The sequence below is a fragment of the Dermochelys coriacea genome, chromosome 12 (genome assembly GCF_009764565.3).
Source record: "Dermochelys coriacea isolate rDerCor1 chromosome 12, rDerCor1.pri.v4, whole genome shotgun sequence".
NCBI classification, from domain to species: domain Eukaryota; kingdom Metazoa; phylum Chordata; order Testudines; family Dermochelyidae; genus Dermochelys; species Dermochelys coriacea.
In genome coordinates this window covers 30,077,912-30,150,000 of record NC_050079.1, presented here as the reverse complement: position 1 = coordinate 30,150,000, position 72,089 = coordinate 30,077,912, and the positions used below count along the sequence as shown (strand labels likewise).

The window sequence follows — 72,089 nt, the reverse complement described above, 5'->3', positions numbered from 1 at the left end:
GGTCCCTTCCAACCCTGATATTCTATGATTCTATGATATGATTTCCCTGGGTCCATATCTATCAATTCCTGTAGTTCACTGAAGTCTGCTTTTTTGAAGTTCATTGTCTTTATTCTTGTGCTCTGCTCTCACTCCTTCCTTTCCTTATGTAAGACGAAATCAAAGCAAAGAAAATGCAGAGAGTAAAAGAGCATAAATGGTCTAAATAAATTTCTTATTTTAAAATTATTATTTAGTTTGTTGTTATCTGAGATGGTGGCATAGATTAAGGTTTAGGTTTTTAACATATAATTTTAAATCTGTCACTTTTACTGTCCTTTTCAGTACTACCCTTGCAAATATTCCAGAGACTGGAAGTTAGTGCTTGATCATTTCTAATTAAAACACAGCCCTTGTATGTTTAAATGCTACACAATACTATTAATCAGTTTTGAAACAGCAAAGAAATTTTGCTATTCAAGTGTGAACATTTTCCAGACTTGCTGTGGACACAGATTCACAGAAATGCGTAGATTAAATTGCTGTACATTTATGTCAGAACCATCTGCTTGCTCCATCCAGTAAATTGTAACAGCTGTATCTGATCTCATGGACACATCCTCTCTCCTTACCACAATGTTTTTTTCTTAGAATCTAATATTGTAACATTTGGTCAATCGCTTCAGGGAATATCATGGCAACCATATCTGAGGGAAGATGACAAAGTCTGAGAAATAATAATGTTGATGTTCAAACAGTTTTACAAGAGCCTTAGCAGTTGTCGTATCCACTCTCCATCTTCTGCAAAACCTCACTTAGTTCTTCTAAATTGAATTTCACTCTAAGAGCCCAATTCTCCTCTCTGTTGCACTGGTCTGATGTTCATGGAACTCCATTGACTTCAGTGGAGCTGCTAACGCTTGCCTGAGGAGGTTGTGAATGCTAGGACTATAACAGAGTTTAAAAGATAACTAGATAAATTCATGGAGGTTAAGTCCATTAATCGCTATTAGCCAGGATGAGTAAGGAATGGTGTTCCTAGCCCTGTTTGTCAGAGGGTGGAGACTGATGGCAAGAGAGAGATCCCTTGATCATTACCTGTTAGGTTCACTCCATCTGGAGCACCTGGCATTGGCCACTGTCAGCAGACAGGATGCTGGGCTAGATGAACCTTTTGTCTGACCCAGTATGGCCTTTCTTATGCTCTGATGGAGAGGAGAATGAGGCCCAAGTTATTCAAGAATTGGTCAGTCCACTTTCATGTTATTAGCTGACAATTTTGCATAGAGGTGTCCAAGGGCTACTGCTGCTAGTCTTAGAAATTTCTGGTGACATGTCATTGCTCACTTTCTGCAGTGCTGATGCAGCTGTAACCCACACACCTTCTGAGTGTGGTGTTCTGTCCCATCTAGTGGCACTGGGACCACTTGGAGAGAGGTTAATGAGTTTGCTCTACAGCCTGGCTGTTAGCTCATTCAGTAGAGGCTCATGCATTAAGCTCTAGAGGCTCCAGGTTCAAGCCCGCCCGCCGAGGCCTAGGGTTTGTCGGTTGGTGTTACAAAGGGGGGACTCGTCCAGGATTTCAACTGGGAAGTCTCTGGAGCTCTGGATGCGCTCCCTCAGCTAGGGAGGTTTGGGGTTCTGTCCCCTCTAGTGGCACCAAGACCACTGAGAGAGAGATTAATGAGTCCACTCTATAGGCCTTGCTAACAGCCATATGGCTTTTAGCTCATGCAGTAGAAGCTCATGCACTAAGCTCCAAAGGCCCTAGGTTCGATCCTGCCGATGAACGGGGTCTTTCGTTCGGCGTTACACAGCACATCTGTATTCTGGGCTAGACTATGACTATTTGGCCTTGTTGTTAAAATGGGAAATTTGGGGAGTGAAAATGCAGAAAACTCCCATTTTTTTTTCTCTTCATCAAAATTTTCAAGGGATTTTTACTTTTTTTGTTGAAATTTGGAGGAGCACTGTCTGTAAATTGCTGTGGCAGGCAGAATATGTTTGAGGACCCTGGGGGAGTGTGTTCAGGAGAAGATCTCTTACCACAAGAGGTTCTGGAGGTGCCACAAGTATTTCCACAAGGCTGGGCTCAGCATAAGCCATCCCATACTGAACACAAGGTACTGACTATGTGGTCAGCAGAGCTCCCTTTTGATGTGTACCTTCTCTGCTATAATAATATTACCACATTTTGTGCTCCAGAGATACAGACAGAAGGATTCTGGTTAGACCTGTGCAGAAAGCTTCTAGGTGTGGTAGCTCTACCTGCACAATTCTCTCCTCTCTACCCAATGTGGTACTTAATTGGTGCAAAGATCCTTTGTGCTCACCCTCTGCACTACAATGAATTTCTCCCTAATGGAGCTAGTGAATAATTTCACTTGGAAATTCAGGCTTAGATTAATTTTTTTCAAGACCTTTGCATTTGCCTGCAGAGTGAATGCAAATATAGCATAGCCATGAAGGCTGCATGTGGAAAACTGCTCTGGCTGAGTGAAAGTGTATTATTCTCAGTGTATCATTTTGCAAGCTTCGTCGTTGTCCTAGTGACCTCCATTTAACTTTGCACTGAGAGAGAAAGAGAGTTGCATTACAGCAGTCCAATTAATGGGGCTGTGGGGGAGGTGGTTTATGTATGCAAAATATTGATTGAGTCTGCAGATACAATATCTTATCCGGTCAAAAATAAGGAATAAATTGGGCCATTAGATCCATTATAAGGGTGCCATATAAAACATGCAGTTAATTATACCATTTTCATGTTGAGACAGTTCTGCATAAATTGTTAAAATAATTGTTAAAATAAATAAATTCTACACTGAAATTGTTGGGCTGTTTTTTTTAAGTGGTACAGAGTTGTATTTTATGTGTTGTAGAGCACAGGTGGAGAGCAGGCAATCTGTTGAATTAATAAAAGCACAGAGGAAAATCTGTTGTATTTCATCATCTTTCAGTAGTAATCATTTGTATTTAGAGGAAGTCTTTTATCCAATGTCTTAAAATGCTTTACAGACTGTTAATGTAGCTTTATCAGCCTGTGAGGAAGGTACATAGAGTACAGTTGCTTCATTTTTATAATAACTCTCTGAAATCTATATCTGAGCTACAGGCTCAGATCCATGAGTATAAAAGAGATAGGGAAGCCCCCTTTGCAGTTCCTGGATTGTGGGGAGACGGTCACCATCCCCCTGTGTGAATCTGAAAATTTCCCCCATTGCCAGTGTAACAGGAACTTCTAAGCCACTGGCTGCACATTCAAACCAGCTTTCTCTGGACAGAAGTGTAAACCAGAGGATTCCTTCCCAGGGCTTTTCCTTTGTGGCAGCGCTCATCATATCACATCTATGCCCCCTGTGGATCTGTCTGCAGGACAGGCATTGCAGGTATTGAAAGTAATGGCCAGATATTTTTAACAGAGACATTGTCATTTTTGGCTGCCTCTCAGTGGTTGCAGCATGATAAACCCAGGAAGCAGTGTGTCAGTTAAGTATAGTCTGGGCAACAAGGGGCTGATTCTTAACCTTCTGCTTGTTCTTTTGACGCAGGAGATTATTAAGGAGAATGGACTTTGAAGTGGGTCTTCTCCTGAAGGAAAGAGCGACAGTATGTCCCTGCACTCCCAAGGCTAATTTTTCTCCTTTGGGGAGCTGTGGTATTGGTAGCTGAAAGATTACACTATGCTCTCTTAATGTGCAGAGCACATTTACCCTGCATTTGGGAATTAACTGTTACGGACAATACCCCTTAAAAACTATTTGGAAATATTTCCTTTTTGCTTGAAGACAGCTTGATATCAGCTGTTGATGCTGTCCCTATATCGTATTGTTGATGATAAAGGAGCACATTTTAATCTTGATGAACCTGTCAAGAGCAAGTGCATGCACTAGGAGTGTAAAATACTCTTAAGGGTTTGACTTAAATCCAACAAAATTAAGGCTAACTGACGGAGAATCTGCATCTTTAAAGTAGTTCCATTGTGCTTTAGCATTGCAGATAAGCTTCAATCAGTGAAGAGACAGTGGAAGTTTCACTCCAGAAAGAGCAATACAATTTGAAATGTTGGCAGCTGATAAGTGCAGGTGAAGATAAATGACTGTCTGCCTCATTCACTTGAATAACATTTCGAATATTTTTCTTTGTTGGAGAATCCTGCAGACTTGTCCACCTCTCTGCTTCTCCATCCACAATCTCTCACCCCTAGTGTGTTCAATTATACCCTGCTTGCAAAATCTTCAGTTTAACTATTATTAAAAATATGTTCCTCCCTCCTCATCCCCCAATCCTGTGTCTGTTCAGACCTCCAACCAAATTCAGTCTGAGATATGTATTTACAGTTTAAAATGTTTTCTTCTGGATGAATGAACAGGATTTAGTTAGGCTATTTTGTAAGATAATGCATCTGTAACCTGTTATCATATCTTTGACCCCTTCTCATGCTAACTTCCACTTCCTAAAATGTTGGCCCATAAGGCTTTTTTTTCCCTTTTTCTTCAGGTCCCACAATCTGTATTTCCATGAAAATTTTAGTGCATTACCAGCAATGAATTTAGGGAGGTGAAATGCATGTGCAAATCCCCATTTGTTCCTGAACATTCTATCACCTGAATGTGCAGAATTTTATAATCTCAAAAGTGCGTGCAGGAGTCAGTGCAACAAAATGCATATGCAAGTTTGGGGAGATTCCATTTCAAACTAGGCTTTTTAGTGTATGAATTTACCATCCCTGGTGGAGTATACTCTATGGATCCAATCCTGTCTACCCTTACTCATACACTCTTATTTATTTCACCTGGATTACTTGTATATGTAGCAATCTGTAGGATCAGTCCTGATTGACTGACGACATTAGTTGTAGTGTGTTGGATTTCTATCTTAGACAGAATAGATTCTCTCTTAAAACATATTGGTTCTGTTTATTTCGAGTCTGTGCAAATTATTTTAATGCCAAGATTTCAAATGAGTGTATTTGACTATACACCTTGATAAAGTTAGTGTCATGCTGTTATTCTGCTATTATAAAGACAAATGATCACATTGATTTTTCATTTGGAACCTAGGAAAAGCATAAAGGAATGATGTAGGAGGTAATCAATGTGCTGGGGCTGCCCTAGGGTTTCTTCTTAAAATGAGATTTTAGGTTCCATGTAGCCAGAGTGGTGTGGGGTGGTGGTGGTTATTTTTAAATAAACCCTTTCAAATGTATTTAATTAATCTGTTTGTTCAAATAAGCTCTAAACTTTCAAGGTACTATCTCAAGATGAGTCAGAAAGAAAACTTATGCCGTAATAATCCCCCTGCCATGATTAGATGCTTAATCCTTATTTTTCACATTCTATCTTTTACTTTCAAAGTATTAGATCAATAAAATATGATTAGTATATGCAATCCTCTTGTTTTAACTGACTTTAAAAAAGCAGTTAGATTGGGTTTATTTTATTTAAATTCCATCCTTAACTTTTACAAACTGTGGTTCCCCACCCTGTCACCAATTGTCCTTTTCTCTGGAAGCATTTTAAGTGACTACAGATAGTGGTAAAATACAAATCTAAATACTCTGGGCGAGTTTTTAAAGTTGGGTGCCTAAAGTTAGACTCAAGTTTATATTTAGGCATTTAAATAATAGCCCTAATTTTTTTCAAAAGTGCTGAGCAATTCGTAATCCAAAATCTGGCCATTTCTTTAGGTGTCTAAATGCATATTTAGGAGCATAACTTTAGGCACCCAACTTTGAAAATCTTGACCACATTGTGAAAGCCACTAGAAATATTCTTGTAGCTGCATCCTGAACTTCCTAGCATGCTAATTATGCCTCTTATTGTGTTTATTTGCCAATACTTGCTAAAACCAGACAAAATGCAATGCTATTCACAATAGAGAACCATATAAATGTATGTTGTTTAACAAATCATATTCCAAAACATTTCAGTACATGCCGCAGAAAAGTGGATTGAAGTGTGTGTCCTGTTTAGCTGCAGTCTGAACACTTTAAGCCCACATTTTTAAATGGTACTGCTCTACTCAGCCTAAGTGATTTAGGATTCAGTCCTCTAGGTGTCTGTCACTTTTGAAAATGTGGCTTAAGCTCCTAAGTCACTTAGGCCTTGTACTGCTGAGTGTAGAAACACCTAAATACTTCAAGGATCTGAGCCTTAGTTCTGAGGGGAGGAAGGAAGTCAGAAGGTTAGAGCACTAGCCTTGGATTTAGAAGACCTGGATCAACTTCCTGCTCTGCTAGGGCTTCCTGTGTGACTTTTGGTTAGTCACTTAGGGAATGTCTGCATGGTGCAGCAATGTGCACTACAGGGATTTTTTTTTTTAAAGTGCAGTAAAGTGTTGTGCACTAATTGGTCTGTGTACCAGTAGGGTCTACATAGAAGTTTCATGGTTTGCTCTAATGTAATGCAGTTTGAAATGGTACTACATTGGAGGAGTACTTGCAAGAATGATGTTACGGTAAGTGTTGTTTTTTTTTTTAAATCCCCACAATATGTGTTTGATAGAAGGAAGTGTATTTATCTTCATTTTATATATGGAGAAACTGACCCATAGAAATTACATTCTCCCCACCCCTCCCAGGCCTAGACAGAATCAGTGGCAAATCCAAAGTTAGAATGTGTGACAGGATTCCTGGCTCCAGTACTGCATTTAAACCTTTGGTGACATGAATCCTAGTGAGGGGTTGTTGTCAAAGCCTTTTCAATTAGGGTCATTGACAACATCTCTAGACATGGCTATGTGTACAAATTGGCAAAACTGATTAATAAATGCTTGATTTTCCTCCTCTGAGAGATGCAGGCTAAACTTCTATTGTGGAGGGGGAAAAAAACCTGCAATGCATTTATCCCAGAGGAGAAAAAAAAAAGTAGACTTTTAAGATTTAGGCTTTTCACCACATGTAAAGAGTTGATATACATTGTGAGGAAAGCACTCTCCAAGGCTGTATTTCATTTAAGCTTTTAGGGTCCTCTAAATCAACTTCTTTATCTTTAGGAAGATAAAGATTGTAAAACAAATTATCTGAGCATCAAGAGACCTACCATGTTGATGTATGCTTCCTACGTACACTAAATATACAACTCCCTTGTAAATCACCAAGGTGATTTCTCTTTTCAGAACTGTCTCTGTAATTGGTTTGTGCAAATTTTTAATGAAGTAATATGAGCATGTGTTTATCATATGTAATACAAGAAAGAGCAGTCCAGAAATATTAAAAATGATTAAATGTACCAAGAACACATAGGACATTTTTTCCCCTTTAGTCATATTTTTCAATGTTTAAAAAGTGAGACTTCTGCTTGGAATAGTCTGCTGAAGCATTGTTTGTCAGTAACATTACTTGTATAGACCAGCATGACTTGCAATTGACTCAGTTTTCAGCTCCCCCTTTATAAGGCTGTGTTTGAAAACCAGATATCTTGCACACATCTTGTGTGAATTCTCTTACAAATCTGTGGTTGTGTTAGCACTCATCAGGTTTTTTTGCCTTTTTTGATAACATTCTTGTGCATACAAGCAAGCACAGTTTCCATCCTGTCCCCCAAAAGCGGTAGGTGGGAGACAAACAAGTCATCATGAATTGCCCTGAAAAGAATCCGTGGATATTTTGCAAACACCTTGTAACCACATTCATCTATCTCTATAATCTTCATTTATAGTCATTGTTACCTCTGCTTTCTTGGGCCAGCTGGCTTTGATTAGAGATACTTTCCTCTTCCAGACCATGGCAAAATCCTATTTTGCCTTACATATGTGAGTAGTGTAATTGAGCCCATTAGATAGGGGAAGATGGTATTGTAAAGATGGAACTGGACTGAATTCAGAATATCTGGGTTCAGTTCTAGACTCAGGAACTCAAGCTTCCTGTGTGACCTTGGCCAAATCATTTAAGCAAGGTCACTCAACTTCAATGGGAGTTAGGTGTCCAAATACCTTCAAGGATCTGGACCTTAATCTCTCTATGCTTCAGATCTTTGTCAGATAGTATAGTAATAAGTACGTAAATAAAATGACTATGCACTTGAATAATTTGAGGATTTGGCTTCATATAGAATGTCTGTCTCAACTGTGGTCTTTCATTATGTACCACAGCAGAATCCTCTGCATTAAAGGAAGCTCACTGATGTTTGTTTCTGAAAAACCTTCCATCTCAGTCTCTTTAAAATAATCTACAGAAGCAGATAGTTCCTGTTGAGAACTTATTCCCAATCTAATGGCTACAATAGTGTGCCATGGAAGCTGCTGCTGCATCTGGCTCCCTCCCATTCATTTGCCTTGTTCCCTAATGAATTTGACATGATGCCCACAAAAAGACTAGGGCTAATTAATCACTAATTCTTTTATCTGTGGAGCTGTCTTCCAATTTTCTCACAGTCTACTCATAGGGATGGGGGTGAGGAGGGTGGGATTTCCTTATGGTTGCATGTAGTCTTTGCAGCATCTCTGAGAGGTGGTAGCTAGGTAGAGAAGAATTCTTCTGTCAACCTAGTGCTGTCTACTTGGGAACTTGGGTCAACATAACAATACCACTTGGGGGGATAGATTTTTCGCACCCTTGACTGATGTAGTTAAAACCAACCTAATTTTCTAGTGTAGACCAGGCCTAAATTCCACCTTGCTATGTACTGCTCTTTCAATCTATAATTTGTGAGCCAATAACACACAGAAGTAATATGTGCTTTAAGAGTTAACGTCTGAGTGTGATAGGGACTTCAAATTTCCATGGCAACAACTTAACATGAACAGCAAGCAGACCGGACTAGTTTGATATGAGGTGCCATTAGAAACATATTCATATTCATGTTGAGTTACACACATGTATCATAGAATGAAATCTCTTCTCCACTCTTTTTTGAAAACAGTCAATTTCTGTGTGGTGCTCTATATTGATGCATTGTTTCAAAACTGCCATTATGCAGAAAATGGAAACAATAATTTACGTGGCTTTTAATTACAGTTGTGTGATTGCAATGATATAAATTTAAAGAACAACAAATTTATGTAAGAAGTAATCTGATGGCTGGCATTAAACCTCTTACTTACAATGTGTATTGCAAAATACCCTTATTGGGTTTCTGTCATTTTTCTCTTGCTGTTATGCTGCATACTTCTTTCCCATGAGGCTAAGGATGGGCTCAGCTGCTGGTTTAGTCTGTTCTATTAAGAACATATTGATAGGAAGTGCACCAGTGGTGTCCAACCTTTCCAGCTGAAGAGCCAAATCTATTACCTTAAAAAGGTTAAGGGACTACAATCAGTGTCACAGGTCAGATTCTCTATCCTGTTCTGCTCTTTATTTGTCACTTGGGTGTCACAATGGGAGTAGAAACCACCTTCAAGTCCCTTGCTGGAGATTCCTGTGTAACCAGCGACTGCACACCACCGCCCACAGTCTTTGGCACAAGGGATCTGTTGGTAGTGGGCAGGAGGGTAGCTGGAGTATGCTGCATTATCACTACATACACTGAGCTCTTTTGAAAAGCTGGCCCCCCGATTTGTGGGTGCTGAGCACTCTTCAAACTTCTGGCTTTTTATGGAAGTGCTTATGTCAGCTTCCAGCCAAGTCAGGGCACTGCCACTGATTTGGGGGCACTCGGCACCTTGCAGCATCAGACCATTTATATAAGTACCCTGTTAATGTAAATCTACGCACCCAGCGGCCATAAGCCTCCTAGGCCGGGTTATCAGACTCGGGGTGTTGCTACCATGCTAAAAATAGCTGTGTGGACAGTTTTTAAGTTGTGGCTCAGGCTGGAGCTTTGGCTCTGAAATGAAACCCACAACCGTTCCTAAGATTCAAAGTTTTGCCTACCCCCAGCCTGACCCACAACACCTACACAACTATTGCTGCTTGGTAATGTGAGTCCAAGTGTATCAACCCAGGCTTGGAGGCTCACTGTTGCAGACTGCATAGATGTACCTTTATAGATGCTCCCTCCACGACCCAATCACCCTCCCAGGGAAAAAAAAAAACGTGAGCGAGGAAGTTATCATTGGTCCTTTTCTTTTTGAGTCCTAGAAGCCTTGTGGCTGGGGCAGCTTTGAGACTTTTTGGCAAATGGTGGAACTGGATTTCTGAATGCAAAGTGGAACTAATCCTTCCTTTTGCCTCTCTAAGTCCAATTCTTTTTCCTATTATTTTGAAAGCTTTCCCATCACAAATAAATGCTTGAAATCACTTTGACCTGGCATTTTAAAAAACAGAGTGCCTGTCTTTATCATAGGTTTCAGAGTAGCAGCCGTGTTAGTCTGTATTCGCAAAAAGAAAGAGTACTTGTGGCACCTTAGACTAACAAATTTATTTGAGCATAAGCTTTCATGAGCTACAGCTCACTTCATCGGATGCATTCAGACGAATGCATCCGATGATGTGAGCTGTAGCTCACAAAAGCTTATTCTCAAATAAATTTGTTAGTTTCTAAGGTGCCACAAGTACTCCTTTTCTTTTTGTCTTTATCATAGGAGATTCATACAGCATGACTTGACTCTCCACAGTATGCTCTAATCCCTCTTTCTTCAAATGTTCAAAGCTAGGTCATGAATATGGTAGGGTCATTAAGTAATAGTTTGATGTCCATTCCCAGCCTCTCCCTTACTTTTTCTCTCTTGTTTTCTGTCCCTTTTCAGTCACTTGATTCCCATTCTCTGGCTTTTCTTATTCTGCTCCATCCCATAAACTACAACACTATGTGATCTAATCAAAATCAGATTGTTGAATGAAATATGAAGCCTGTTCCTTCCAACCTCTGATGAGCAATCCATTTGCCTCTTTATCTCATTTTACAGGCCTGACCATGCATGGGCAACCAAATATAGGTGCAATATGCTATGGAGGAAGACCTATCTAGGAATTAGAGATATTCCAATGCTGAAATTTGAGGCCGGGCACAATGAGAGTCATTTGGACAACTGATTAGAGAAATCAGGTATGTAGAAGGCAATGTGCTTTAAATTGTGGGAGAGGAAGGATATTCTTGTGATTAAGATAGTTGACTGGAACTCAGGAGATCTGGAGTTCATTTCCCAGCTCTGCAACAGAAATCCTGTGTGACATTGGACTCATCACTTTATCTCTCTGTGCTTCAGTTCCACATCTGTAAATTGGAGATACCACCACCTCCTCTTCCCCACCTTTTGTCTGACTTGTCTAGTTCGACTGTAAAGTCTTCTGGGCAGAAGCTGTCTCTTACTATGTGAACGTACAGTGCCTAATGAAGTGAGGCTTGATGTTGTTCGGGTCTTCCAGGTACTATTGTTTATATATAAAAATAAATATTATTAATAAAAAGTGTCCACTGAATGTGAAAAATTATATTAACAAGAAATAATGTTACTCCTTGGGGAAGGAGGAAAAATACAATACATGACAGCTGAATCCATAAATTAACTTGTCATGCTCACTTAGTCAAATATACCTTGACTTGACTTTTACTAAGTATCACCTCTACTATCCCTGTGTCATCACTGGTTGTATCATTGCACATAACTCTATTTTAATGCACATGGTATATAGAATGGTCCTGCATCTTGGAATCTCAATACGTTTGTTACATCTTATTGCTATCAAATGGCAATTAATACCAGTCCCACTTACGTGAGACACTTCACGAAGAATGAGGCGGATATAGTGATGCAGCTGCATTCCTTCTTTCCATGCACCTCATGGAGTAGTCAATGTGGACGTTACCATATCCATTTTAAATTGCAAACTCTGAGGGGGCGGTAAGCTGTCGGATCATTCATTTAAAAAGTAGCATTAGGTCAAATAGACCATATTTGGTCAAATAGACATGGCAATAGTCTGGGACCGAGGTTTTGTCTTCAGCTCTATCATTGACCTGCTATGTGACAGTACAAATCATTTCACCTCTTTGTGCTTCTGTATCTCCTTCCACCCTTAGTCTATTTTGTCCACTGTAAGCTCTTCCGGGCAGGGACTGTCTCTTACAGTGCTCATGCAAAGGGTCTCTGATCTTAATTGGGGTTTCTATGTGCTACCGTAATATAAATAAAAACAAGTAACGTTCTGGAAAGAAATCTAGATTCAGTGCTCACTCTCTAAAAAGCTTCATGCATGTTTGGAGCCACGGTCTTTGTTTAGCTCATCAGAAATCAGATATAGAACACCCTACTTTTCAGGGGTATTTGAATACACGTTTGTGATTTGGGCCAATCTCCAACTAAAATTAGAGACCATCTTTTAATCAAGTATACATTTAAAAAAAAATAAATCATTGCTGTTGTTAATCCAAATCTAAACACCTTCTGCAAAAGCTGCATACTGACCCTAGGTCTAAACAAAAATATGTTTTATGTAGGCAGTCATCTAGGGAGACACATTGCCTCCTGTAAGGGGGGGGGAAGAGGCAATAAGTTGCAAATCCCAAAGCAGCCAAGTAAGAGTGAAAGAAACTGCCTTGGGTTTGCAGTAACAACTGTAAATTGTGTTTTAGTGATCCCACTGGAGCCTAGGGGAAATGAAAAGAAAGTTATTTTTAAAAACTAAGCAGAGAAAAAAATATAGACAGCTCTAGGAGGCTAGGGTTCTGTCATGCCAGGTGCTCAGCAATTCCTGAAGAGACTGCATGCCTGCAATTCCCTTTGAAGTCCACTAGAGTTTTGCTCAGCACCTCTGAGTTGATCAGTACCTACCAGAATTTGGTCCTTCCTGAAGAAGGGTTTAGTATATTGGGGACTTGGGGGAAACCACCTTTGACATAAATGTGAGGTATCAGGATAAAGGCCTCAAGAAAGCGACTACTGAACGTGAGAGAGGCCGATTCAGTTCTGAACATATTAAAATATTACAAATGTGCCTTATATCTCTGGTCTGACTTTGAACAAGAATGGATATTGCTCCATCTTTTTGATGTGAGAAAATAACTGATAAATACATTTGGTGAACAAAAGCGTATATTAAAAAAGTATTGTAATTACTATACAGTAATGTAAGTCTAATGAAGTGGAAAAACTTAAAAAAAAAAGACTAAAATTAACCTGTGAAAATAGGTTCTGTCACTAGAATCTAATTGGGATCTACCCAATAGTTACAGTGCTGTTAGCCAAGGTGATCTCTCTGTTAATTTTAACTTTGCAAGCTTTACATCAACATAAGGCTCAATTCTCCATTGCAGTGTAGTTGCCACATGTTCTGTCAGAAGATCCCCTAGCATACACACATTCTTGAGTGGTACAGAGCCAATCTAATATCCTCTACTACACAAACTCCTCAAGCCTGGGAAAAAGGGGCCACAGCCAGGCTATTGCTGACAAAATGGCTCGTTGCAGCTGTTGCACTCTCCAGGCTGCTCTTAGTTCCACAGGGAACCATTCGCTCAGGGAGACAAACTTACCACCTCATCCCCACCAGAGGCTGTATCCATTGATCCTAGCCAGAGATGGGAATTGGGACCCCAATTTCCATCTTATTTGCTTCTGAGTTCACTTCTGAGTTTCCTAGGCTTCCTTGAATCTTTACAAAGACAAGAAATCTAGCAGCAGTAAATTAAAACTGGTCAAGCTACCAATGAAGCTGGTGTTTGGGCACTAAGCAATACAACTGATATTTCATCACATTCCAACAAATGGTGCTGGGTGAACAATCCATAGCAAATATTTTATTCAAAGAACTAGGCTTATTTATCTGTCTGAATTGTCTGCAGACTGATTTGTGGTTTTCCACAGCTATTCAAAATTATACTCCAGATAATCTTATTTAGTATTTCTTGGTCCACATGTTGCTACAGCAATTCATTGCAAATAGAGCTGGTCAGAAAATGAAATAAAAAGTGTCACAAAAGTGTTTCCATTTTTCCTCTATATTTTATTTTCCTTGAAGTTTTCCAAATAGTAATAGCAAGTATTTGATTTGATGTTCAAATTGAGTTCTGTTTAGTTTAGTTTTGATTGGATACATAGGCCACATTATATTTTCCCCTCTGCCCCCCTTCTTGATTGGGTAATCCATAATAAATCAGATTCCTGGTGTATTCAGAATTGAATTTTTCATGAAAATTCTTTAGTGTTGGAAGAAAAAGCTATGTTTAGAAACATTCCCCCAAAATATCCATTTTACTAAATTAGGCAGAGGAACACAAACATTTTCTACCAGTGTTTTCCCATTCTATTCACACATGAATTTAAGACAGCAAACTGAGAAATAAAATCCTTGTTTTGGTGTTATTTCCTTCAGTTTTAAATATTAATGTATGATGTAACATTGTTATGTAGTACTTTTCACAAAGATGATATAGGCTGTTTGTTTAAAAAAACTGAAGTCTCTGAAATGAATGTTCATAAATGTTTACAAGAGATAGCGCAGTTAAAATCATAGGGGGGACAAATTAGGTGAAGATAAGCCTGCAGAATATTGGAATATGGGACAGGATCCACCACAAACTTTGGCAAACATCGCAAGCTACATCTCTGGATGACAGTTCCTTTCTGTCATGATTTCATTATTGCATTGCTGGCCCAGAAGTGTCCATGATCACAGAACCCATCTATGTTGCAGGAGAGAGTCAGTGCCATACAGAAGATTCTCTTCCCCACTCCAGTTCCTCTATGACTAGTAAAAACCCTGGAATGCCCTGCCAAAGGAAGATTGCTCCAGTGCAGGCAATCCTGAGGATCCCCTTCCAAGTCTTGGGGTGCTGGGGGAGGGAGGAGGATGTTGGGAGTCAGATTGCAGCATGCATCTTTGCTGCGCTTCTAGGCAGAGTGATGATCCACAGGACAGTGTGGGGAGGCTGAGCAAACTTAATCCTGGGAGCCTTCTTTCTAAATTATTCTGGGGACTTCTGCAGTCCCCCCTCCCCCTCCCCGAACAACAGCTCAGGCTCAGGAGGCCATAAAGGTGGCTTAAAGCTACACAGCCTGCCTTTCTTGGATGCAAATCTCACTTTGGGTACATCTACACTGCATGCAGCTCATGGTGGCATGTATAGTACATACACTGCACACCTCCTTAGTATGAGTATGAATAGCAGCATAGACTGTGAGGCATGGCTTGGGTGAATAGAGTAAAGACACCTGAACCCTGTGGGTATGTACCCTACATGGCTCTCTATGTGCCCAAGCAGTGCCTTTCCCCACCTATGCTGCTATTTCTAGCAGCGTACTGTCCTGTTGCTGGAGTGTTTCCCTCCTGTGGGGAAAGGCTCTGGCAGTGGGGAGGCAGCAGGGAAAGGCTCCAGTTGCTGCCCCCAGTAGAACCTTTCCCTGCTGTTCTCCCCAAGCACGTGTAGCTTTGCACCACAGCATGGATACAGCTTGCTTTTCGTTGTGGCGTGTAGCCACTCACAACCTACATGTCACTGCCAGTGGTTGGCAGTGTAGACATAGCCTCAGAGGGCAGATACCAAGAGTGCCAATTCTTCTGAGCTAGTGCACCTACCTATGGTGGATGTAAATGCACTTCTTGTTGTTAAGTGCCATGTGGATCCCACAAGGCTTGATACATGAAAGGGTTAGTGAATTGAACCTTGTAGTTAGATAGGGGATGGAAATTAATCATATAACACCAGTTTGACTGGAGATTTATCTTTGGAATCACCAAAGAGAGAACACCAGTCCTGGGTCTCTTTCTGCTTTGACAGCTCTATTCATGAACCTAATTCAATGTCACAATATTCAGGTTTGATTCAGATAGTTCATAAAAAATACCTGAACCAATTTGCCCAACCATAACCAAGAACACCATCACAATAATCTGTCAACATTTAAATTAGGTGAATTACTTAATTTTCTTAACGGTACCTGAAGAAATTATGAACGATAAGGCTGTGGATGTTGTGCAGGAAAAAAAGCAAATTTAGCTGGCAATAAATACACTTGAAAACCTTTACTTATTTAACAATTACTTGTGATAGTCTCCGTAACTATCTATCAAAGTTTTGGTTATCCTGTTAGTTTTAGCAAACACAAGTCTTCCAGACTTGTAGCTATTTTAATATGCCACTCCTAGCTCAGGGAAATTTGACGGGTACTGAAGAATCCAATCAGAATTTCTCTATTACAGTATTATGCTGTACCTACCGGTAAAAAATGCAGAGAAAATTGCATCCTAAAATTATCTGTCTCTCTTCCATTTACTCTTCAAGCCATTTCTTCTAGTTTTCAATTATCATCTGGCAATAAATGCTGTAGTGCAAGATGAATCCACTGTGGGATACATTAACATAGAGGAAGGGTGGAGAGTTCAAGAATATTCAAACTTATTTTGGATGCAGATTCAATCATGATAGTGAGTATGAAAGAAATGTACTGTAGTCAAGCAGTAATGTCCCGGAAATTTCCTTTTGTAATGAAACAAGCCCCTCCTCCACTATCTCCTCTATCTATACCCCTCCTCTATACCACAGCCTCCCTCTTTCTGAATGAAATCCACCCCAGTAATTGCATATGCAAATTTAAGGCTGTGATCTAGTAATTGGATCTGTGTCAGTAGAAACATGCAGGAGTCCCTTTCCTTTAATGGGCTCCACCCAGGTTTAAGGATCTGCCCATGCAGTTTGGATTGAAGGACTGGGGCCTAACTGGTAAATTATCCCTAAATATTGAAAAATCTCAACATTGTTTTGGGCATCTGTCCACTATATCAGTTAGATGGAGACCACAACTCGTTTCATGTGATGGTAATGTGAAGCAGTTTATAGAAATGGAAGCAAAGTTAATCTGGTGCTTTTTGGTCTAATTCTGATCATGCCTATACCATGTAAAATCAGAAATAATTCCACCAAAGTCATTGGTGTTAAATCAATGTAAGCCTGTTGTGAGATCAGAATCTGGCCCACTGACTCCAACATGAGTACTTCTCACTGACACCAATAACAGTCAAAGGAAAAACAGGGCCAGACATTTTATAGGATACAACATTGCACATTTCTGATTCTTTGAAAAGCCTAGGGACAAACCATTTAAAGATCAGTATTTCAAAGTGAAGACATTAACATTTCTATGACAGAATTACATCTCAAGACAGGAAGTTTAGCTTCTTTAATTCTGTCACCAGTGGAAAGACATAAAATAAAGAGCATCTAGAGGAGTGTCTCTTCTCCTAAGAATCGGCCTCTTACAGTTCTGAGAATAAAATGAAAATAATGTGAATATTCCCTTGTGGCTCTCTTTCTGAAATTAGAGAAATGGTACAAGAGTATCTAGTGTCAATATATGTAGTAATGATGATGATATATCAGATGCTGGTTGTATTGCTTGTGGGCATAAAATGACTAGTGATTTTTGGCTGCCCACTTTGCAACACCTTTAAAGGGGCTGGATTTTCAAAGTGCAGGTGCTCAGCCGCTTTAAGAAAGCTCAGGTTGGACATCCAAAATTGAGGCACTGTCGGCCATAAAGTTTAATCTTTTTAAATAGACCCCCAACCACCTGTAAAAATTATAGTGATCACTTCTGATGAGATAAAGATATATTTGTAAATGCCATTGGTGAGTATCTGAATCTAATCTTGCTTTCTCCCAGCAGCATCCCAATGTTCTGCCTTGCTGCTTCATCATGGCATTTGAGCAATGTGAACCAAGCTGTTAGAGTGCCCCAAGGACAAGGACTGGAAGTCCTGATGAAACATGGTGACACCTAGATGTTACCTGACTCAAACCCTTATCCCCTGGCAGATCACCATGGAGATTCATTTGAGTGGGATGCGTCAGACCATCTATAGTATTTCCTTAACCAAAAACACTGCTTGTGTCTTATCATAAAAATAGCAACAGATTCCAGCACACTGACTCATGCTGGGCAGCGACTTGCCCCACAAGAAGTCCCATTGATTTAAATAGGATTGTTCATGGAGTGAGGTGCCAAAGTGTAAGAGTATTAAAATGCAGCTATATAAAAAAGGGTAGAGTCTATCAAAATGTCACAGAGAGTAAAGAAGAAGACAAATGACTTTGCAGCCTCATTTTTCCCCCCTCTTCCCTAAATTACTTTGTCCTCAGAACAGGTGCAACAGGGTCAATCCAGAGTTCAACCTCTCCTGGGCCACCAGGTCAACATGCCTGACCTGATGAGACCATTGCTTTATAGTGTTCAGAGAATAATTCAAGGCATATGCATGTTCCTGCGTCTGCTGTGATATTCAGCTAGGGTTCCAGCTCTTGTCACAAAGGGGAAGTTGGGTCTCCTATGCTCAGCAATTTCTAACATATTATTAGTCAAGTTTAATGCACTAAAGTCCCACAAAGTCCTCTCCAAAGCTATTATCTGTGAGGGTTCAGTGTAGTCAAAGTCTGACTTTATTTAATTTAAAGCTTCCAGCAGGAAAACTTCAGACTGTACGGTTGGAAAGGCAGCCCCCTTGCTATTGTTCTCCACTTTTGATTTGCTGTGAAAGGATGCTCTATTTTAAGAAACATGATTGTCTTCTTTTAAGGGCAATTTCAGGACTGTTCTCTTCAAGCTGAAGTAGATGGAGATAATAAATCTAGCAAAGTACATTATAAAGGCCTAATAAATGCTAGGGCCGCATTATGTACTTTAGCCTAAGGGGATAAAGACAATTCTCTCTTGGCGTCTTTCTCTCTGTCTCATTCCCTGATCTTAACAAGATGAAATACACCTTTTATTGCATTTATATGACCATTCCATTCTGGATCAAAAACAGTGAAATGGAGCAACTAGGCATCTAAACTGAAATAAGATTCCCAAGTATTCTTGCAATGCTTTTAAAAAAAAATCTGCCTCTTTTTAAGCACTGCCTCAGTTAAAATCGGTCTTGAAAACAGGTTAGTGTTGAGAATCAGCTACTCTACTACAGCTAATATTGTTTTGAAATTAGATTTGATTAAATATTTTCCAGAGTTCAAGCTAACAGGATTATTTCTAAGTCATACTAAGCATGCCTGCTGTACTTTGATTGGAGATAGGGGAAAGAACAGATGCAGGTAGGTATGTGGCAGTTGCATTAGGGCTCATGCTATAAAGAGACAGAAGATTTTCTACAAAATTGGCTAGTTTCTTCTGAGCTCTAGATGGCTCCCAAGCTTTGTCCCTCTGCAATTTTCATACTCTGCATTTTACCAGTGAGCTTTTACATGATGACAACAAAAGACCTTGTCACATAACCTTAGTCTGCAAAAAGCATTACATGGCTGTTCTTTGCTCTTGTCTTTTCTATTTTTCTTACTAGAAAGAGAGTAGAATCAAAATATCGCCTAAGCACTGTGGAACCTGCAACAGCAGTAGGTACAAAGCATCTCTATTTCTGTAACGATAGGATTTCAAACAGCAAGGCTGCGCTCATGGTAATCTCCAGCTCAGGAAGAGCTGTGAAGTTCCAGAAATCCAGGTAAGAAAGCAACCAGTCCAAAATTTATATGGAAAAACATCTGAGGTGTTTATGCACACTGAAGAGCAGCTCCCTGGCTGATGTAAATTATTGGAACTAAACTATAGTCAATGGAGCTATGACAGCTTACACCAGGGGAGACTCTGCAGTTGAATATCTCAACATTTTGAGGCTTTGTGCTCATTGTTAATATGCCCAGTCAGAAAACTCACACACTCTTGGCTTTAGCTGTCCTAATTTGGGGTCCCCAAAATAAAAAAGATGCATTTTTCCGTCACTGTGATGCTGGTGTAAATCAGGAATAACTCCTTTGACATCAGTGGTATAAAATATCAGAGAGGAGAATTTTGCATGTTGCATTCGACAAGCAAGATCACAGAGCAGCAGTTAAAATGCAAATCCAACACAGCTAAAGCAATTAGGCACAGAGGTTAACAATTCGTAGAGCTTGGCACTCTTGGAGGGGCTCTTACCATGTAGCCTTTCAAGTATGTAAAATGCATCCATAATAATAACATCATTTATGACTACATCAAAATCAGCTGCTTTAACTGATTGATTTGTAGACCAGTGTTATTAGGTATTAAAATTCTTCTGTGCACACATCCTTAATATCCATCTACCTTGATAGTTCTTTTATTGCTAATTCTTTTTGCATGACAGGGTTGCGCTGATATACTTTTATGGAGGGGAAGGGGGAAAGGATATGAATATCCCATCTGGGCAAGGATCCAAAGGGCAAATAGAATTAGATTTGCAGAGCTCTTCTTCTGAAGAAGGGTCTTCTAGAAACCTGCAAACTGCAAAAAGACTACATATTTCTCTGAATATCTTGGAGAGGCAGTGTAAAAATAAGTGCGAAACAAAACAATGAGGGTATAATGGACCAAAATCAGAAGTGACATTTATTCCTGCATGAAGCTCAAATGCAACAGAAATGTTACATTTTTGCTATGCTTGAGAGCCAAGCAGAGCATATACTATGTACTTGGAACTGTGTATCTTCTATGCATTGTATGAGACCACTGCCCCTGTAACAGGGCATGTGCTGTCCCTGTCTTGAGATGCCCCAGGAACCTAAAAACTGGGCGTGAAGAGAGCAGACCCTGATGAGCCCTGCCACAAAAAAAAAAAAACCCGATTTCAGTCATTTTCGTTCCTATGTTCCTTTTTGTTTGTGGGCTGAAGAGTTAATGATCTTTCAGCAGATTCAGCAAATGGAAAAAGCTAAAACCATCTCCCTTCCCATTTGAGTTTTAATTGGGTCAGCCCATTCCTCTCAAAGATAAAAGCTTTCCTTATTCTTAGATCTACCAGATTCACCACACAACTGAAGTTGTCTTTTGCCCAGTGATCACTTTTCCTATCTGCCTATTTCTGTTTGCTGTAATGGAATATGAGAAGCAAGCTAAGTTACTGCACAGACACATTTCAACTGCCAGAGTCTCAACATACACATGACCCTACAAACATGGTTCTATTTTCACTTTGCTAAAACTTAACTTTATGCTAAACTTCTGTTCAATTTCTATACTTCAGTCTTGACCTATTAAGTGCAAGCTGATCTTCCCTCAGTTTCCATGGGGAAGTTTTTTAATTTTTTTTATTTCATTGGCAATTGCTCAGCTCAGCTATCTGTACAATTTCTCCTCACAAATCTAAATTTTCAGAACAGCCCATGAGTTTCCACCGCTGTTATTAGAGATTTAGCTCCCACAGTGCCTTCAGAACAAAGGTTTCAGAATTTCTCTGCTTAGATTAGTTTTCTCCAATTACTTATCATTTTTTAATTACAGATTCCTATCCGTACTGGGTTTTGGGAGGTATAACATGCACCGCACTATGGAAGCCTGACTGATTAATGTCCAGATTAGATGTATTGTTTATCTCAACATTTCATCTTTCTTTGTTCACTTCCAATCTTTTGAAAACTAACTAATCATACAAGGCTTCATGTATAAGGGGGAATTTAAATCTTTAAAAGGAAAGATGTATGTTAATTATGAATATCAGTAATACAGTGGAACTTCTCTAAACTGCTGCTCCAAAACTGTCCATCTCGCTCCACCTCTGAGTAAAGATGTATTGACACAGATTATACTGAGATTTTTTTTCTAAGACTATGTCATTTCTTACTAGTAAATGTTCTCTAAAATATTGTGTATGTTCTGAAGAGCAGTATTATCATAAATACTTAAAAGTGAACTGCAACTGAAAAATTAAATGACCAACTATGATGTATGAACTATGCTTTTTCCTTCTGTTTATTCCCTTAGGGACAAATCCAATCCTTTCTTCTTCAGGCCTGTGAAGCAGAACAGGTGAAATTCTGCTGTGGGAGATGGGGGTGGAGGGGGGGCGGAGGAGAGAGGAAGTACTCTGGAGTCACACAGGAGAGGAGTGTCTGTCTGAGACTCTCAAAGGTTGTTTATTTCAAATACCTCCTCCCTAGTATAATGTTATCACTGTTGTTAAATATAAAAACATCCATCCCATAAATATGACACCTTTTTGCTATCTTTTTCTAAGGATACAAGAAATCTCTGATAATAAGGGCTGGTTGGAAAATGGAATTTCTATCAAATTCTGAGATTTTGAAATTTTAGTTTTGTCCTGAACTGGGACAAAATGTCAAAATCTCTGGATTTTTCAATAAATGAAATAATTTGAAATATTTTGGTTTGACTTTATCAATTTGACTTCTGTGGTAAATATAATAGTCAAAACAATAAAATCAAGGAAATGTTAGGACTGTATCAAAACAAAATATTTTGACCTTAACAAAATGAAACACTTCAATAATTTCCTGTCAAAAAGTTCAACTAAATTGATACTTTCCCATAAAACAGATGAAAACCTTGAAAACACGAGCCCAAAACATTCCAATGCTAGAAAGCTAAAAAAGTATTATTTTTACATTAATAGTTTTTAAGATAATCTCATAAATTTTTGGATCTTGATTTATGATTTTTGGATTCTTGAGGTTGGCAGTATTGTATCAGGCAAAGAAGCAAAGCACCTGCTGCTGTAGAGAGAATCCATTTGAAGTTTGAGGGGAACCATTTTTATCCTTCCATTTTTCCTCCTGTCCTCTGCAAGCCAGAAGGATAGATGTGGGTCATCTGGGCAATTTTTATTTGCAGGGAAATGAGACGCTGCACACTGCCTGCACTAATAGGCATTCAGCCTGTCACATGTCATAATACCTGTGTGCGTGTGTGTGTGTGTCTGTGTGTGTGTGTGTGTGCGGAACATAGCAGACAGTGTTTATCATAAAACTTGCCCCTGTGCAACTTTCCAAGTACATAGATAAAAGGAATTCACTTGTGCCCTGATTGTTACGAAGATGCTCTTCAACAGACAGAGACGGAGACTGACTTTGGCTTGACAGTGATGGTCTGCTTTGTATTGATGGCAAAATGTTTGTGCTTAATGATGCCCATAAATGCCACTGTAACAGCTTCCTTCCTTTCTTGATGCATCTTTAGAGGTATAAATATTCCCTCATTCGCTTTTGTTTTCAGAGAAACTGGAAATATCTGGATTCCTGACAGCACTCAACCTGTAATGGAAATTGAGGAGAATGACAAGGTAATGGTAGTTGGGTATAACCTGTAATATTTTGCTTATATTAGAATATCCCCTGATAATTTCCTAACTGGCCTGCATTTACTACAAGTATGGTTTCAGTTCTGCCCTTGAAACTTGGATCAAACATTCCACTAATTTTGGACTCCTGGATTAGCTCGAAAGCCATATTTTTCTGCCAGTGTTACTAAAATAATGCTTCCTATGCCTTCAAATTGAATTCATATTCATTCAAGCAAATATCAGTTTATTGGTAATCCCTGGCTCCACATCATGCCCTCTAGCATCTCCTTGTTTCTGGCAGGATGGAGATGTCTGAATGCAATCATGCATTTGGCCAATGGTCTGCCTGTCTGGTGTGAGGTGAATTTGAGAGCTCCAACCTTTTTTTTTTTAAATTCAATCCATGTTCATTTCTGCAGCTCTATAAATGGTTTTCCTAGGGAAAAACGAACCAAAATAAAACATTGAGAAGAACAATAAGTTAGAATACGGGAACATGGATGAGCTCCAGACCACAAAATGAATGGCGTCCTGCTGTGGAAATGAGAGTAATAATGTCCACCTTGAATTTCATTGTGTTTATACAGAAAAGACCTAAACAACAGCCTGTTAGGGGAATTGTCTATTTGCATTTTGGCAGACACTGGGTGGTGCATTATGAGGGATCATGTGTTTCATATTTCTGCGTTTATATTTCACTGTTTTGTTTAGCCACATAATTATGCCTGGATGGGACATTTGGTCCTACAATGTTGTCACTGTTGTCGCAGTCCTGCTAGGTCTCACAAAATAGCCACAAAAACTTCAGCAAACCATGTCTGGGACCCTGTCTCGCTTCTCTTTGCACCTATTCCTTCTGATTATTCTCATCATTTTGTTCTACACGACATAGGTAGTGATTAAGGGCACAATGTTTAAGGTGGCTTTGTGACTGATGGCATAGTGTTAAAAGCAGGCCATTCTTCAGTCTCCTCTTAGGAGTTGTAAAGAGTATGCAAACAGCAGGGTCCTCACCTGTGCCATCTGAAGTACTCTCCAAAAGTGTATTTGCCTCTAAATAGCGGCAAGGCTGCAGTATCCTATTCAACAATATGAAGCTCAAAGAGTGTTCCCATTACATAGCATCTCTTGACTTCTTCAGTTTCATTGCTCATGGGTGGAATTCCTAAATATCTTGCTGAGAGAGATGCTAGTGATTAGTGATTCTCTAGCCAGAATTTTCCTCCTTAAGTTAGTTTGGTAGCTGAATTTAGTTTAGAATAAAAGACAGATTACTTTTCTAACATCTCACTGAACCTATATATATATTACTTGAAACACAGTGGTGAGTCTAGTCATTTTTGTTTGCAGTGAAGTTGATGACGTGGCCTGAGTTTGGGTCATGGAATAACAGGGTGGTGAGGAAGCCAAGAAGTGGTGTCAGAAGGGTTAGCCTTGGAATAGAGAGAGATTCATCCTTTAAGCCTTTCATAGAGGCTATCCTGAGGGGAAAAAAAAAATCACAGTTTAAACAAAATGAGGAACAGAATATACTTCAAATAAAAGCAGGAGGACTGACTAAGAGTGCGCTAAAACAGATGAGTACATTATTATGATGGACTTAATTTTACATTTCCCATTTAATTAAATAATATTTTTAGATAACTTTCTTGATAACTTAGTTGTAAAGACTCTGCAGGGAAGGAATATTCTCAAAAGCAAACTGCTGTTAACATTTAATACTTATACAGAAAACATTATTATCCCCTTAAGCGTTTTTTGAAAAGCTGATCAAAGACTTGGAAATAATATATTTCAAAATAAAAGTTGTACCCTCAATTGCAAGTATTAAAAGGAATTTAAAAATCTCTATCCTCTCTGCAGCTTTATGTGCATTTTGAATAATACTCAGCCACATAACTGTATATAAGTATATATATATATATACACACACACACACACATCTGCTTTTATGCCTGACTAAAGAAGAATAAATTAACAATTCTTGTGTGAAGCTAATGCCTTCCTGTTCACTAAATATAAGTGGGTATTAAAACTCTACAGGCCAGATTCTAATCCGTTATGCCATTGTGAAAGGAGAGTGATCCCACTGAAATGAATGAAGTGAATCCGAATTTGACACATTGTAACTCAGATCTGAATCTAGCACTAGGTTCTACTAAGTAATTCACAAGTAGGCCTAATGATTTCAGTGATATTACAAGTAGAGTAAATACTCCTCTGTCTGAGTAAGGGTGGCAGAATCTATCCTGTTGTTGTTTAGTCAGGCATATATAAAAAGTCTATATGTCTTATGTTTTAAAATTTTCCATTTTCTGTCTTATTCTAGATTTGGCAGCTGATCTGTTGAATTAGTGGTAATCATAAGTTTGAGGAGCTGAGAGTTTCGTTGCCACTAGTCCATAATAATAATAATAATTAATAAAATTGTCACATCCATAATGTTAAAACAAACACAGCACATTTGTATTCTCCCTCCCCCTCTTTTTCTCTCCTTCAGGTTTGCCTGGAGCTCATGAGCTTTTTCCAATTATATCCTTGGGTTTTAGATTTATCCTAACAGATGGCATACATGTGAGGACTTTCTCAAATTTATTTGAGGTTGTATTTGACTGGGAGCAGTTAACTGACTGAATTGCTGAATCATGGAACAATTATTGGAGAGATTCCCTGCTCTTCTTTTTTACGAACAATATTATAGTATGTTCCATTCACTTTTATTCTTGCCAGGACGGCTAAAAAGTAAGTTAAAGTTGTTGCCATCTGGTAATCTGAAGCAGCATTCCTAGCATGTTCCTGTTGCTCAGTAATTCTTCACTACACTTACACTGGTAACCAGCCATACTGTTACTCATCAAATATCCCATTTACTTCTTTTTCACTCCACTTTCTTGATGTGGTTACTATGTAGGAACTAGATTTACTGAGAGCAGGTTGCCAAATGACAGATTAGCTGTGCTGCTCAGGTGCAGATTCAGGAGGGAGCTGTCCCTGGCTTTGACTTTGCTCTAGAAGGAATTAATCTGCCACAGGTCTAAAGCAAATTACATCCTTCTCTCTCTGCTCAGTTATGCTGACCAATCTGTTGGGTGGGAGCAGACTTGGCTCTGCCTTGTCCCTCTTGGACAACTGCCACAGTCACCTGTAGTAAATGGGTAGAAGAAGCATCATGGACACTACTCTCCCATCTTTGCTGGGACCCACTGTACTTATGCCTTACTCCCCTGAATGGGATACTGTAAGAGTAGGTAAGTAGGGCAAGAGAGAGTTTTGTCCTATACAAACCTACATAGAACATGTTCACTTTTGGTGGAACTGCACTGGAAAAAAATGAAAAGTAGTGAGAAATACAAACAAACAAAATGGTTCAGTGATGTGCAAAAATGTTGTTTGGTTATAGCTCTTAAACTGAGCAGAATTGTACTTGAGAATCACATTACTCTGCAGCATTAAAACTTCCCTTCCTTTCCACTGGTGACTGATAAGATGAGAACAGTTTGTGAATGGACTGTGGAACATTTTCACTCTAATCTCCCTACTTTTTCCCTACAGTGGTAGCTCTACTTCTAGCCAGTCTTCAAAATTGTCCAAGCATCTCTCCAGTGCTAATGTTCCAGCAAAACATCTCTCTGATGTAGCCATCACCATTTTATAAGCATGAACATGGACTTGAGAATATTGTGTGAGGCTGATGGTCAGAATGAAATAGAGAAAATTGTAGGAGATCTTTCTGAGACAGATGGTGCATGAAATTATGGGGAATTCTTTGTTCCAGAATTAACTTAAAGATCTGTCAAAGCATATGAAATAGACCGAACAAAAATCACCCTTCAGCTGCGATCTAGCAATTTTTTAAAAACTTATCATGCTCCACATTTTTGTAGGTTTTTAACTGCTTTTAAACACCAGAGATTTAATGGTGACTAGCAAACATAGTTATCATTAGTCTCTGACATTTTCCTTTACAAAGCTATGCATTGCTAGCAGTAAATAAGAACAGACAAGTAGACAATACAGGAGTGACAAATGTACAATGTATAGAGTTCGACTGTATAAATGGCTATTTCAAAACCTGTCAAGAAGGTAGCTGAAGCAAATTCATCTATTCATCAGATTTATCAGTTCAAAGGGTGAGCTTTCAGTTTACAATAATCTGATTCAAATTTCATGGGAGATAAATAGCTAGTGGGGTAGGGAATTCTCATTTAAATAATTTTAATTGACAAGCTATTATGCCTCATCTGATTTTTCCCATGTACTAGGCTCTGTCTTGCACACATCTCACTCTGACTCCCTCTGATAAAAATTGGTTCCGAATATCCATCACATCTACTAAGTCCTATTTTATACCAATAATTTCCTTTCTAACATTAGAATACTGTGTGTTGTTGGTAACTTACTATTTTATTAACCAGAATAAGTCCTACCATAATAACAAGTAGCATTACAATACCATTTAAATGAGAAAGGTCCATGTTATTGTGAGCAGAGAGAGACTAGTCCAACATTAAATAATGAAAAAACAGATCTGGGCCTCACTACATTCCTTTAAGCTTTCTGTTTTGTTGTAGACCGAATGAAGACTATACACATTTTGGAGTACGGACTGTCTTCCATTGTGTTGGTGAAATGCCTGAGTCAAGGAGATCTTAAGCCTGACTGTAGCCTCTGAGCACAATTGCCATATAAATATTAAATGCTACTAACAGCATGACAATTAACAGGAAATGGACTCAGATACTTTTATATTAATAAATTATGGAATCTTCCCTTTCCTTTTCAGGCTTAGATTGTGACTCTAGGCATAGCCCTAGGTAAGGGGGAGTGAGGAAGCCATACCACAGCTGCGGGAACAGATCAGGGTGGTATTGTGATTCAGAGACATACCTGAAGCATCAGGGATGGCTGCAGTTGGATGTGGGACATTGGACAGGGTAGAAAGGTGTTCTGAGGTGGTACTGAGAATTCCCTCTCCCAGGTGCTTGGATGGTGGGTGTTGCTCACACGCTCAGGGTTTAACTGATTATCATATTAGGGACAGGAAGGATTGACAAGGACCATGGGTCTTTTTCACCTTCCTCTGAAGCATAGGGTGTGGGTCACTTTCTAGGATAATCTGGATCTATCTCATTTTAAATAATTCCCCTAATTGCAGTGGCCTCGGGCATTGCTGCACCTCAGTCCCTCTTGTTCTCTTCCCATGGCACATAATACTTTAGTCTCCTGGAATACTTTGGTCTAATTGTGGCGTTTCAGTTTTGTGTGCAAGGTGGTGATGGCCTGAGATATATAGAATCATAGAAGATTAGGGTTGGAAGAGACTTCAGGAGGTTATGTAGTCCAATCCCCTGCTCAAAGCAGGACCAACCCCAGCTAAATCATCCCAACCAGGGCTTTGTCAAGCTGGGCCTTAGAAACCTCTAAGAATGGAGATTCCACCACCTCCCTAGGTAACCCACTCCAGTGCTTCATCCTCCTAGTTAAATTGTTTTTCCTAATATCCAACCTAGACTGCCCCTACTGCAATTTGAGACCATTGCTTCTTGTTCTGTCATCTGCCACCACTGGTCACACTAGTCTAATGGTTCCTTCTGGCCTTAATATCTGCAACTTTATACCTCCCTAGGGAGCAAGACTAGGCATAATTTACTGCTGAGTTAAGCCACTTTGGATTGCTCAGTAATTATATTGAGCAAGTGAGGTGGGTAGAGCCAAAGATCCACCTATTTCCATACCCATTTTCTGCCTTCTGCTGCCCACTCATCTCCCCTGGGAGGTGGTAATGGGCTGGATAATTCTGTTTATCTCTACTCATCTACACCTAACTTCTGCGGACTGTGCATACGGAAATAATGGAGAAGCCTAGTCCTTCTTATTCCTCTGCACTGGTGTTTAATCTAAGTCACAATCTAGCCTTCAATTATGCATGGATTGAATGGATTGGAATAATATACAGTAATTAAAGGGTCAATATTTGATTATAGGCAGTTTTTAGCCAAACTGTCATAAAGGGAAAATGCATTTTTCTAATAAACAAAGGGCTGCCAAAAATATGACAGATTGGAGACAGTGCACTTGAGTTACTGAAAGCAGCACATAGGTCACAACTTTCATTTGTGTTAACAACCAACCGCCTGTCAACTAAAACACCACCTGGAGTAGCACCACCAGGAATTCTTCCGAACTGCATTGAAAAACCACAAAGACAGAAGGCCTGGCCACTCAAAGAGCTGCTGGCAGCTGAGAGATACTTACCCCTTCCACATACACAAATAGCCTCCCAGCAGTACCTACTGGGCCTGAATTTGGTTAACTATGTATCCCTTGCTCCTTCCACTATTTAATCATATCCTCAGAAGGCATAAATGCTACCCCGCTGAAGAAAATAAGTAGGAGTGTGACCTCAAATGAGCTTATTTTGCAATTTCATTTTATAGGCGGGCAAATTATCTAGTGTTGGATATGTATAAGAATAGTCCCATACAGAAAAGCAGGAATCACTGAAGAACACTGTCACCTATACGGCAGCTGACATCCCATATTCTAGTACTCCTGGGTAACTAATATTAAATCTAATCCAGATTCAAGGTTGGGAAGCCTGGTGACCTAAGCAGCCAGGAATATAGGTCCAAGGTGGTTTACTTCTGCCCAGCTGCATATATTAACCATCTACCTTCATTCCTCTGCTGATAGCAGCCCCTAAGATACAATTTTCAAAAGCACTTAAGTCCCATTTTCAAAAGAGACTTCGGTAGACTCATAGATTCAAAGGCCAGAGGGGACCACTGTGATCATCTAGTCTGGCCTCCTATATAAAACCATAGAATTTCTACAAAATAATTCCTGTTTGAATTCGAGCACATCTTTTCTTTTTCTCTCTCTTTTTTTTTTGTGGGGAAGGGAGGGGGGCACCACCTAATCTTCATTTAGTTTTGTAAGCCTAAACCTCATTGACCTTTCATGGTACTTAAGTCTCTAAGCACCTAAGTAACTTTTGAAAATGGAATTTAGGCTCTTAAAACTAGTGGCCACTTAAAGGGAAATGGCTGCTCTCCACAATCTGTCTTCTTCAACTTGTCCCAGCCTCAATTTGAGAACACAATTCCTAAAGTAATTTGAAGACTCAAAATCAGGGAGTACTGAAAATCCTATGGTAGTAATGTGACTTTTCCAAACTGATTTCCAGAACAGAGAGTCTGGACAATGTACATTTATTGTAATGAACATTTTGAGATTCATTAATCTGTATTTAAAAACACACATGCTATCATTTGCTGTCCCAATACCACCTTGAACGGAAACAATGCCTTCTTCCTGGTGGATTTCTCTACTGCATTTACAGTAGCCTCATGACCTGCACACAAGGATATTGTCCTTCCATTCCAGAGTAAAGATGTTTGCATGAATATCAATTTGTACCACAGCATAAATGTTTCAATTATATGTAAAGGAAATTGTGTTGCCACTGTGGCATAATGGCTGTTTTTCAGTTGAGATGCTAATATTTTATGAATGTTTCAATTCAGCCAGATGATCAAATGACATGATTTGCCAGGGAAGTAACTGCGTTTGCCTACATGAACATTAAAGCTCTCCAAGTGAAGCACTGTACATAAAATTCCACCATTTCTGTTTGCTGTTACTATGGTTGATGGCAATAAACTTCAGTTTTTTGAATGGGAGGCCTCTGTGCAAACATTTGCAGTGTATTATGAAAATGTGCATTTTTCAGAGGCGTTTTCCATTTTTAATATGCTTCCTTATGCATGCTATTCTCTGTCTGCTTGAGGAATTCAAACACCATATGTCCTTGTGATCATCTTCAGTGCTTCTAAATCAGTCTCTCTTTCTCTCTCTTTTTATCTAACTTCTTTTATTGATAAGAGCTGCTGCTGTGGCTACAGCTGCTGAGCACAACTGCACACAGAACTAGTGACTAATCTCATTTAGGTTAATGGTGTCTGCAAGGTCACTTGGGATAAAATTGAAGACCTTGCTATCCACCTGGATGCTGTTGCGTAGGCAGAGATGAAGCAGGTACATTTATTGCTCTAGAGATGTCTGTAAAGATTCTCTGACATTTCTAAGTTATTCTGGTAATTGTTTCCTAGACTTGGTAGGGATTTTTTTTTTGTAATAATTGAGGCTTGAAAATTATGTAAAAGATATGCACAGAGTTAAGTGTTGCTGGAAATTATGTACACTCAGCTGTCAGTCCTGCCTGGTTGCTCAGGCGAGAAAAGGGACATAGGGCCCACATCCACCTCTCTCTATCACCCACACCGACCTATTCATATCTTGAATCTAGATGTGGGGGCAAAAGCAGGGGCTGTGCATCCAATACTCCCTCTCTCCCATCACCGTGAACAAGTAAGTGAGGAGGGAATGGGATGGAGGTGGGGAGGGGGGACCCTAGCTCCATCCACCTCTGTGACTGACCTGAGAGGGGCTTAGCTATCTGCATCTGGCAATGGGCTGATGACAAATACTTCCCCTTTTCATTCCTCCTCCACAAACCAGGAATCCTGGAGAGCAATGACTTCAAAGTGTGTCTCTGGTTCACAATTCCTTTCCGGAGTTCCACCTGAGAAACCATCCCTTGCTCATGGCTGAGAACACACTCTCAGGCATAAGGCATAGCAAATGTTGATTATTCAACAAAATGCTAAATCCTACAGTCTAAACTTAGTACTTGCTTGGTAAATTCCTGATGACCAGGACAAGGATTCGGCCCAATAATGATGATGATAAATTTTTAGAAGTTAAGAGAACACTGCAAAACCCCATACTATAAATAAAGGACATCACTGTGCAAATCAATTAATTGCACAGTTATTATTGTTGGATACATGTTTTTACAAAGTTCAGGTAGAATAAACACATTTTATTAATAAATTTCAATTAGTACTTTCATGTGATTGTAAGTAACTTTGGTGTTGGCTGTGCAAAGAGGCTAAATTTTGCATATGATCCAGAACTTCTTACTCATCTAAACATTCCACTGAAATTTTCAATGTAATTGGGCATGGCATGGGAATTTGAAACAGTGTTGGCAAATATACATTCACCCAGATCTCAGTGAAACTTTAAACTCATTAATTGACATTTTTGAGATACTTTTTGTTTCCCTTTTGGGGAAAGGAAAATAATTGGAAATACTAATCATCTCAAAAACCTAACATGGTTTTCGTTTGACATAAGCTTCTTACAACATTGACATAGTTTACATGCCATCCTAAATGGATCATACTCATTTTGGCCAAGATTGAGAGACGTACCCACCCTGAGTAGTAATTTATTCTTCAGGAGTCCCATTGGCCTAACTGGGGTTACACAAGAGTAAAGGTAACACAATCTAGCATGAGTTGTTATGGAGAAAGTGGACAATTGCCTCTTGAAACTTTTCATAGGTCTATATGCTCCACTTTTTGTTATCTCCCCCATGGTTTTTATATGTGATTATATTATATTCTGCAACGTTCTATATGCTGACACAACTTTGCTTCCCTTCCCCTGAAATTTTATGAAATGATGCCCCTGGCCCCGCCTGGCATTTGATGAAGATTTAGAGCCTTGATCTGTTTTGCATTAGTAACATTTCCAAAGTATCCTTTATCCCCCTATATGTTTGTATAGAGTTAGATAAAATGGCACTGAATGTTTATGTCAAAATACTTTTTTGTTTGCTATCTTCAATTTCTTTACTTATTAGCCATCCTGTACATGTAAATGAGACTGGATAATAGAGATGAATCAAAAAGAAAAGGAGTACTTGTGGCACCTTAGAGACTAACAAATTTATTTGAGTGTAAGCTTTTGTGAGCTACAGCTCACTTCATCGGATGCATCCGATGAAGTGAGCTGTAGCTCACGAAAGCTTACGCTCAAATAAATTTGTTAGTCTCTAAGGTGCCACAAGTACTCCTTTTCTTTTTGCGAATACAGACTAACACGGCTGCTACTCTGAAACCAGAGATGAATCACTGAGCCATTAATATAATTCAGCTAATGGGGAGCTTGTTTAAACCATTTATTCGGTGTGACCTTATATCTGATTCTCAAGCATAATCCATACAGGATTTGCTCTTGGTGAACTTGGGTTTAGGGATAGTTTGCTTTTGTTGGCTCAGAAGCTGATCTAGCTGAAATTATAGATGATTTTATTGCATTATCTGTGCTGTTTCCTAAAAAACACTTCCAAATTTGTGGTTTACAGAGGCATTTGTGTCTGTACTGCTCTGTCTTTAACATATACAGAGGTTCTTTATCCAATTTAAACATTAGGTATTTGAGCTTGTATGAGAGAAGATTAGGTAAACTGATCCTGAGTCATTGTGAAAGGCACAGTTCAGAGGTGGACAGGTTCAGCATATTAATTTTTTTCTTATTGAAGAAACTAGCTATGAATGTTTAAATTTTGGGCGGCAGGAAGGTAATTGATGAAATAGAATGAAATAAACCAGATTTTGCAAGCTTTGCACCTGAAGACCATAAGTATTTGAACATGATGGTTATTGTTTCCCTCTTTATTCTGATATTTCTTTTAGAGTTCCTGGGAATGGGGGCAGTTTGGCTGGTATAGCCCTTTCTCACTGAAAGGTATGTATAATTCACTTCATTCAGAGTTTTCCATCAGACTTTGGGGATTACAAGAAATGCTGGCTTTGCTCAGCATAGCATACCTTGCCCAGAAAAATTATATATAGAAAAATTATTATAGAAAAATTTCTATTTCTCTCACAAGATGTTTCTATTCAGAAGGAAGACTTCTTTGCCCCAAGCTGTTGTGTTTTTTTCATAACTTGACAAAGTCAAAATTTACTGAGGACAGGGCCAATCTTCTGGTCATTAAAATCAAAGGCAAACCTCCCATGGACTTCAGTGGTTACAAATTTTGATCTAAACCAATCGCTATTAATAGGATTTTTTTAAAATGACAAAGATATGATTTTTAAGAATTACAGAAAATATATGCAAAAAGGGCCATGCATTTCAAAATATAATTCTAGTACAGTGTATCTCTGAATCAGTGGACCACTCCTTCAGTAAGAGAGATACTTTGAATAGCATTTAACCTCTACTTGCAGAGGCAACACTTTTGATTAGCCAAGAGGGCCTAGTTCCTCAAAGGTATATAGTCTCCTAAGTTCTGTTGATTTCAATGGAAGTTCAGAGTCCAAATACCTTTTAAGGACCTGGGTCGAGATTCCTATATGCAGCAATACCTCTATCTTATAAATAGTTCTTGCATATCCTCTTAACTGGGGAATTTTTTTTAAAGGAATGTAAAGTGAAATGCATAATGACAGGTTTCAGAGTAGCAGCCGTGTTAGTCTGTATTCGCAAAAAGAAAAGGAGTACTTGTGGCACCTTAGAGACTAACAAATTTATTAGAGCATAAGCTTTCGTGAGCTACAGCTCACTTCATCGGATGCATTTGGTGGAAAAAACAGAGGAGAGATTCGAAAGCTTATGCTCTAATAAATTTGTTAGTCTCTAAGGTGCCACAAGTACTCCTTTTCTTAAAGTGAAATGGTGCAAGTTGGACCAAAAATCCTCATGTCAAGAAACAACCATATTGGTATACAAGTGCTGATACCATCACTGATTCGTTAGAATGCCCACCTCATGGAACAGATATCTGAATTAGGGCTTCAAAGATTTCAGAATTCTTCAGCGAGTAAAGAAATCAAATCTTTGGACAAATATTTTTATTTCACTGTCTTCTCTAATTTATACCATCAATTGTTTCACTAACCTGTTTTTCTTTCCTACATGCAACTTTGGGGCATACTTTGTATGAAAGAAGCTTTGCCAACGGACTTTTTTTTAAATTTATTTTATACTTTGTTCTGTATTAATATTGAATGGATTTCTGGAATGGTAATATTCTACATACAATATGTGTCTGAGAAGATTATATCTTATTTTGCACAACAGGATTTCTTTACAATTATTTATTATTCCTGTTATATTTTAAACTGGTGCTGGTCTATGCAGATTTTAAATGTGTTTGTCATATACCATTAGTCACTGTGTGAAATCTCTCAGTAATAGTTAGCCCTTGAATTTTCTGCAGCTAAGGAGAATTTAACGCTGATTGATGGTAGATCACTTAGCTGGTTGGCAGACTTTCCAATTTACAGAAGGGAAATTGCTCTTTTCTTTATGCTCATTCCTTCTTCTTCAGGGGGACAGTAAGATATATGTGCCAGGTTGCACATAACAGTGAGAATCTGATTGGCAATACTGCAGGTCTTTTTTACAATTATGATTTTATCATTTTCAAAAATTGTATACTGAATGTCAAGTGTTTCAGATGCATTGGAAAAAAACCCCTCTATTTATCAAATGCTGCTGCTATGTCTGCATCATATTCCATAGTAAAAATATGGCCTAACACAATCTTGCATGTAAAAATGACTAAGCTGTCAGCAAATTGCATTTCATTCTTTCTTCCCAAAATTCCTAAATTGTTTACCCTCCAATAGTTGATAATCTAAGCAGCTAAATATATGGTTAAAACTATAGATGTGGGTATATGGCATGTGGCAACATACCTCACTGCTAACATTCATTCTGAAAAAATTAACTATTCTACACTGAAATAAATGTTGCACATAGGAGGTAAAACCCTGATCCCATAGACGTCAATTGCAAATTTTCCATTGATTTCAAGGGAGCCAGGATTTCACCTATGATGCACATAAAAAAATGTTACATGTAATTTGTAGAATCTGCTTTTCTTCAAGGCCTTGGGAAATGCTCTATCGTTAAAGGTTGGAACGTATCTTAAAATGTACTATTGAAACTTCTTCCATAAACTTAATTATTTTGTTCTGCAGATTTATTAAATAAAAATGTTTTCTATGCAAAATTAGGTTCTGATTTAAAGCCAGTTAAAGATAATTGGTGTCTTTCTCCATTTTCTCCTTTATGAAAAGATCAAAAGAAGAACTTAATCTTTATATACGTCTTAATGTTCTACAAGATTTCCAGAGTGTTATGGAAAAAAGTGTCGACTCAGCTTAGCTTATGCACGGAGGCACTTTTCTAAATTTGTACACATGGGGAGTGGGGAAAATAATTCACATTTTTATGTTGCAATTTTAGAGCCTATAGCAAAGTAAAACTAACCCCTCCAAAATTTAGATAGAAAGCATAGGAATGAAAACAAATGTGTTAAGTGTACGTTAGGGCCCAATTGTACATTTTCTCAATCACTTCATTGGGAATTCTGCATGTAGCTGCAGAATTGTTCCCATAAGAGAGGAGGCAACAACAAAGAAGGCTGTTACACCTACTGTCACAATAAGCCAATTACATTTGGGAGTCCGTTTTCAGTGACTTCCTCCACTCTGCAGTGTACCTAATAGCAGACCAGTGGTACTACAGCTTGAACTATATGCAAGACGAACCATATAATGAAGAACTCACCATTGGAGGAGGATGATTATTTCAGAAATTTTATGAAGGCCATCATCATAAGACTACAAGTGTAATAGAACCATTACCTTGTGTCCCTATTTTGTATGTGAATAATCCAGTCTACTGATAATGACTCTATTCAACAAAATGGAAAGCAGATTATCCTCCAAAGTAATCAGCATAAAAATCATGAACATAAAGGCAATATCTTTATTTTAACTCTTCTATTCTATCCCATTCTACTTCTGTCAGTTTCTTATCTGTATCTATAACATTCATATCTGATTGGATAATTTAACTTTCCCATAGAGGCTGTTTTTGCAAATATTCTGTTTGTTTTTGAAGAAATGAATACCCACAAACACTTAGTTTTGACCTAATAATTTTTTTTTTCTAAAATAGTAATAAGACATCTTGCCTTTTTAAAGTAAAAGTACTTTAAAATCTCAGTCTTACTGAAGTTGGGGTTAAGGTTGTGCATTTAAATGTGAGGAACTGGGCATGTGTACTGTGGGTGGTTGTATCTTGGAATTAAAATAGCGCTTAATGAAGAATCTGTGGGTGTTTTTAAGGTATTATGGTCTGAGGTCAGGCATCTGCATTGGTCTGAATGCGAATATTGATTTAACTGGTGACTTCCTTGATTTTTAGGGATTGGCACTGAAAATAGGAAATACTGTACAATTGTACAATACTGTGCTGCAGGCGGCTCAAGGGTAACAGAATCATTATGTTGGAATATTAATGATAGTGTCTTCCTACACTTGTTCATGTTGAACAGGCGAGCAGTTTACAGCATGGGTGATCTTTCCAGAATATGACTTCTTATAAGATTTCAAAAGGTTAAGAAGGCTTTTAAAAAATACCGTTTGAAACTGGACGTGTAAACACAAACCTACAGACCTTACTCAGGCTATACTCCTACTGAAGTCAAAGAAAGTATTGCTAGAGAAAAGATTTTTGGGAGCAGGCAACCTGCAAATTATACTACTTAGAACAGTTCAGACATATGTGGACCAATAGATTTAAAAAAAAAACAACAATCCCAAACTCCCATCAATCTCAAACCCAGAATATTTAGTAAAATATCTTGTCCAGTAGCATCAGTCATGCTTTAGAATGTAATATAAAGTGATGTGACTGATGCAACCAGATGTGACATCTAAAAACTTAGCATGACAGCTTGAGAAATGTTAATACATGTGGTCTCTAAGACTGCCAAAGATAAATTAGGACTCTTAATATTTTCCCTTAAAATATTTTATCACTGCCTATGATCATATTACCTAAAGGAGTAAAACATATCACTTCAATATGCTCTGATTAGACAGTGGATATAGGTTTCCAGCTAGGGCAGTAAATAAGTATATTGAACACACTAACTTCTATGGGACCAGATCCTCTGCTGGCATAAATTGGTGCAGCTCCATTGAAGTCAGCTTGTTTGTGCCAGGTAAGGATCTGCTCCATAAAATTCAATAGTATATTACCCCTATATATTAGTAGAGTTATCCATCTTTGTGTGACTAGACCTTGGGAATACCTTCATAACACAGTGTTCACTACCACTGTTGGATGCGTTTTCCATTGCTTTATGGGGCTGAAATTACTGTTCATCTGAAAACTAAGGTATAATATAGGAGAGATGTATAGGTTGGGAGATTAACTGAGTCAATGTTAAAAGAAAAGGAGTACTTGTGGCACCTTAGACATTAACAAATTTATTAGAGCATAAGCTTTCGTGAGCTACAGCTCACTTCATCAGATGCATTTGGTGGAAAAAACAGAGGGGAGATTTATATACACACACAGAGAACATGAAACAATGGGTTTATCATACACACTGTAAGGAGAGTGATCACTTAAGATAAGCCATCACCAGCAGCAGGGGGGGAAAAGGAGGAAAACCTTTCATGGTGGCAAGCAAGGTAGGCTAATTCCAGCAGTTAACAAGAATATCTGAGGAACAGTGGAGGGTGGGGTGTGGGGGGGGGGGGAGAAATAACATGGGGAAATAGTTTTACTTTGTGTAATGACTCATCCATTCCCAGTCTCTATTCAAGCCTAAGTTAATTGTATCCAGTTTGCAAATTAATTCCAATTCAGCAGCCTCTCGTTGGAGTCTGTTTTTGAAGCTTTTTTTTGAAGGATAGCCACTCTTAGGTCTGTAATCAAGTGACCAGAGAGATTGAAGTGTTCTCCAACTGGTTTTTGAATGTTATAATTCTTGACCTCTGATTTGTGTCCATTCATTCTTTTACGTAGAGACTGTCCAGTTTGGCCAATGTACATGGCAGAAGGGCATTGCTGTCACATGATGGCATATATCACATTGGTAGATGCATAGGTGAACGAGCCTCTGATAGTGTGGCTGATGTGATTAGGCCCTATGATGGTATCCCCTGAATAGATATGTGGACAGAGTTGGCAACGAGCTTTGTTGCAAGGATAGGTTCCTGGGTTAGTGGTTCTGTTGTGTGGTGTGTGGTTGCTGGTGAGTATTTGCTTCAGATTGGGGGGCTGTCTGTAAGCAAGGACTGGCCTGTCTCCCAAGATCTGTGAGAGTGATGGGTCGTCCTTCAGGATAGGTTGTAGATCCTTGATGATGCGTTGGAGAGGTTTTAGTTGGGGGCTGAAGGTGATGGCTAGTGGCATTCTGTTATTTTCTTTGTTGGGCCTGTCCTGTAGTAGGTGACTTCTGGGTACTCTTCTGGCTCTGTCAATCTGTTTCTTCACTTCAGCAGGTGGGTATTGTAGTTGTAGGAATGCATGATAGAGATCTTGTAGGTGTTTGTCTCTGTCTGAGAGGTTGGAGCAAATGTGGTTATATCGCAGAGCTTGGCTGTGGACAATGGATCGAGTGGTATGATCTGGATGAAAGCTAGAGGCATGTAGGTAGGAATAGCGGTCAGTAGGTTTCCGATATAGGGTGGTGTTTATGTGACCATCGCTTATTAGCACCGTAGTGTCCAGGAAGTGGATCTCTTGTGTGGACTGGTCCAGGCTGAGGTTGATGGTGGGATGGAAATTGTTGAAATCATGTTACATCATTTATACCAGCCAGGTAGGAAACTAGAAAGTAAAACATTTGGATAAGTGGCTGAGACAACATATGTTAGCTAATGCAGGACAAATCATTTTGGCTAAAATACCCTTTCCCTTCTTTGAAAACTCTGAACAGCTACTTTTAAAGTTAGTGAACAATGTAAGTAGGTTTTCTTCACTTTTTACTTTGTTTTTGGAACTAGAACCAGAATCACCAAAATAAGAGAAGTTGTTTTGTGTCAGCCAGGAGCCAGAGCAGGGGTCCTGGATCTATCTGCAATTACCTGTGTTCCATACATTTGTCACCTCCAGGCTAGATTACTGTAACTTGATAGGTGTGGATTGATGGTATAAGTAACATGGAGGCTTCATCTTCTGCAGAACGCGCCTCCTCAGGGGGTTAAGCTGCTGAGAAAACAGCACTCTTCTGCTCTACTACCTTCATTGGCTTTCTCTTTGCTTTCATTGATCATTCAAAGCCTTGGTCATAATCCCATTTATATCTGAGATTTCTCTTCCATCCTCTGGGACAACTCAGCTGACAAAGGCCATGTTGAAGTTCACGAGAGCCAGAGATTGATGCATGTTTAAATGAATGAGTTAATTAGTGGAATGAAATGCCAGAGGGATTTGGACTGACCCAAATCTTATACATTCTAAAGCACACTGCAAACAATTTATCCACCTATTAACAGATGCAATCCTACCATAACCAATATGTGAGAAATGAACAAGTGAAACCTAGGAAGATTTTCCTAATACAGGTTAAAGGCTGAATCCTCTATGAATTCTACTTTGAATGTCATCATAGTATACCAATTCAGCACTCAAATGGGAAAACGTAAAACGAACAGAGAATGTGCTAAGCAGATTATTCAAACCAAACTTTGAATTTTTTGAGGATAGCAACTCACTAATTGTATCTCCAGGTCCAAAAAAAAAAAATCAGACATATATGCTTCTCACAAAATTAATTCCACATTGCTCTTATTACTTCAAAAAAACTAAAAAAAGTGTGTAATTTCAGTGACTTCCCATTGAAATCTATTAACCACAATGAACACGTTTTGTTTTTAACATCTGCAAACATCAGGCTTCTGTTGCTGTATGACATTTGATAAGACTCACAAGCAAAAGTGGCATTTCATGGAGTAAATAGATTTATATAAGATTAAATGTAATAAAATTATTCTTGAAAAGTATATTCAGTTGCACACTAATTACACTGAAATACTTTCAGGTGAAAGGAGAGATCTGGTGGAATTTGAGTAAGTAAATTAATTCCACTGTAGAGAACATTCCAGCCTATTGTACAGGTGATGTAAAAGCACAACTCCTCAGTGCTGAGCAATGGCCCAGCTGTTTCACAACAAATATAAAACACCCATTAAATCTCAACATCACTGTTATGTGCCACAACCTTGGGAGGGGGAAAAAAGTCATTTGTTTGTAAACTACTATCACATTAGCCATTGAGGCCAATTGACAGAACCTCCAAATCTGACAGAATGATTTTGAACTAAGAGTGTAGAATTGTTTACTAAGACATTGAGTGGCAGTCTAATATATTAAATCAGTTCAGAAGATTGTAAAATGCATTAGTATTAGCAATTTAATACCACCAACAAATTTAACTGTCACTCATGAGCATATCCATCCTTGTGAAAAGAAAAAAAATAAGCTCCTTCTTTCTATTGATGGACAATGATGTTAGAGGAGACAAATGCCTTTCTGTGTACATTGGTCACTACAGGGCTGCATTTCATTTATCATAATTAACTTGCACAGATGTACTGATGGCTTCTTTGGGCAGGGGAGGGGAAAGCAAAAAGTGTTACTTGTTCAAGTTTGTGTATGAAGTCTGTTCATTGCAGCCAAGTCTTAGCTTGTGACCATCTTGGGCCAGGTTTTCAATCAATTTAGGAGTGTAATTATATGCCAAATGTGTACATGTGTTTACTTTGATTACACATAGCAATTTTGCAGTTGCATATGCAACTGTGGATTATGGGCATGTTTTTGGAAAAATACCCAATTTGAGGGCAGAATCATGCAAATGGGGTGTACAATGACATCCAAACATCAGAATATAGCTGTTGCACAGTTGAAAAAAGTAAATAAACAAAATGCCAACCAATTGACTTCTGAATATTTTCACGAATAATACATGGAGTTTGACTCTCTGGTACTGGTATGGCCATGTTATTCAGGCATATTTGGATGATTGCTGGATCTTTGTGTAAAAATTAATGAATTCCAATATTTGGATGTCAGTTAGCATAAATCATCTGAAGATTTATAGATGTTCATCATTTGATAATCTTCTGTTTAAAAAGTTTTGGTCACCCAATTATGAAACAGAAACAGTACCATGTGATTCTGACTAATCATGTCACAGAAAAATCCAATACTGGACAGATGAAGTAAATAAAATGAATATACACAAACCATAGTTACAAATCTCCCCTTAGAATAAGCTGTAATAAAACCATGTCAGGAGAACTGTATGTGTCTGAAATGGAGATAGTTTAGTTCAAGATTGTGTCCTACAGTGAATTTTCTATTGCTTTATCAGTGCACTTTTAAGTGATGAAGTTTACATCTCACTCATTGGGAATTTGCGTATGCCTTTGGTATGTTATACAACATTTGGTACCTAAAAGTGTGTGTGGGAGAGAGTGACAAACTAAAGCTAAATTGAGACAAAAATGACCAAAAAAAAATCCTACTCTTGTCCTTCCTGAGGGGTAACAATGATTAGGATAACTTGTCCCTTCCTTTTCCTCTTTATGGCAACAGTTTCAAGCAGATTGGAGTGTATTCATCAAAATAGCTCAATGACTAAAAACTGGGAAATTACTTTTGACAATGTTTGATTCCCCCCCTACCCCATCCCTTTCTTTTTTTACAAGTTACTATATATAAAATAAAAACAAAACTGTTAGCTGCCAGTTTACATTTTGCTCAGCTGCCAGTTAACATCCTCCCAAATCAGTTTAAATGACTTTCTGAAGCTACGAGTAGCTATAAAGCTGTTAGGTAACCATGATGTTGAAACCCTTCATAATTTACATAAGTTGTTTAAATAAAACAAATACAGCAGTATACAATTAAATGCAACACCATCCCCACCTATGAGCAACATCAGTCACAGATGATGGATCAAGTAGAAATATTTATCCTTGGCTTCACAGTTTTCTCCCTGAAAAATGTTTTCATTGTTAGACTGTCATCCTGAAGCTTAGCTATCAGTGTGGGTGTCTTTAACATAATGCAACTTTCATCAAAAAGCAGTGTTAGCTCTTTTGCTGGGCTATTTGTATTACATAACTAAAGTGCCTGATTGTCAGTAGTAACTGGAAATGTTTGAACATGATTTCATCTCTGTTATTTGCAGTTGTGTTGAGCTGTGTTAGCCCCAGGATATGAGAGACAAAAGGTAGGTGAGGTAATACCTTTAAGTGGACCAACTTCTATTAGTGGAAGGTACAAGCTTTGGAGTGGCACAGATCTCTTCTTCAGGTCTGGGGAAGGAAGCAGAGTGTCTGAGCTAAATAGACCTTGAGACAGATTGCTAAGCGGAAGGGGTAAGGTGTGTTGGAGGCTGACACTTGAAGTGGGCAATTGTGGGTGAGATTGTTATGCTATAAAGGAGCTGAAGTGGGCATTAAGGGAGCAGGCAATGTTGTATGTTACAAATTGTTCTAATGAGCCATAAAACCAGTGTCCGTGTTAAGTCTGTGGTTTCTCGTTTCTAGTAGAGTTGTGAATTTAAGTTCCCAAGCTTCCCTTTTGAATATCTTGCACAGGTGTCCTTTGAGGACAAGTATTGAAGATCAGATAAGAAGTAACCACTTCTTGAAAAGCTTTGTCCACAGGTGATAAGGGTGTTTTTCTTTCTTTCTTTCTTTCTTTCTTTCTTTCTTTCTTTCTTTCTTTCTTTCTTTCTTTCTTTCTAATCATTTTTCTGTGCGAGTTCATTTGAGAGCATAGTGATTGTCTGGTTTCATAGTTGTTGTGGCATTTGGGGCACTGGGTGAGATAAGTATGTCAAGGACCCATGAATCTTAAAATCTGTGTTGTGGAGGTATTGATCCTTGTAGCAGTGGAAATATGTTTGCGGGTTTTGCATCTGTTGTTCTGGCAGGGTCTTTGTGCTTTATGTTGGTGTCTATGGGGAGCTTGGCCTCTGTTTGCCAGAAGCTGGGAATGGGCGACAGGGGATGGATTACTCAATGATTGCCTGTTCAGTTCATTCCCTCTGGGGCACCTGGCCTTAGTCACTGTCAGAAGACAGGATACTGGGCTAAATGGACCTTTTGGTCTGACCCAGCATGGTCGTTTTTATGTTCTTATGCTCTTATGATAATGAGCTTGACAAAGTTGGGGGACTGTTTGAAGGTCAGAAAAAGAGGTTTGGGAAAGATTTCTTTCAGGGTGTGGTTCCTATCAAATAAGGACTGTAATTGTTCAATGATACAATCTCTGCAGGCAGCTTCAGAATTCCAGAATGGTATATTCTTCTCTGTCTGCACTGAAGTTATTTATGCAAGACAGAACTTTAGACTTTAATCCATGAATTTTAGAGGAATCTTGTTTGGGACTATATCCTAAAGCAACCCCAATGGATTGTGTGGTGACAGTTGATGTTACACGTCACGATAGCCAAAAAAGAGAGCGAGGAAGATACTTTTGCAACCTTTTTGTGTAGTGTTGTCTGCTCTAGTTCATTTGTTATCCATGTCACTTGCATTTTTTTTGCATCTTTTTTCTTCCTCTTCATAAAAAACTGGATTACCCTGATGAAGAATGTATTTGTTCTCTTCTCTCAAAAAGGCATTGGAATGAGCAAAGGATTTCCTCTCTCCAAAGCAATTTGAAACATTCCCAATTCTCCTACCACAATCAATTCTCCAGACTTTCTTCTCCTTTCACCCAGCATATCAAAGGGGAAAAGCTTCAGACAATGGATTTATTTTGCAAACAGAGCAACATAAAACATGAAGTATTATTTAAATGACTTTGACTTTTTTTATAGAGTTGTGGTATCTGAGGGGAAAAAGGGTTTGGTTACTAAAATGTATGCAGTATATTACAAAGGTATGCATCTCCCCAGATATCCTGGTTATGAATGTGCATAAGGTTCAGCTAGAAAAAGATACAGTAGAACGGTCGATACGAAATGAGTGGTCAACCACGCTCTTCATTTGGAACCGGAAGCATGCAATCAGATAGCAGAAAAGACCCCTCTCTACCAAAAGCAAATATAATACAGTACTGTGCTAAACGTAAACTACTAGGAAAAGGGAAAGTTTAAAAAAAAAAGAAGAAAGATTTGACAAGGTAAGGAAACAGTTTTGTTTCTGTCCTTAGCGCTTGTTTCATTTAAATTAAGATGGTTAAAAGCATTTTTCTTCTGCATAGTAAAGTTTCAAAGCTCTATTAAGTCACTGTTCAGTAGTAAACTTTTGAAAGAACAACATAACATTTTGTTCAAAGTTACGAGCAACCTCTGTTCCTGAGGTGTTTGTGACTCTGAGATTCTACTGTATGCCCTAAACTAGAAGAAATGGATCTTTCTTGCAGTCTCCTTTTTGTTGTGAGATGCATGAGTTAGAAATTTCCCCGCAATTACAATAACAGGAAACAATTATTTGAATTGGTGGAATTTATTTTTTAAAGAGTATATAAGGCAAAAATGTTTCCTCCTTTTTAAATAAAACTGTCATAAATTCAATAATATGTATATATTCTATGTCCTTCCCTCCCTCATTTTTGCCCATAGCTGTACTGGTTAAGAGTGAGGTTGCAGAAAAGATGATAACTTTTATAATTTTATCTTAAAGCCTTGTACAATTTTTCTGAAAAATGTAGATTTAGAGGCCTGAATAATTCATCTAATCTGTGGAACATGATTGAAGCCATGTTTTGAAGGAGCTATCTTTGGTCTCCAAGGCTAAAGGGAAAGTGTTATATTTGAATCAATTCTGTTATGTACTTCCTTGAAACATAAAGTGTCAGTTTGAGTATAAAGGTAGTAGCATGCTCTCGCAGCAGTGATGTGAGGATAAATACATTAGAATTTTTGAGTGCTTGGTAATAGGTACTTATATGATCCCTAAATTAGACAGATGTACCTTTTTTAATTGCATAACATTTGAGGACAGACCGTGAAACTTCAGGGACTGCTTTTTAGGTAGCCATACTGAAGTCACACCAAATGAAATTTTGTTAAAAATTTCTCTTTTGCTTAAAGTAAGATGACAAGATCTCAAAATGAAACAACTCCCTAAAACACAGTGCCATTAACCTTGCCACAGCACTGGATCAGTACCAACACGAAAGGAAAAGACAAAAGCTAGTGAATTGCTGACTTCAATACCCCAACTACAGGTGGTTAGAAATTTTTGATGAAAATGCCTATATGTTGAACCCAAAATCTCCCACAAAAAATCTCAGGCTTGTCTGACTGGCAGGTTTCCATCAGAGGCCTGCCTGGATCCTTGCCAGCTCCTCTGGATCTATCTCCAGGTTCAGAGGTAACCCCATCATATGGATTGCATCAAGGCTGTTGACCCCAGGGCTTCCAGGAGTCCTGCCATGATGTGGAACCTGGAGGTCCTAGGACAGCTTCCAGGATCTGCAGCTCTAGGATAGCCCTGAGCAGTCTATCTGGAAGGTCTGCCCAGGAGCCACAGACTCTGGGACCTCCCGCGGCTGCTTTCTGAAAGTGATAAGAATGGTCTTGCCAATCCAAGGAAGCATGTTTTTGTTTTGGAAACACTATGCCAAAATGGAGATTTGGAAGGATTTCCAATTTGTGAGAAATTCTGAAAAACTTTCATTTGGATTTGGAACTAAACCAAATTTTTGAATGTTGAAATTTGTTGTAAACTGGAAATTCCGAGTTTCAATCAGCTCTAATCCCAACAAATGTCATTGTACATGGTCTGTCTCTCCCAGGGTTTTCCTCATTGTATAGAACTTGTTAAATATGTGTTCCCAGGCTTTAATTCCAAAACAGGAACTGTCCCTTCTTTGGACATTAATGCTAATCAGAATGTTGTCTCCAACGCAATCAGCTATGGAGTTTTACTAGTGCAAGGGGATGAAAAGAGGTGTCTGCACACATAGTTTTGGTGTCATCTCTGACCTAATTTCTGTGCAGAGGGAGAGAGCATCTGCCTTACGGTAAGGAATACTGATATAATTATCCACCCTGATTCAAATTCTGTGTCTTTCAGCTAAGAAATTATTTTAAGAGCTGTGATAGCAGCTGCTTTCTTTCCTATGACTTATTTTTGTGTGGGCTGAGTCCAGGCAATTCATTGATAATCGGGTGTACATCGTATGCTTAACACTGCACTGATGAGGTGGCTGGGGAAAGAAAGTGAGGAAGGGAAAAAGATAGGTAGAAATATAAGTTTCTTGACCATATGATCTAGACATATTTGTCTTCATTTTCAGCCTTCAGTTGTCCTTCCTTACTGATTCTGCATTTTTGTAAGCACAGGTACTTGTGAAAGCAATTTTACATCTATGTACAAGTAAGATGTTAGTAATTTTAGAAGTCAGTAAATATCTTGCATATACAATCAAATACTTCGATATCTAAGTTATGCTCAGAAATAGTTTTGGGAGCAAAACTGCACCTCCGGTTTTTTTGCTCCTGCAAACCGAGGGTGCACAATGAGGGGTCAGTTGGAAAAAAAACATTTTTAAGAAAAAAAATTGGGGATGAAAATTATTTTTGTTATATTTTTCCATGAAAAATATTAATTTTTTTGGTCCATTTTAAAAAAAGAAAACTAGAAAACTAAAAAGTTTTCCATTTTGTCTGTTTGGAATTTAAACAAAAAATGTAAAATGATTTAGGAAACAGATATGTTATATGAAAATATTTCATTTAGATGAAAACCCAATTTTCTGTTTTGGGGAAAAAAAAGTTTCAACAGAAAATTTCCAAACAGCCGCAGTAGCCAGGATTTGGAAATCTGGGCCTTGTTAACATACAGTGCAGAAATCTTTTGCAAATGGCAGTCCCAAATAAAAAGTCCTTTAAGTTAGCCAAGGCTTCTCACAGACATAGTTGTGCTCTGTAGTAACAATTTTCAGCACTTCCATTTAACATTTTAATTTCTGTTTAATGGACTCTTGAGTTTTTGCATATCTGCTTCTTCCTCCACATGTGCACAGCTCATAGTGTCACATCCCTGCTCCCAAGATCAGCCTGATTTTTAGCCAATATTATTATTTTAAAAGCATAAATGCTCTGGCTGGCATATATGGTTGCACAGAATGGTTCCAATTAGAATCTGACAGAGGTAAATAGAACTATTTTAGCCACAGTGATGTTTATAGATCTTTTTTGTTTCCTAGAAGGTGACCTCCTGGCAAACTCAGACACTAGAATATAACAACATAAATGGATATTATAAAATTAATTCACTGGTTTGAAATCCATCAGCTTAGGTAATTCCCATATCCCTTTCCAGTCCATTAAATACTCTATTTTTTAATTGAAGTTATCATATTTATTTTCTCATTCTCACCTGTTTTGGTATGCTACATTTCTTCTGTAATTTCTCTAGTGATTTGTGCTTGGATTAGTCTATTTCTTTCATTATCTCTGATTTAATTGCCCCTTATCCTATAGGAAAGGCTCTGTGCCATTTTTTAAGTTGGTTTTCATAGTTTGGATTCATCTATGCCTTGAAAGTTTCACAGAAGGTGCATTTGTCATTGTTTTATGGAAAATATTAATAATAAAATTCCATCCTATGAAGTGAGCTGTAGCTCACGAAAGCTTATGCTCTAATAAATTTGTTAGTCTCTAAGGTGCCACAAGTACTCCTTTTCTTTTTGCATCCTACCAAGGGCACTGTAAATAATAAATACAAGACAACTATATTCAAAGATCAAACTCTCATTTCAGAGGGTTAGAATTTACTTGTTCTCTCTGTCAAAAAAAAAAGAATTTATTCTTTCTCAGTGAAATGTATATTACAAGCATAGTAAAGCAATCATTCAATATGCTGTAAAATATATCACTTAATGGCTGAAATATTTGTTAGCTGGAAAGTGTATCCTACCATAACATGGTGGGGTTTGATTGTAAATCTCTGCTTCATAACAGTAACTGAAGGGCGGAGATTTGTGTTTATATATTATCATTTCACTGCCTTCTACTTTTTGTGTGAATCATGTGAAAGTGAAGATGACTTTTAAGATTGTAAGCTTTAAACTGGTGCTTTAAATCCATGGTTTATTTGCAACAGTCATTCAACTGGGAAGATCATCTGGGACCTGATCCAATGAAGGACGTGACTTCAATGGACTTCAGATCAGGTCCTTGAGTTTGCTTTATTCTTGACCATCGGTGAAGGTTTGGGACGATTACCACTGTGCTAGACTCACTTCCAGGGACTCTTAACTAGAATAAAGGCTCCTATGCTGCAGATAGAGAGGGCATAGCCGCAAGAGATGAAGTGAGGCTGGAATACTTCTGTAATGTGGCTATTCTCAGCTATGATTTTGGCCCCTCTGGCTTGTTAGCACCTGGTATAAATTACAGTAGCCCTCTAATTTTTGCTGCTAACCGGCCCAGTACACATAGACTACATCAACAGGGCAGGGCAAAAGTGAGCTCTTCAAGTTTGAGAAACCAAAGTTTGAGGCTCTGTGTATTAGAGGATCCTTTTGAAAATGCCATCTTCACTATATTTCACTCCAGGAATGATGTACACTAAAAAAACAAAACAGCCCCCCCCTTTTCAAAGTAAAATAAAGTCAAGTTCCTTTCAATATTTGGAAAACAAAGTCTCTTCTACCCTTGGTGCAGTAACTAATATTTTCTGTTCATATACCCTAACTAGATGACTAGATCAAATACAATGGTACTTTGCAATCTCAGTAATTCTCAGGAACTTGAAGTGCTAATAAAATGCTGCTGTTTGAAACTTATGGCAAAATTTAAACCTGCTGGATGGATGAACCTGCTGGTTCAAAGTCAAGAATGTTTATGTGGATTTCAGTAAAGCTGGAAATGAGTCCAATAGTCACATGAGGGGTGACTTTATAATGAATTAGTCTAATAAAGAGAAAGTATTTACTTTTAAAAAAAACTGATAAGACACTTCATGGGAATATGCCAAACTACATAGGAAAGTTAGTTTTCCATGTTTTGACACCCTTTGTGACACACCATTGGATAAGCCTCTCATATCTCAATAATATGTGTAAATCCAGTAACACTGTGATTCCAAATTGACAGATCTGTAGGAAGCTTAAAAGAAAGACATTATGGAATTACACCAAATCCAGATTGCAGGCATTCAGTTTTGGGTAAAGTCTGCAGGCTGGATTCATAAACCAGATAGCAAACAGAGCTTCTGCAGTTTTGAATTAATGAACAAACAGTATTCTTATCTGTTATATGCAAAGGCAGATAAATGTTGAATAATTAACATGCACTGGATCACCACATGCCTGTTAAAGCCCACAAAGAGTTTAAGGGAAGTAAACCTCAGTGAATGCCCCCTTCGTAAATTTCCTTCCTGATCCTTTGGTCTAGAGCCAGGATTTGACCCCTTCAGAATCAAAATGAACAGTCGCTGATTTGTTTTTGCCCCTCTCTGCTCCCTCCACCACCCACGCACAAGCAGTAGGCAGGACCTTGGTGGGAAGAGGTCAAGTGGGGGTGGGCCCTTAGGGCGGAGCACCAGTAGAGCAGGGGGCAGGGCCATGATCCAGACAGCGGGGTCCACAAAAGATTATTCTGTCCCTGCGGGTGCTGAGCACCCCTTATTTTTTTCAATGGATGCTTGAGCCCCAGAGCACCCTGGAGTTGGTGCCTATGAACCTATGCCTCCACTGCCGTTCTGCCCCCGGCAACTCTCCCACTCTGCCAGCATGACACCAGTGGAGCCCAAGCTATCATGGATTCCTCCTAGCCCAGAAACTCTGTTAAAGGGGGAGTCCCACTGTGGATATTCTCTGTAACATGCCTGGGGCTGGATGGGGGACAGAGTGGACCACTCTCATTCCTGAACTTGCCCCTCCCCTGACCCATCTGTCCTCTCCAAGCTCTGCTCAGTTCCAACACCATCTACCATACAGATTCACTCAAGCTTGAGAGGACCGTCCATGGAGTCAGCAGTACCAGAGAAGTGGCTGTGCAACCCTACCATGTGGGATTCAAAGAAGGTTCCCACCACACCACAGACCCCCACTTTCTTTTGGCCATGTTGAATTATGTCAATATGTATTCATTGGTGTTGATCTGTACCCTCCCGCCATAAAGAAGTGCTCCTTCTCCTTTGCTCTGGGTGCTTCTTGACACATTTTGAGGTGGCAGTTATAAAACTAGGGCACTTGATGATAAATTTATAAAGACACAGCAGCTGAAAGCCTCTTCAAAAGCATTACAGCAGAGCCCTCCTAGCTAGGGAAAACAAATGACCTCTGCAATATGCTCTGAAGGTTGATAAAGCAAAAAATCGGGATGATTCTGGACTGAGGTGGGTGATGAACAAGAGAGTCCCTCACAGAGAACACCTTGCCTGTTGCCCACTCTCTTATATAAAGTGGAGTTGTAGCTTACATTGATCATCACTATGGTAGTCCAGCACATAGAAAGGGAAAGTATCTTAGATGGGTAGGTCTTCTTAAACTAGGACCTCCAATTCTGCACTTCAGTTCTCTTATATGATGAGCCTGATACCCCATCGCCTTGTATCCAGTGCAGTATTTTTTGCAATGGCTGGCAGTTCAAAATAGACAAATCCACTCTAAAACTAAGGCCAAAACATTAACAGTGAAGGTAACTAACCATTGGAACAAGTTACATAGGGATATGTTGGGTCCTCCATCATTTGAAGTCTTTAAATCAAGATTGGATATGTTTTCTTCCAAACTATGCTCTAGCTCGACTGGAAGTTATAGCTTGATGCTGGAAATACTTGGTGAAAGTCTTTGGCTTGTGTTATGCATGAGATCAGACTAGATGATCATGATGGTCCCTTCTGGCCTTAAAAATTATGACCATCTGAAAGGTACTGCACAGTGGATGAAAAACACTACCATTCTCATTCAGTAGTATTTTACAGCCACTTTGTACAGGTGTGAATGACTCCACAAGGTGCAAGGTAGGAGGAAATTAGGTTAGCTGGGTATAAATGAGACAAACAGTGGTTGTAGATGGAAAGCTTGTGTGATTATACCAATTTTGCCTTCAGTGGCTATGCAAATTCAGGTTATGGGCAGACGCTTAACAGACCCTCTGTTAAGATCAGTATTTACCTACTGTTTCAATTTCACATTCTGGATACCATTATATATTACATCATGCCCCAGATCAGTGCATATTTAACATTACTATGTGATTTTTTGTTGGAGAAGAGTTAACAAAACAGGAAGAAGTTTGCAAAATGGAAAAAAAAAGTCTGAAGGGATATAGAAGACAAATATTTTCAGTTAACTACTTAATTTACTTTGATCTGCACTAATATGTTTTGTTTTGGAATAATCCAGCATTGCCTGATGAATTCTTGTCTGCTTCTTCCTTAGTAAACAGACATTTGTAGATGTTTGTTCTCATGAAGCAAGGTAATGTTTTCAGAGCATTTTGGGCAGCACTGTAATCTGATTTATGTGTACAAGCAAAGTCAGAAGAAAGTCATAGATTTTAGTATTCACTAGTACTTTCTTAACTTGAGCAATACTTGCTGTCCTGTTTCTTTGATGTACTGGATGCTTGCTATTGCTAGCAATATAAATCCTTGCTTCAATCTTATTTACATAGACAGAAGTTATGTAGTGAAAAAGTCCCTTCAAGGCTTGAATGGTTTGTTAATAACATGTAATAATAGCATCTGGTATCAATCTTGTCCAACAGTCATGCCTGTAGTAATTTAAAGCTTTCATTCTTTGAATTCAAAATCTAATTTTTAATGCACTTTCTGTCAGCTGTCTTCACAGCTTTTAAATGAGATTCTGTCATCTTGACATACTTCCAGATAAATTGAAATTTAACTAGAAAAAATGGATGTGAACCCCCCGCAGCTTTAAATATAATATCTATATGTGTACATATACAATTGAGATTATCGGTTTTCTGTGTACAGATGAATACAGTGATCAATGACCTTTTATTTGTTGATTGGCAATTTCTGTTTTATTTTAGCAATGATTTTAACATAGAATCATAGAAATGTAGGGCTGGAAGAGACTTTGAGAGGTTATCTAGTCCAACACCTTGTGCAGAGGCAGTTTTGTCTAAGCTGTTCTTAAAAACCTCCAATGACAGGAATTCCACAACCTCTTTTGGAAGCCTATTCCTGAGCTTAACTATCCTGATAGTTAAAATGTTTTATTTTTCACATCTAACCTAAATCTCCCTTGCTTCTTGTCCTATCTTCAGTGGACATGGAGAACAACTGATCACTATCCTTTCTATAACAGCCTTTAACACATTTGAAGACTATTATCAAGGTGTCCCCTCTGCCTTCTTTTTTCAAGACTAAACATGCCCAGTTCTTTTGGCCTTTCCTCATAGGTTAGGTTTTTTAACCATTTATTACTTTTGTTGGTCCCCTCTGCACTGTTGCCAATTTGTCCACATCTTAAGGTGTGGCATCCAAAACTGGACACCGTTCTCCAGCTGAGGCCTCACCAGTGCCAACAAGAGTGGGCAATCAACTCTGTTACAAACAACACTCGTGTTAATACACCCCAGAATGATATTACCTTTTTTCTCAACTGCATCACATTGTTGGCTCATCTTCAATCTGCAATCCACTATGAATCCGAGATCCTTTTCAGCAGTAGTAGGCCTAAACATGACTTTTATTAGGTATCATTCAAACACAGCTAAACACAATGAGCTCTAACCTAAAATATCAGTTTGGAAAATGTGCTGAGTTATTTTTGAAAGGCCTAAGTTAATTTAATGACTAAGATCTTCACATACCAGTCAGCACAATGAATCTCTGAATGCTACATTCCTTTTGCTCTGTCACCTAGCTGTGATACTCATGTGCTGAAAGCAGAGATGGACTAGGAATGGCATACTTAGCATTTTGGAGTGCCTATGCATGAAATGTGTTTCAAACCAAAGATATCCTTCCCCTTAGTCCTTTTTCCTCCTGGCTGTAGATTCAGATCCTAAACTCCATTTTTAGATATATTTAACATTCAGGGCATCCCACTGTTTGGCACCAGTAATGCAGTTTGGAAAACCCAGGAAAGGGGGAGTAAATTGGTCTCACTCCTTGGTCCGGTGCAATGCAGATGAGCATTGAAAATAGAACCCTTAGTCACAATTAAACCTCTATGAGAATGTCATTGGTAATGCTGATGCTGAATATGTTGCCACCAAGCCACGTGCAAAACTGTAGCACAGATATTTAAGGCCAGAATGTGATTTTATTTATTTATTTACTACATTCTCACGCGTGGGAGTAAGACGTTCCTTAAACTCCTCTAAAAGCTACTTGGATCTTGGGTCCAGGTGCACCTGAATAAGTGGACATTGCGAACCTCATACTTCCCCATGGAGCAGCTGGACAGTGAGTGAGCAGGAAGGAGGGAATGGATAGGCTTTTAAAGCAATAAAGAGAGGGTTTCATTAGTGGGGCATAACTTACCCCTTATTACCATCTCCCACTGTCAATGAACAACATATAAAGTGGTGTCTTCGTTTCCCACCATTGTGACCATGCCCCCTCTCCTTTAATGCCTCCCGTGGCTTCCTGTCTGTTACTCTATCAAATTTAAGCTCCTTACCCTCCCCTACAAGGCCCTATATAAAAAACCTTGCTCATGTCTGCACTTCATTGCAACCTATCCCAGTTCTCCTATAATGTCTTCTATGCCTGGAACATTGTCCTTTTCTTCAAGCACCCTAACATTTCTCTTTCAGACCCCCTCCTTCAAACCCACCTCTCCAAACAGTCCCTCTTCTTCTCTTTCCCACATCAATTATCCCTTTCTTCATCCACTCCTGAAATGTTCTGTCTTGAGTGTATGTTACCTCATTAATATCTCACACATATGGGTGGGGGGGCTGAAGTGAACAAGTGGCAATCATTCTGACAACTGTTGAGCTCTCTGTGATGCGACTGGGAGTGAAAGATCCTGGGAGGTTCCATGCTGGTGCTAAGGTGAGTAGGGCTAAAATACTTGACTAACACAGTCATAATCTTGCCAATCGAATTGTCACATGTGATGAGATTCTCACAAAAATCCCATAATTGAATGGCTAATGTAAATAGATAGCTGCCTAGAGTCTCAGTATCTGCAATAACTTTTAATAGTAATCCTTTGTACTAATGTTGCATATTTTACCCATGAGTACAGATGATTTAAAGTGACTTGCCCAAAGTCACAGAGCCAGTCTGTGGCAGAACCAGAAATAGAACCCCGGAGTCCTGAGCCTCATCCTCTTCTAATCTTTAGAATACACCCTTTGAATGGCGGAGAATATATAAATAGGATAATCATGCCTTTTGTTCCTCTGATCTATTGCTGACCCTGACTTTTCCCCCACTTACTGTTAAGGTGTTTGGTGTCTAGAACCATAAGAACTGGATACAAAGGAAGAAAAGGAACCCAGCTAAGTAAACTTGAAAGCCTGATAAAATATAATTAAAGCTGACAAAAGAATTTAAGAGTAAGATAAAAATGACGACAGTGAGAAAAAGCAATAAAAAACCTAGATATTTTTATAAATTGTTCCAGGAAAAGTCAGAGGGGCCTAACACCTGTCACAACTGATGTATGGAAAGACATATATCAAGGAATGGCATATACTTTTTGCTTGTGATTACTTTCTGCATTCTCTTGTTCATCCAGAAAAGGCTGTCTTTTTAAAAAAAATCTCTATATATTTATTCCTAGATGGTGTACATAATCCCGTATGTATTTATTTTGAGATGACATACATAGTCCTTGAGGATAGATTCAATTAATTTTTTTGAATACTTCCATTTCATTTCTGTGTTCCTCACCTCGTTGCTTTGTCCTGTTCAATTTCATTCTACACTTAATATATTCTTCCAAAATTTGCTCTGATTAAATTGACTTTCTTTATTTTCCCCTTTTTGTATCTTACTTCAGTCTTCATTATATACCTGCAAAATGTCATTGGCATTATGCCCCTTGTCAAATTCACAAGGACCCTCCCTGCATGGTTCTCCCCTCATTCATGACATATTGTCAGACCCATGGAGGTCTCTCGGTAGGTCAGGGGATTCACATGTTGGCTCTAAGCCAGCTAAGCACTCAAGCATGTGCTTAAATTTAACTGTATTCCCCCATAGTTAAACCATTTTTTATTTCTGTTATAATCTCACATAATGCAGAGATGCTTTCTATATAGGAATTTATTTTCTTATTTTACAGCATATGTTTCATGCATTCAATGGCTCGCTATTTGAAATTGAAAATTGAAAATTTAGATCTGTTGCTCTCTAGTGGTTCGTCACATGGTATTCCTTGATTGGATGAGTGTCATTCTAATCAGATTTTTTTTGTACAAATACCCACAGAAAGGAAGCTTGAAATACATTTCAATATATTGTTTGAAATGGGGATGGTAAAAGTTATCTTGTACACATTTTTACCACGAACGGGGCACAAAACTGGCTGACACAAATACATCTAAAGCATGCATAATATTCATTGAATGTTCTTTTGCAGACTTTTTTTTTCCCCAGCACAGTGTGTACTGGTTTAGGAGGAAACATACTGAAAGCTGCCAGCCTTTCTATATTTACATTTTATCTGAATGGGGGAAAGAGGATGACTTAATATTCAAGCACAGGTAATGTGCTTGAGTTTTTACAGTGGTGCTGGAACAGTTTTTGGAGTGGGCATGCTGAGCTGCACCCCTCTTATCCCTGTCCACACCTCTCACCACCCACTAGAGCTGGTAGCAGGGTCACGGCTCCAGGATGGGGGGATGTGGACAGGGGTAAGGCGGCAGAGGCTGGGATCATAGCTGGGGTGGGTGCAGAGCCCCGGGCATGGTCTGGTGGCTGGGACCCCACATATGGGCTGGTGGCCAGGACCCTGGGGCCGGCATAGAGGCCCAGGGCACTGGGCCAGCAACTGACAGCAGAGCCCTCGGGCATGGGGCCGGCAGCCAGGCATGACTCTGGGGCCGGCAGTGGAGGCCCCGGGCATCGGGCCGGCGACCGACAGTGGAGCCCCTGGGCATGGGGCTGGTGGCCGGGCAGGACCCTGGGCCAGCAGTAACCTCTAGGCATGGGGCCAGTGGCCGAACAGGACCCAGGGCCGGCAGCGGAGCCCCCAGGCATGGAGCCAGTCATTGAGCAGGACCTGGGTCCAGGGGCTGAGCCCCAGGGCAGCAGCGGGACCGATGGCTGGGACCCTGGGCAGCAGGGGCATGGGGCCGGTGGCCAGGACGCCAGATGCAAAATGCAGGGGTGCTGCAGCACCCTCTGCACCCCTACTTCCCATGCCTATGTTTTTTTATGTTTGAGATTCCCTCATCAAGCATATTCGAGCCCTCTCCCTACATTCTGTTATTGAGAAAGAATTTAATGATGATGAAGATTAATCTGTCTTAGTCTGAAAATATACTCTTCTGATATTTCAGGTAATGTACATGACAATTCCAAGCATCATTAAAATCTCTGGATTCTAACCATTTACTTCACTTCCTATGAGGTCAAATTTACCATTATGAACTGGCAAAAGTTCAGTTATGCATATTCAAAAAAATATTCACCCTTGTCTGACTTTGGATCAATAGCTGTGTTTTTTTGTTGGTTTTTTTGTATTTTTTTTAAACCAATGGGGATTAATACTTAATCATCTTTAGTTGGGAAATGGTAATTTAAGTCTCATTTGTCTCAAAGCACAAAAACATTATCAGATGTAAAGACCAATAGGTTTTCCTTCTACAATATATTCCATTGGGAAGGCACATAGCGCAAAACATTATTTTAGCAGTTTTACCATTGTAAGGCTTTCATTTGAAATACCACAATAAACCATTTATAGAGCTTAAATTTATCATGCTTACAACTGAGGAACTGTGTGTTCTTCACATCTAGACATTTACATTTATAAACTTCACAATCCTATTGTTTCTTGTGCAATAAGTAAATATACTTACTGGTTTCACTCTTTAGTTAATTTTCACTTACTCGCTGGAAGACAGCACAAACTCTTCATAGAGAATTTAAGGAATGGCAATTATTGCCATTTTTTATTACTATGAAGTTGTACCAGGTGATTTTTATTTTCTCTTTCTTTCTTTCTTTCTTTCTTTCTTTCTTTCTTTCTTTCTTTCTTTCTTTCTTTCTTTCTTTCTTTCTTTCTTTCTGTTTAAAAATGAAATGAAAGCCTGAAGGAACTTGCAAATAATAACAATGATTTTATCGCTCTAAAGACTTGCTCAAAATTCTGTAATAGCTAAGTGTGCACCTTCTCAAGCGTTTCAATCATTTTTTATCTCCTTTTATAAAGAGATTTTCCTTGCATCTAAAATAATCTAAAAGTGTCTCTAATATCAAAATGACTTACTTTTTTCTTCTTTCATAACTATTTTAATGTTTGGTTTTTATTAATACTATATTAACTGTAGTTTACAGGAAGCCAGGTTCTTAAGCTCCTTAGATGATAGCTGTGTATTTGGTACATACAGGCATAGGCACATGCCATACTGTACGTACCTTTATTAAGATTTCTTTTTTCTACTTAGATTGTGTGAAATGCATACATTAAAATAAATAATAATAAAAAATCAGAGCACAATGATATTTTAAATGTTTCTAAAATAAATCGGCAATCTTAGTGCTTAGTAATCTGTAATGTGATTGGGCTCAGTACAGGGGTAAGTGGATGAAATTCTCTGGCTTGTATTATACAGGAAGTCAGACTAGATGCTCTAGTGGCCTCTTCTGTCCTTACAAACTATGATACTATCTATGGGCTTCTCTCCACTTAACGGGGGATAATCGTATGGTGATCAATCCACTGGGGGTCGATTTAGCAGGTCTAGTGAAGACCCGCTAAATCAACAGCTGATAGCTCTCCTGTCAACTCCTGTATTCCACTGGAATGAGAAGCATAAGGTAAGTCAATGGAAGAGTTTCTCCCATCGACCCAGCATGGTGTAGACACCGCAATAAGTCGACCTAAGGTACATTGACTACAGCTACATTATTCGTGTAGCTGGGGTTGTGTAACTTAGGTCAAATGACCCCTGTAGTGTAGACCTGCCCTATGTATCTCTTCATAACAAAGGAGCAGAAAGGGTTATTGTTAAAGCTGTCCCTTCCTCAGTGGGTTTAGTTTACAGGGGGTTCACGCCATTTTCCCCCTCCCAGATTTACTTCATGTGAGTTCTGAACCCCTCGAGTTTGGGGAATCAGGTGAGTCAAAACCCAAGGTGAAATGCTGCAGAGCCTCTGAATTTTGCCTAGTTTCAAGTCAAAATCATACTCCCCTCCTGCCAATTCCTTGTCTGATTTCTGCTCCAAACCATGGCCTGGATCATCCCCCACCGAGGAAATCTCCATGAGATCTCCTTGCAATGCCACCCTGAATGCTATGCCCTGGAGTACGGTTTGACCCTGCTATGGAATATGCCACAGGACTTCCTCTCCCATCGGGGGACTGGATCTCTGGGGATCTGCATGAAGCTAAGGTTATCAGCATAGCAGTTCTATACCAGGTCTGCTCCCCAACACCTCTTCATTGTACCGTGCTGTGTGGGATTTCCCAGTGATTCAGCTGCCTCTGTGGAGGAGCGTGCCAAAGATAATATAATGCAGCCCAATATTGCACGATCTTTGGTGTGGAATATATTTGAGACAAAGCTGGAATAGTCCATCCTACTCCTCATCCACCCACTCATCCACAGACTTGCTAGATCTCTGACCATTTCTGCATCTCTGAATATAATCTCAAACTTAATTCCAATTCTGCTTGGTATGGAAAGCCACCCAAAGAGCTGCTAAAAAATAACCGGGGTTACACACACCAACACCTGCAGAATGTTTTATTGTTACTTATACAGCATGTGTCATGAAAAAAAATTATGTATATTAGTTTATTGCAAGAGGTATTTCTAAGTATAAATGGCCTTTTTTAACATGTAGCATCGTTTTCCTTTCATTGCCTGCCATGCTAATAGGGAAGCAGCAGATGCTCAGGCAAGATTCAATTCACCTTAATTCATTCAAGCTTAATTAGCAGCTGGGATGCATCTGGCAAATAAACAAGAAGATAGTGACAGTCTGAGTTAGAGGGAGAAAGTAAAAGGCTTTTGTTCATTAACCACATGTTCTTGGTTGTGTAGTACTACATGCTCAAGGCAGCAGCATTTCTATGCTCCTTTTTTGCCAGAGATAGGAGCAGAGCTCTTAACAATTTAAGGCCCCTGTCCTCCAATGTAGCTAAGTAATTTATGCATGTGAGTAGTCCCACCATGGAATATTGGCATGTGTAAGTTTGTAGGATCAGGACCTACATTTGTGACACAATTTTTCCAGATAGTGGAGACAGGTTTATGCAAGAGGTGGGTATGAAAAACAGATTCCTTGAGGTGTGCTTAGAAACTAGTTGTAACGCGATATAAGGATCACACGGTGTCTTGCACAAAGCAAGGTAAGCAAAGTCTACCCAAAGGAGCTCTTCACTGCCATTAAAGATGTGACTAACTAGCAAGATGAGGACTACAACTATAAGGAACCTGTAACATAAGTGCAGCGTTTTTACTTTCAGTATTCATGCAAATATGAGTTCAAGGTATGTTCACTGGTGATTAATATATAAATAGATGGAAGAGGACTCTTTTTAAATGACTGAGTTTGCTTTTTATTCTTTTTTTAACACATAGGTTTCCTTATCTTCCCTTTCAAGAATCAATATTTCTGTCAGTAATTAACCATGATAAAGCAGGTTTGCATAGGATGGAGTTAATGTGAGTCATACTATGTGCTAATATCATGAGAAAGTACACTTGAGGGGTTTTGGTAGGGGACATAGAAGTAGGGTTTAGTTTTGGGATTTAGCTGTGGTTTTAATTGCCACAAATATAGCTAAATTTCACAGGGACTATAAGAAGACTTCTTCATTCCCCTAATTCATGTGAAAAATGCCATTTTCTTATTTTCTATCACAATCATAATCTCAGATTTGAATTAATTAAAGATTCCTATAGGAGATGAGACTAGGTGGGTGTTAAAAACCCACCAACATACAGGGTATCTGAAATAAATTGCACCCTGAGAAAATGGTGCTATCCCTTGAGAGAAAGTCACTGAATTTTAGAGAATGATTTAGAAAACAGTGACCAGAATAGTGTCAACTTCTGCACAGAGCAGTGCAAGGTGGCAGGTGGTTCATGATTTAGAAAAGCTGTATATCTTGAGGTTTGAAGATGGCAATAATACAGCTGTTAGCCTCTCTGTTTTTTATTGTTTTCTTTCTTTCTTTTTTTTTTAAGCTTCTTTATCTTCTTGGTCTGAAAACTGCTCCAGGATTAGTTTAGGCACATCTAACTGCTGAGGGCCTTACACCATCTTCATGTACAGCAACAGAGGCAGTTACACAAATGTGTACAGCTATTTTGGAAATGAGCTCCGATAAAGATGATTTTTTTTCCTGGCCTTTTAATGTCTTGGGGAGCTGCCCTGTGCAAACAAGAGAGCCAAGCTACATGGTGGTTTTTCTAGATATACCAGCTAATCAAATGCGTTCAAGAGCTTTTTTGGGATCTCTTTTTTGTCTGGTACAAACAGCAATAGCCATCTGTATTTAAATTTAGAGGAAGTTAAATTAAACTTTGTGTGTGTGTGTGTGTGTGTGTAATCTCTCTCTCTCTCTCTCAATCTATGTTTGAGTTTGAGCAAGTATGAAAGATAGGCTTGAAGGAGGCAAGATCTGACACTGAAGATTAAGCCAAAGACTGAGGATAAGGAGTGGAATCTCAACTGCTCATTAGTGTTTGATCATTTGAAATGTTGCTTCGGTTATTATGCCAATAGGGGATGGGTCGGAGAAATGCAAGAGATTCGTGTTCTCCCTAACAACACAGAGGTGAAGGGATTTTAAGAAGTTCTGAATTTGTGGATACGTATGTGCCTGATGAACAAAGACCAGGCACACCCTATGGCTGTATTTGTGCTGCTCCTTGGGAGCTCAGAATGGGGAGGCTGAGCAAGGTGAGTTTAGAGTGATAATAGATCATACTAGAGATGGTCCCAAACTGGGACCCTTATCTTTAAACACCTCCCCAACCCAAACATTGGGAGTATAGATAAAATAAAACCTGAATCTAAAGCAACCCTACTTTGGTTCGTTTTGTTTTGTCAAACAAAGCTGACTGACTTTCCCTTTATGCAGTGGGGAATAAAACCCAAACCATTTAGTTTACCTCTTGCAGTCTGGTGCTTTCAGTAAAATGGACCCTAGATCTAAGCCACACTTAGCTTGGGTTTGCAAAACAAATCTGAGAAACAAACTGAATGTGATACCAATGCAGTCTTCCAGATACCAACTCAGCCTCCTTTCCCACCTATGCAACGATCAGGTATAATCTGAACTTTAATGAATATGCTTGGGTATTTATTATTTGGTATATTTTACCTTTTATAAAAATGTTTAGACTGTTTAAATGTGTGTATGTGTGTGTGTACATTATATATATATATATATATATATTTAGGATGACTCATTCATTTACACCTTAGTCCAGCACAGTAGCTTAAGTAGATGCTTAACTTTAGCATGTGAATGGTCCTACGGGCTTTTAAAACTGTGTTCTTACATGCTCTGAGAGATCAGGGCTATAGAACTTAGTCCTATTCCCCTTGAAGTCAATAGTAAAGTATTCACTGGCTTAACTGGTGAAGGATCAGGCCCACAATAACTTTTCAGCAACAGATCTGTCCTGCAAGCACAGCAGTGCTGATTGGTTAATTATTTATAATGGTACATTCTGGGCTATGAGAATGAGTATAGCATAAAAACCTCATGAAAAGCTATTGCATATGGCTCCTGGGCTTTTTTTTAAATAAGTTATCCAAAGATACTGCATTTCAAAACTATTTTAGAAGTAAATCTCCGTATTAAGGCTGTTTCCATAACTTTGTAATGTTAAGCCTCTTTAGCTCAACAATGGGAACATTTAACTTCACAGTTTGACAGAGATGTGTATTAGTGAATGTCATAGAATGGCTGTCATGCCTGTAATTCATTCTCCTTATAAAAATTATGCAACAAAGCCCCTATGGTTTGTGAGAAGACATCAGCAAAAAAATGGCTAACAAATGAATGATGTGGCATATTGTTCTTTTTAAAAATTGTTCAAATTGTTCATAGCAGACCTCAAAACTTTCAAATTTATTCATTCTTTGAAATTGTTCACAATTTCCCTCCACCCCCTACAAAAAGTAACACCATTCATAAAGAAACAGCTTGTTGTAAGGATCTGAAACTAGAAATGTGTGTTGCATTCATTAGTTGTGGGCCTGATTCTCATCTCACGCTAGCCTAAATTGGAAGTAATTCAGGTACAAAGAGATCACAGTCAGGCTCTCTCAGTAGGTGGTATTGCTTCTGTTCTCTTTGACTTGTATGTGGTACACGGGGAGGCCATTAGCCCCAGGGGTTGTCTGCGAGGTGGGGCAATGTGTATTATGGGGGTGTGATTTCTAAACTGTATTAACGTGTTATGCATGAATTGGTCCATGTAGACTCTGCTTGGACTAAATGTTCCTCAGTGTGCTTTCACGTAGTACAGTACTACGTTAAAGTACACAAAGGATCATTTTGGATGCGCCAGCAGGGTGTACACAGACTAATTCATACACAGCACATTCGTGGACTTTGGAAATCACAAGTGTGCATCACTCCTCCCACCCTCACTCCATGTAGACAAATCCAAAGGCTCAGGAGACCTGCATTCTGTACCTAAATCTGCTGTCGTTGTACTGAATGATTGAAACACGGCACTTCTGTCTTCCTTCTCACCCTTTTGTCCATTTGGTATTTTATATGACAATGTGCCTTGTCTATTTGGATTGTAAGGACTTTGTGGTTTGTACAGTGTCTACCACAATTGAACCCCAAACTCAGCTAGGGCCTGTGGTTGCTACTGCATTATCAATAACTAATAATAAACAACCCATCCCACATTGCAAATATAAAGTATGATATGTGTGGCTGTTGATGCCAGCTTATTCTTATGTTTCTTACTGTGTGTAGTATCTTTATTATGCAAACAGTTCCAATGAGGTCAATGGGACACTAGTGTAGTAAGGTACTACTCAATGTAGGTAAGGGTACCACAATTTGGCTCGTCATTACATAAATCACATGGTATATATTCTGTTTTTCTTGTTTGGATGACTTATGAAATTAACCAATACTATGCAGTACATTTTACAATTAAATATGCAAACCTAATTTTGATTTTTAGCAACTATTTGAGCTTAAAATTTACATTTTGTTATTGCTACCATTAAGTCAAGCTTGTGCACACAAATATTCATAGAAAGTGAACAAGAAAGAGTTGACTATGGTTGTACCCAAAATGGCCAGTGAATATTCATATGATTTTTGCACTGTTTGTTCACTTCTTATCATGAGTAATTGCACTGATTATAGACATCATATAGAAAGGGATCAAAATGACAGAATATACTTTCTCATAGACAAAGTATCCCCTGTAAAAATCAGGAAGAGTCAATATTCTCAACACCCTACATGAAGAGAGATACTCCAAGAAGGAGCTAGAATGAACATGTATAACAAGAACAACTCACGTTTAAAATCTTAAGAAATACAGTAGCTGCTGACAAGTCCAGGAAAGATGGCACACACCACTTGCTGGCTTTCAGCACATGCCTTCCTCAAAGTGCAATGTGAAGTCTTGCTTCATTGTCACTGCTTAATTTTGAAAAGTCACAAAGAATCTGGAAGTTTAAACACTCTCTTAAAAACATGCTTTGATATTAAGACCCCATGCCAGGAATCATCCATTTGGTAATTTACTTGACAATATGCCAGTCTTTGACACTTTTTTCATAGATATTTCAATGAGCAAAGAAGACTCGGACATCCAAGTACTCTTAGTGCTTTTTTGAACCTTCTGTGACAGTTTTACAGCCAAATTAAATTCTAATATAATTTACAGATTGAGATGATCTGCTTGCATACATATTCCAAATTGTTCCAGGGCACATTTTAATGAGAGAGTCTGCAGAAAGGGAGACTGCACCAAACCAAAAACTTTAAATTTAAATCCTGTTTTTTTAAACATTCTAGATTACACAGAGTTTTTATATTAAAGACTTTATCTAAATTATAATTATTTTTATAACCCACATAAGCAGACAAGAAACTGTACAGATAGGTAAAAAGACAAAGTTCCTTCTCTAAGGGCTTAATAGACAGTGTGTAGTTAAAAGCATAAAGGATGGGATGTAAATGAAATGAGACATCTCAGCAGTGGAGTTAGACCTATCTTGCCAGTTTCACTACAGTAGGATTTTTCTGTTTAATTCTGAGTGTTTATTTTGTCAATATGTCTTTTGAAAGGATCACTAGAAGCTATAAAATGCTTTCAGGGGGTGTGTGAAGGAGAAGAAGATGGGACATGGCTGAGAGGTCAGGGCAAGTGCTCCAGTTAGAGGAAGGTGCATGGAATTGAGCAGGTATCAGGCATGAATACAGTTAGTTTTTCCCCTTAGGCAAAATGAAGAGAGTAAGGGTGGAATGATGACAGAAGAGCAGAGGAGGCAGCAAGAGAAAAATTGTGCAGGGCCTTATAGGTAAAGTCCAGGAACTTACACGTGATTGGAAAGACTATGAGGGAAACCTGGGTCTCCCCCTTCCTCAGTTACTACTAGTACCACTTGTCCTGTGGGTTGGGAGATGCAATCAGTTCCCCCTTTTTTCAGCTGCTCCAGGAGTTACTGCTCCAAGGAGGGGGAAGGGACTTCTGAGTTCCCTGCCCCTTTCCATCTCTATCCTTCCTTTCCCTTCGACCCTGACTCAGCCCCTCCTGCCCCTTTTGGGGAACTCCCATCATTCTCAGAATTTGTTGCCCTCTACTGAAGGGAAGGTAATATAGTAGTGTGACTAACTGGTTAAATCTATACTGCAATTCAGGTGTGTGAGTGCATCATATGTAGACATACCTGAGCTATCTTTGATTCTGCTAGCTCGAGTTGCAATAGCAGTGAAGCTACAGCAGCATGGACTTCAGCGCCAACTATACAGGCCTGTGCAGGAACCTGAGAATGCATCTGAGTGGCTAGCCCATGCTGAAGTCCGTGCTGCTGCAGCTTCACAGCTATTGTTATGCAAGCTAGCTAGAGCAAAACTGGTGTGGGTATGTTTACAGATGCCGCAATCGCATCTGGGTTACAGTGCAGGCATACCCATAGTTTCCCATATACCCACTCTGTACATAGTTTTTTTTTTCTCTCTGAATAGGCACCTTCCTGTCAAAATGGGATGGTGTCATAGTAAATGAAGAGCAAACATCAAAAAAGGGGTGAGATTTGTTTTAGGTGAAGCTTCTCCAAACCTTAATTGAACCCCTGATATTCCTTATAAGTTTTCTGGTGCTTCCTGTTTTCATTTCCACTGGAACTTAGAGTGTATGAACATGAAAAAACTACAAAAACAATGTTTACATATTATATATATATTTGGACCCTAAATTTGGGTTTTGTTTGAATTTTTGGTGAACGTTCAGGTCAGTTGTTTTTATCAGTACTGATTCAGCCAGCCCTATCACAGCATCCACCAAGGAGAGTGACTGGATGTTGTTCTGTTTCAGATTTGGGGTGAAGGCGCAGCTATGCTGAATAATTACATCCAACATGTCTAAGCTTTCTTTTCTGCATTACAACTTCTGCTGAGGTTGAAGAAATACCAAATTTTGGAGTTTCAGAAAGTCACAAATTTCACTTACTAGTTAAATTATGCAAATCCCAAAGATATGGGAACAAATACTACATTTTGGGTCTGATCCTGTAAATTCCTTGCTAACTTAAAAACTTCTTCTGAAGTTAGTGGGCTAGGTCTTCATCTGGTGTAAATTCTAAATGAAGCTATGCAGATTTACACCAGGTGAGGATCTAATGGGGTTTGAGTGCACAAAGAGTAAGGTCTGGACACTTAATCAGATTACCCCACAGTGAAAAGTCATAAGAAGGGAGGACACATAATATTATCAAAGAAAGACACTGTTCAAAGGAGAGAAAAATAAAATAGGCAACTTTTGTCAATTTGCCAGGAAGAAGTCTGAGACTACAGGCAGCATAATGGATCCTTTCTACAGCCCTGGATTAGAAAATGAAAGTGGATTTAAAAACTATCTTTCTTTTTGGAGGAGATGCTCAAGCAACTATCACAGAAATTTAAAAGGATTAAACCAATGATTACAGCGAAATGACACTGCCACTTAGAAACTGAGTTTAATATCATAAAAAGAAAAGGAGTACTTGTGGCACCTTAAAGACTAACAAATTTATTAGAGCATAAGCTTTCGTGAGCTAATGCATCCGATGAAGTGAGCTGTAGCTCACGAAAGCTTATGCTCTAATAAATTTGTTAGTCTTTAAGGTGCCACAAGTACTCCTTTTCTTTTTGCGAATACAGACTAACACGGCTGCTACTCTGAAACCTTTAATATCATAGAGGTTAAAGAAAGAGCAATAAGGAACAGAAAGAAAGAGGTTAGTTCTAAAGGGCAGAGGCAGTGGCTTTTTTTTTAAACCAACAAAAGGTTAAAGGGAAAGACTTTCACAAGGTTGGAATGATAATTCAAGGTGATGGGAAACAGTGGATGTTATCAGGATGCTATGAAAAAGCAGCAAAGAGAACTATTTTCTTACTATACAGATAGAAGCTGAAAGAATCTGGATTCCTATTCAAAACACAAAAATAACACTAATCTTAGGAGTCTATTAACTTCTGAAGGTAAGCATTAATGAATGCAATGTGGGTACAATCAGAGCGGTACATTAAGAAGTATGGTTACATATATTGTAGATGTGTGCGCATTTGCGTCTGTGTGAACAATGTCTGAGAATAGAATTAGTTTTGAAGTGTAGGAATAAAATGCATATTGATTTTATATAAATGAAGCCTCTTTCTTGCTGTTTGCATTTCTTTTTCTGTTTAATTTAGTTTCTGAAGAATGAAGCATTACCGCTATGATAAACATTTCTGCATTATGCTATTAAGATTATTAAATGATAAAAAGAAAGAGATGATTTGTCCCTACTGAGGTGTTTTGTTTTTTGTTTGGGTTTGTTTCACAGTATGGAACTTCAAATGCCAAAGCTGAGCGAACCAATAAATCTAATTGCCAATGCCCCTATTGAAGTAAGATATAAATTTAGATGGGATTTGTCCAAATGCCATGTGTGGTAGAGGGCAAATTGAGTTTAATCCACCATGGTGATTCTGGTAGGAAATAAAAACAACATGGTCCACAAGACCACTGTACTTCAGAAGCAGGCAGAATGAAGGGAAATTAAATCTAAACACATTAGTTTGGAGAATTAATTGTCTTTAAATGGCATGCTCATAAAAGGAATGATATGCAGCTAGAGCCTGATCAAAAAGTCCATTCAGGTCAGTGGGAGCCTTTTCATTGACTTCTGTGGGCTTTGAATTAGGCCCCTAGTGAAGGTTGGTATAGCATAGCTTGAGTGGTCTACAGTTATTATTATTTGCTTTGCTAGGAATAAGTGGAGTTTTTCAGACCTCTGCTAAACCTCACTGTTTTCCTTCTTATATTGTTCTCCCTCAAAGGTCCAACCCCTCTAGCAAAGAGACCTGGTTAAACTAGGGCCCATCCTCAATACATCTTGAGTCAAATCATTCTTGTCTTATTCACATGAGTAGCCCCACTCCCGTCACAGTTTCTTTAAGGTTTATATATATCAACTGCCTCAGCCACACAAAAGCTAGGCTCAGATATTATCAGCAAGACCAATCTCACAATTATATGTGCCCCAGTGTGGTATAGTCCTCAGACATATGCTTCAGTCCATTTTTATGCAGGACAGCACATAAATTCATAGATTTATAGATATTAAGGTCACAAGGGACCATTATGATCATCTAGTCTGACCTTCTGCACAATGCAGGCCACAGAATCTCACCCACCCACTCCTGCGAAAAACCTTTCACCTATGCCTGAGCTACTGAAGTCCTCAAATCGTGGTTTAAAGGCTTTAAGGAGCAGAGAATCCTCCAGCAAGTGACTCGTGCCCCATGCTACACAGGAAGGCGAAACACCTCCAGGGCCTCTTCCAATCTGCCCTGGAGGAAAATTCCTTCCCGACCCCAAATCTGGTGATCAGCTAAACCCTGAGCATATGGGCAATATTCACCAGCCAGATACCCAGGAAAGAATTCTCTGTAGTAACTCACAGGCCATCACATAAGCATTATGGCTGAGATTTTTAAAGGTATTTAGGAGTTGCTGCAATCAACATTGTAACAACTCACCAATTTAGGAGCCTAGGTTTCATTCACAAGATCGATTAGGCAGCTAGAAGACTAAACTGTCATGTCCCCCCCCTGAGTCTTCTGTTCTCCATGCTAAACTAAACCAATGTTTTCAGTCTGTCCTTGTAGGTCATGTTTTCTAGCCCTTTTAATCATTTTTGTTGCTCTTTTCTGGAACTTTCTCCAATTTGTCCACATCTTTCCCCGAAGAGTGGTGCCCAAATCTGGACATGTTACTCCAATTGAGGCCTAATCAGTACTGCTATTTAGTTTGTGATCCACTGTAACTCCCAGATCCTCTTCTGCAGTACTATTTCCTAGGCAGTCATTTTCCATTTTGTATTTGTGCAATTGATTATTCCTTCCTAAGTGTAGTACTCTGCATTTGTCCTTACTGAATTTCATCCTATTTAATTCAAACTATTTCTCCAGTTTGTCAAGATCATTTTGAATTCTAATTCTGTCCTCCAAAGTGATTGCAACCTCTCCCAGCTTGGTATCATCCACAGACATTTAAAGTGTATTGTCTATGTCATTATCCAAATAATTTTTGAAAATATTTAATAGAACTAGACAGGACCACACTCAATATGCCCTTCCTACTTGATTGTGAACCATTGATAACTACTCCCTGAGTACAGCCAATTGTGTACCCACCTTATAATGGGTCCAACTATGCTATAGTTCTCTATTTTCTTTCTGACTTAGAGAAACCTAAGTTGCTTTGAAAACTGAACTGGCTCCTAACAAGCCCCAGGATTAAAGTGGGATCGTAAAGGAAGTGTACCTTTACCCTTCTTCCTCCTTGTTCCACCACCAACAGTAACCTATCCATGCTCAAGTCTTGGGTCTTTTTAGTTTATTGCAATAACTACACTAATTTTGTTTTGTTCTAGAATTCATCTTGATCCATTGGTGCTTCAGCCCTCGTATAGATTTCACCGATCATGACATGTCTTCCATTCCTTTGGGGGGGTTGTTCTAGAATTACGTTACTTTAAATACATTAAAGTATCGAAAAAAGGAGAAATAACAACACTACAATGATATTACAAAGGAAAATGAATCTCTTCCAATATAAAGAAAACCAGAGAAGACACTGATGTGTGAATTGTGGCCCAGATGGAGGGAGGTTGAGAGGGGGGGAAAAGATTCATTGCAAAAAAAGCTCTTAATATAGCAGAACAAAAAGAGCCTCCTTTTAATCTCACATTGTTTTTATTCTGGTGTAACAGTTAAATAACATGGGAAGAGTGTTTGCTACTATATACAACAAACCCTGATCTCATGAGAAGGAAGAGATAAACTAAAAGAGGGCAAGTAATAGCATTTCATGTTTCTGAATGTCAAGAATCACCCTTTGATCAGTGTTATCAAAAGCTGCACTGATTGTGTTCAACTAGCTCTTGTTTTGAAAATACTAACCCTCCAGGGTTCTATTTTGCTCTCTACTAAGTCTAAAGGAAGAGTAATGAACCAGTCTTTTGGAATTAGATTGAGACATGTTAGGACCTATCCTATGAGGTTCTGGATTCTCTCAGTGTAATGACATTTGAGGGTTCTCAGAAACCCTCAAAGCTTAGGAACCAGATCTTCAAAATGTTGATCAGTCACAACTGGGCCCAGATTTTCAAAAGAGCTCAGCTCCTATTGATGCACCTAAATGAAATAACCAAAGTTTATTTCTCCAAGTGCTCATCACTCAGCAACTCCTACTGGGAAGAATGCAAGCTACTGGTTCCTGAGTACTTTTGAACATCATGTCCTAAATGTCATTCCCAAAGAAGAAATGTTTAGGCAGCAAAAGGGCATGTTGTCATAAACATTCTTTCCCCAGAAGGAAGAAGTAAACCCACATATGTGTTAAAGAGCATCAACAAAACATCGAAGTGTGTCATCAAAATCTTATTATCAATCTTCCCACAGTGGTGTTTCCATTTGCAAGCATGTTCAGATGCACTCTGAATAAAAAGGCAAATTACAAATGTTTTTGTATTTGACTTTTTTGTTAAATGTGTTTCAGACTTACTCTGAAACGACTACTCAGCCATCCTCCAAAGAGATGGGAAGATCTCATTGTTAAAAGACATGGATACACATGGAGAAGGAAGGCCAGTATAAGAGAAGAATGGAAGACGCATTGTGATCAGTGCAATCTATATGAGGGCTGAAGGATCAATCTATCAAGGTGACCATGGTGTTTGTTTTACAGAAATAAAAGAACCAGGAATGTTTACACTAATGAGTGGGTCACATGTAACCAGACATGTAATTTGGAGAGACTCCTTTATACGATTGTCTTTATGCAATTTATCTAGAGAGAGAGAGAGGTACCATTTAGAATATGCATTTCCTGTTTCTGTGATTTCAGGAATATTCTCTGGTCGTTACAATTTAGGCAATAGCATCTAAAGGTCTAGGGGGAGGGCTTGGTGTCAGCAGTGCTAAATCCCAGTTTTAACTCTCTAATTCAGTCAGTGAGTGGCATTGGGTGAACAGCTTAATTGGACATTCTCATCTGTAAATAGGGTAATTGTTGTTGTTGTTTTTTTAAATCCCTGTTTTATACAAGCTTTATTCATGGAGTTGTTGCTTCACAGAGCCCTTCTCTGGAAGCGGCTGAATAAGTTTGAGAGTCACAACAACAAACATGCTTGGAGACAGCCCTTCCCCTCCTGCTGCCTCCATGCTCTCCGTTTAAATTATTCTGGCAGGGAACATGCTCTCAACCCCTCTCTATACTTCCTCTGCTCCCTGGATTCCTCTAGAGCTCCATGGAGTAAAGATTTCTATTCTGCCTGCGATCAGCATCTATTCTGGGGAGCCCATAGAACAGTTATAGACAGGCTGTGGGGCTGGAGGATCCCTGATGATCATTGTTTTCACAAATCTGATTGGCTCCTGGCTCATGTTGAAGGAGCAGCCATGGGGTAGGGAGTCCTTGTCATCCTGTTGCCTCTCCCAGCTGTAACTGGCCCCTATTTCTGTTTGCAATTTCTTCACCTCTGCACTGGGTATTGCATCACACTTACGCATCTCAGAGGGGCGTTGCTTAAAGTAAAGCCAGACTTCTACATTTAGTTCCTGACTCAGCTAACAAAGTTTTGAAGGATTTGTATCTCATGACTTCATTTTGCCCTCTTTGGTCACAGCAAAGTCAGGATGTCAGTTACTTTAGGTCCTGAAGAGGAGGCCAAATGCAATGGGAGCTATTCCCAAGCAGGAATTT

At 38.9% G+C, this 72,089-nt stretch overlaps 1 long non-coding RNA gene across 1 annotated transcript; it reads right to left on the bottom strand.

Annotated features, from left to right (window-relative positions):
• Positions 1-20,609: 20,609 nt before the first annotated feature.
• On the bottom strand, positions 20,610-40,646 carry LOC122456265. The gene is made up of 3 exons (XR_006275059.1): positions 40,634-40,646; positions 38,253-38,260; positions 20,610-21,417 (listed from the first exon to the last, which is right to left on the bottom strand). It is a non-coding gene; the product is annotated as an uncharacterized LOC122456265 (long non-coding RNA).
• Between the last annotated feature and the right edge of the window lie 31,443 nt (positions 40,647-72,089).